Raw genomic sequence first — 72,089 nt, 5'->3', positions numbered from 1 at the left:
TAGATTAAATATTTAATACAGAATCAGAGTTGTTTTGATTACACTGTGCCTCATATAGCCTTAGCTGAGTTTTAAGGGACTGTAATTGTTGTCTGGAGGCTATTTCTTTGCTGTTGTTATAGCAATGATAGACCCACAAATGGTTACCTTATGAGCTTCCCATAGTTTAGATATATTTTGCACAGATCCTGTATTGAGTTGGAAGAACTCTTTCAGTGCTCTGTCAATAGAGTCAAAGGAATCTTTATCATGGAGTAAAGCTTCATTGAGCCTCCAAAGTCTCTTTTAGGGGATTCTGTTAAATCTAATGTAAGCTGAGTAGGTGCATGATCAGACGAAGTTATCAGAAGGATATACACTATATAAGCGATTCTAAGACACTATTGGGACAGCAGGAAATAATCTAACTGTGAATGCATTTTATGTACCATAGAATAATATGTAGAGGGGCGGAGTTAACCGCTGATGCAGCCAGACGCGCAGTGAAGAGCTCCGTACGGGGAAACTTCTATTAAATAGGCTGGAGCACTCTGAAAGACGGCAGAAAGGTCAGCGACCCGTCCATAAGCTACCGGACAACATGGGGAAGTTAAGAAAGCGCCCGTCACCGCAAAAAATGACGGCCTTTTACCCAAAATCCGGACTGCAACCTGATGCGTGTCACTCCCTCCAAGATGGCGCCGGCTCTGGCAGTAACAGCCCCAAACGCGCAGCTCCAGAGGCAAGTGCAGTATCACAAGCACACACAGACACGCTATCCCCACAAGCCATAACCCTGCCTATACTGAAGGGTCTACTTACCTCGCTAAGGTCAGATCTCCAGGCAGACTTCAAGGGCGCTATTGCAGAGCTCCATAAGGAGGTGGTGCAGATAGGGGACCGGACTGACCATCTGGAAGGGAAAATGGCGGAGTTAGTGAGCTCCCACAATGAACTGATAGATTCCAATGCAGTGCTTGAGCGGGAACTCTCCCAGCTGCACAACAAAGTCGCTGATTTGGAGGACAGAAACAGGAGGAACAACATCAGACTGAGGGGAGTCTCTGAACAGGTACTGATGGCTGACCTGCATTTATATCTCAACAGCATGTTCCAAGACCTGTTTCCAGACATTAGTCCCGAGCTCCTACTAATAGACAGAGCTCACCGCCTCCCTAAAAACAAAAATGCTCCCCCTAATGCACCCAGAGAGGTGATTTTGCGACTACACTTTTTCCACATTAAAGAACTCACTCTAAAGGCCTTTAGGGACAAGCAGGGAATACCTGAGAAGTACAACATGCTTCAATGCTATCCAGATCTCTCAGCCCACACGATGAAAAAACGTAAAGAATTTCTTCCAATCACCACAGTGCTGAGGGAAGCACAGCTGCCCTACAGATGGCTGTTCCCGGTGAAGATCAGGGTCGTTTACAATGACACTCCTTATATTTTGGACACGCCACAACATGGGGCCCGACTATTGCAGCAATGGAATCTTCTGCCGACTCAAGACAAGATGTCACGACCAACCACTAAACAACCCAAGATCCCGCAGGACTGGCAAGTACCAAGTAGGGCACACCGCAGACCATCACCCTGCCAGGAAGCCCCTAGCCAGGATCAAGTGGATGCCACTGATAATACCTGAAGACATATGCCAACTCAGACACTATCAAGGCCCCGAGTGCGGCAACATGCTCCACGCCTGACAACGATCAGTTAAACATGACTCTATTGTTATTTTTTCTTTTTTGGTTTCCCCGTATACAGGAACTCCCCCTGTTAACTGGATCTTCCCCCCCGACTATGGCTTCAAAGTGCACGACATTGCACGTTTCCACCCTGGCGACACGAACATCATCGTGTGGCACTGACCACCGCCTAGAAGCCACCCTCTTTGATGCTATTTAAAGTATTGCTGTACTTAAGTTTGTTTGTATTGATGCTTTTCAATTACTGTTACTGATGCTCTTCTCTTTTCCTATATTTTCTGCTCTTTCCTCCCCCACCTCTCCCAACCCTACCCGAGGTTTGATGACCCCCACTTGGATTGTGCTACAGATCACTACGAGCAGCCCTACTGTGGCAAACCACACACCCTGCTGTTGGCCACAAGAGCCTTTCTTCGCAAACCGCCTAACAGTGAGTACTAACAACCGACACTGCACACATTCGACACCACAATGGCAGTTACTGTTACCACATTAAATGTCAATGGGTTAAATAGCCCGAACAAAAGATCCCACTTACTACTCTGGGCTAAACAAACAAAACCATCCATACTGTGCCTCCAAGAAACCCACATCGCTAGAAACCAACCTAACAGATTAAATTGCAAGGACTACCCGCTACAATTTTATGCAAACAGCCCCGTGAAGAAGAGAGGAGTGGCAATCTGGTTTCATTCCTCTGTCACACCCCGAATACTCAAACAACAAGCAGATCCACAGGGTAGATACATCATCGCAGTGATCGAACTACATGATCACATCTATACAGTAGCATCGGCCTATGCCCCGAATACAAAACAGTCCTACTTTTATCGTACCTTCTTTAGAACCCTGAATAGACTTAAACAAGGCAGAGTCATAATAGGGGGCGACTTCAATATTCCTTTAACTCATGCCATGGACACCAACTCGGCAAACGTCCACCAGCCTAGAAGGGAGATGCTCGCCCATGCCCTAAATTTAAAGAATCTCTTACATAAACATAATCTATTTGATGTATGGAGATCTTCGCATCCAACAGACAGAGACTATACCCACTATTCTCATTCACATGCAAGATATGCTAGATTAGATTACAAATTACGGACAAAGACACCCTTCAAGCTGTTGTTGATATACGTATTGGGCTGATGTCTTGGACCGACCATGCACCTGTAACTATGACCAGTAACTTCAATGAAGCCGTACCATTCACTACACACTGGAGATTAAATGAATCACTGCTGCTCAACACAGATATCACTCAACAATGTTCTCGCACACTACAGGAATACTTTGCCCTCAATGCCACTGGTGAGGTCTCGACGCCTATAGTTTGGTGTGCACATAAACCAGTTCTTAGAGGACATCTCATAAAATTTGGTTCAATCATTAAAAAACAGAGGGAACAGAAAAAGCAAGAACTAACGAAATTGCTACTGGATCTGGAAACACAAAATAAGGCGCAACCCAACAAGCAAACTACTCAACTACTCAGGGCGGTTAGAGACAACAAGCCATAGATCATCTGATAGACAAAGGTGGTGGAAAAATCACAAATCCCAAGAAGATAGCAGATACTTTTGCAGAATATTATGCATCTCTATATAATCTACGTCATGACGTGTCAACTCCACAACCAGTACAACAAGCTATTACTGATTTTCTGGACCGAGCCAACCTTCCACAAATATCACCACCGCAATTAGCTGTATTGAATGCCCCTATCCTGCCCAAGGAAATCCAGGTGGCGATCGAGACCACCCCAACAGGGAAAGCCCCAGGACCGGACGGCCTATCTGCTATCTACTATAAAACCTTCAGTCATATCCTAATCCCTCAACTAACGCAACTCTTTAACCACTTCTGTCAACATGGTAACATACCAGAAGAAATGATACAGGCTACAATAACGACTATCCCCAAACCGGGCAAGACTCCGAATCAATGCCCTAATTTCCGACCAATATCATTGTTGAATGGGGATATCAAACTGTATGCGAAAGTGTTGGCGAATAGACAAAGAAATTCTGCCGAGCATCATTCATAAAGATCAATCTGGCTTCACTGTGGGAAGACATGGGGCGGACAATACTAGAAAACTTGTTTCCTTGATTGAGAAAACTACACGCCAAAAAACTCCGGCACTTTTACTAGCCCTAGATGCCGAAAAGGCGTTTGATAGAGTCCACTGGAGAAATATGGAAAATACCCTGCAGGCCTTTGGTTTTCGTGGTCAGATCCTACAATCAATTCTAGCATTGTACTCCACACCGACAGCACAAGTCACTAACATGGGATTTCTCTCTCAACCCTTCCACATCACTAACGGCACGAGACAAGGTTGCCCACTCTCCCCACTCATTTTTAACCTAATTCTGGAGCCATTGGCGAAAACGATAAGAGACGAGACCGCCATCACGGGTATATCCTCTTCCCAGTCAGAACATAAAGTAGCGCTTTTTGCGGATGATATTATGCTAACCCCTACGAACCCGACTTTATCCCTATCAAAACTTACCCAGGTGTTAACATCTTACAGTCAGGTGTCCTACTACAAGCTCAACGTCAGTAAAACACAAGCCCTCCTACTAAATACCGCAACAGATATTAAGGCTGAATTATAACACCTTTACCCGTTTCAATGGAGAAAAGACACTATTTCTTATCTAGGTATAGAACTAGGTAATACAGTAGCGAAGACTTACAGTAGCAACTTTCCAAAACTATTGAGAGATACCCAAACCCAACTGGAAAAATGGAATTCCTCTTATATCTCTTGGCTAGGACGAATAGCAGCAGTCAAGATGATGTTACTGCCCAAATTCCTATACTTATTCCGGACCCTCCCAATCACAGTACCACGAACTTTTCTTATACAATCGCAAAAAATTATAGACTTGTTCATCTGGGGTGGCAAGAAGCCCAGACTTAAACGCAGTATAATGCAACTCCACCAAAAATCAGGATGGTTTGGGGTACCCAGTATTGACTATTACTACAAAGCTACAATACTAGAGCAACTTACCCTACCAAGCGACAACAAGCACTGGCTGGAGATAGAACAAGACCAGGCTTATCCACTCACGCTACAGCAACTAATGTGGTCCAAGTCCCCCTCGCTCAAAATTGACCAAGCCTCTTTATTCCACACTACACTGACAGCTTTGAAAATCTGGAATTTGTTGAAGAAACACGAATACATCCATATATTCCCCTCAAAAAACTCTACTATCAGGATATTAGAGATGGAAATTCCTGACCTCTCCCTAGCTAACTGGGAAGCACTAGGACTCACAAACATAGCACAGATATTTTCCAATAATGACTTAAAACTCTATGAGACGCTTCAAACTGAGTTTAACCTCCCGAAACAGGATTTCTATAAATACTTACGTATCCGACACTTCCTAGGGCTACATATGAATCGCCTATCCAGACCTCAAACACCCTTTGAACGCATATGCTTTAATAGTGCTGGAAGAAAGAAAGGACTATCTAACATTTATCGGGCCATCATGCCAGATATTGGGCCCACTAAACCGATACATATCCAAAAATGGGAACAAGACCTAGACATAACGCTCCCGCTACCCAAATGGTCCCAAATAGCCAATATTGCCGCTAAATATACCAAGTGCACCAATCATATCGAAAATCAAAAAAAAATACTCTTCAGGTGGTACAGGACACCCTCAACACTACATCAAATGTTCCCCACTGTGTCAGACCAATGTTGGAGATGCAATACTGCGAAAGGCACCATGTTACATATTTGGTGGTCGTGCCACAAAATAGTGCCCTTCTGGCAAACGATTAATGACTTGCTCTCAGACATACTCAATCTACAGATACGCCTATCACCAGGCTTAGCACTCTTAAACCTGGGACTACAAGATCTTGTTCCTGAAACAAGGAAACTGACTTTCCATGTACTCACTGCAGCCCGCCTCTTGATACCAAGGCACTGGAAATCTACGGAAATACCCGATAGAGACACTACAATCCGCCTAATAGACACCAATCTCTTATATGAAACGTACGCTGCTACAACCCCTGTGCAAATCACCAAAAATCTGAAGGCACACGAGTTGTGGACAAAATGGAAACAGCATTGTCTTATAATAATAAAGAATAATATGTACCGTATATTGCATCCCAGTAGGATTATCTATTCACCATACATCATATAATGGGACTTGACTGAATTTGTTAAGCTCCTTAGAGAGCGAGCGGTGTAAGTGTAAGAAAGAAGTTAACTTGTCCCTTATTGGGGGCATATATATTTACAATCAGCAGGGAATTTTCTCCCAAAGTGCCTTCTAGAATTAAATAACGCCTGTGTGGGTCGCTAACAGTTTGCATCATTTGCAACAGGCAGTCCTTATGAATAAGTATTGCTACTCTGGTGGTAACAGAGACATAATAGGCAGTGGGATAAAACATAGGGGCATGTTTATCAACATTAGAGATAATTATCTGGAGAGATTTTTGGAGTTGTTGCCCATGGCAACCATTTAGCAATTAGATTTAAACAGCCACCTATAAATTAGAAAAAAAAAGCAAAGATCTGATTGGTTGCTATGGTCAACATCTCCAGAAATTTCTCCACATATTTACCTCCAATGTTTGTAAACATGCCCCTTAGAGTATATTTTATGGGGTTTAAGTCTAGAATGAAGAGAAGATTCCTAAAGTTGCTTATATGTTGTTTGGTTCTGGAGATGCTGAAGTCCCTGCACTTGTCTAATGTGCCACAAAGAAGAAAGATTTCACCTGAAAATAAAGTACCATATTCCGTTTTTGCAAAGTCTCTTTCATTTATCCCTTTAATGAATGTTCTTTATATAGCTGATGTGGATGTGCTGAAACAGTCTCATTTGGAATTAGGGCTGTGTGCCGTCTCATTTGCCCAAAACAACATCTTCCTGGAATTGAATGTACTGCTCCGTTGTATTTCTAACTTAGAGTTATCTTTTGGCAAAACACGATTCTTCAGTGAAAAAGGAAAGCTTTAAATTACAGAACAAAGAAATTGAACTAGTTTCTGGTATGGAAAACACAACAGAAATATGAGAAATGGAGAAAAGTTGCAAAAAACTAATCATGTGAGTTCTCATTTATGATTATGAGTTGGAGCACTAGTAAACATGCACTGGCAAACTGTTGCACCCACTTTGCAGCATACTCGGGTGAAAGGGAGACCTTTAGTTTACACATGGTATTAGTAGTTTGTAATTCCAAAGCCTATAGCCACTCCCAGGGGTGTAATTACAGTGGCAACAGAAGGTCCCAGAAGGTATAGGGGCCCCATGAAGCCCTAATTCATAGAAAAAAAAAAAATAATTATTGGTAAAACAGGTCAACCACTACATATTTTGGGGGCCTAAAAAAATAATTTGCTGTGGGACTCAGTAATATCTAGTTATGCCACTGGCCACAGCCACATGCCACAATTGTGCAAAAATAGCAGTACGTGAACTGCATACCCAGGAGTGCCCACACTCATGTTGCCTCACCCTGCACCTGATTCATAAAGTGGAAATAAAATTTTTCCACTATTGATGAGACAGGAGCAAATAAAATTGTACCTTCAAAATTTCCATATTATGCTTATGTGCTGTATAGAAATATGTCACTGTGGGTTTAAATATGGTGTGTTGTGCCAATATTGTGTCCTTATGAACAGTTTAGTAAATAAGCTTTTAGGCATTGCTTATAAACAGGTGTTGGAGCCCTAAGTGGAGCAAAATTGCTCCTATTAGGACCCATGCATGGCACACTTACATCCATGGGATTTTGGTGCAGGCTGTGCACCAAAAACGCATTTGGCAAAAATATTTTCATTAGTCAAGAATGAAAGTTGGTGTCAAGAGCACTCCGTTGCTGAGTGCTCTGTTTCATATCCAAGATAGCGGCACCCATAGGCACCACATGATGTCATTATGCTGCGTTGTGATGCAATAGCACATGAAATCATCGCACCATATTTTCTCATGCAAATTCAAAATAAAAGAAAAACAGAAACTTGAATATAGATCTTTCTTGACAAGAGTTCCAGCGTGTGCTAAATTACTTTTCTGACTTGTTCTGCTGGATTTTAACCTACTGCTTCAACCTTGCTGCTATCTGCCTGCCCTGAAATGGCTACAAACTTTCGTATCCCGTTGGACACTGTAAATCAGACTTTCCTGCTAGTGGCTTCCACCTTGGTCCCTATTTCTACCTTCCTGACCAGTTAGGCTTGACAGTTGGAGGCTCAAATAAGATAACATACCATTGAAGTTTTGACCATAAATGCTGTTGTCTAAGGGACCGCGAGAAGCAGAGCTTAATTTGACTCAACATTGGAAACCTTACCTGGCCAGATACAGAAAAGATTGATTGATGCTCTGTGATTGTAAGGCAACCTTCTACCTTAGGAATAGTCTAGCCTGTGTCTTAACCCTCTGGGGCCCCTAGATTCACTGTTGAAAGATGCACAAGCTAGAGGTTCTCCTAGTAGATGTCATTATAACTCCCCTGCTCCACATGAATACAGTGCAGTCAGCCAATGAATCCAGCACCTTTCATTGGAAAGTCCCTGGCCTTTACCATCCGTTCTAAAACACAATAACCGCCAATGGAGAAAACAGGGACAAAACATGCTGAAAGTGTGTAGAACTGTAATTAAAATAAATGAAATCTCAGTTATTTATCAGATGAGAATTGTGTTTCTGCAACAATAGAAGTGTTTCTGTTTAGCAGTTGCCAAGTGTTTATTTCTCTGATATCATCCTACTGTGTCGCTAATGCAATGCAATGTTTTGTCTGCTAGATCTACTTACTCCAAATCTATACTACTTTTTTTTTTCTTGGAATGTCATTTTGTCACATTGATGCTGCCAATAATGAACATAAGCACATCTGAAACAATAGGAATATGGCCACAGCCTCCCTGCAGGAGACAATTTGCATCAGCTAAGAAAGAAATGTGTTCTTGTTATACAAATCAACAGTATCACACCCCTGTCGTCACATTTCCGTATCTACCAAATGTTCCCTGATTGTGTTTTGCATCTCTTTAAATTCCTTCCGCTTAGGCTTTCAACAAAATGATCATATCAATGCATCATTAATACAGTATATCCCCCCCTTGGATTGTTATCATTTCAATTTTATAAATAATTGTATCATTCTAATATTATGGAATACAGGAATATAGGAAGTCAGGGATATTTTAAATTCACACTGACCCATGAACTAATTAAGGTGTAAAGTTCTTCTACATTCAAGCTCCTTACTTGTGTGTCAATGTTTATTAATGTGCCATGCTACAAGACGGATCACCTATGGGCACAAAATAAAGTAGTAGCAGGACACTTAAGTAGAAAAAACATTCCAAAACCCAGCATGTTTTGACCCCTTAAAGAGGGGGTCTTCGTCAGGGAAAATGAAAATAAAGCAGGCCTGAATTTTTTTGAGTGCCCTTGACGAAGACCCCTTCTATGAGGGGTTGAAACACATTGCTTACTAATTGGCTACTACTTTATTTTATGATATGTGAGGATCTTACAGGTGACCCCAGCAGTGAGCACCTCACTAGATATTAATGTTATATAGGTGTGCACCCCCAAATACTTTTGCTTATTATTCATCTATGGGCACAAGGCAGATTCCCTTCTGCTCAAGATCATTGCACTCTACTACTTGCGCCAGTAGTGCTATAAAAGCACGGGGGCAGAGTAATTTGTCACTTTACTAGAGGTAGATACAAGTGCAATATTGTGCCCTCTTCCCATCAGTAAAATAGAACTATAATACAGAAGCTTTAAAATCATTTTTAACAAATAGGTTGTGAAGCAGCATTCCACTTTAATAAACTAGCCCCTATCTCTCATAAATTATACATACACCGAACAAATTCTTTCAAGGCTACAATCCTAATAGGAATAGAAAGAGTATCTCCCATGGAGTTAAAATTTCTCAAGCGTATTGTGACAGCTCGCAGGTACCTGTTCATTAGTGGGAGCTTCTGTACATATTTTGGATGCACAGAAATGTAGCACAACCAGAACTACAATTAAGATGACAGTTTTTCCCAGCGATTGCTAATGATTGGTTTGTTAATTAATCATAAAGTTCCTTGGCTGAAGTTTTGTAGAATTCCCAGCTTCCTACCTAAATAATAATGAGTTGATGTTTATTTCCATTGCAATTACTGATAAGCGTCCCATTCGTGCATTAGTTCATGGCTCATCTAAATAATGTTTATCATCTTTTGATTTTACATCTAGTGCCCTGGCCAATGTATCACACTTGCCTCCTTCCCCTTATTTGTTTACCCATTTTGACACAACAGCACCCCTGTTCCCTACCTGTCCTGCACTTTACTAGTGATGGGCGAATAAATTCAGCAGACAAGAATTTGCGGTGAATTTCCGCATTTCGCTGCAAGCAAATTAATTTGCCAAGCTGCTTCAATGGTATGTAAACTTACTTGAGCCTCCAACTGTCAAGCCTGACAGCTCAGGAAGGTAGAAATTTGTGAAGCGCATTGAAGTCAATGGGCATCAAAATAATTTTTATATATTTTTAGTCCAAATGCATTAAAGTCAATGGGGCTCATTTATAAACAGTGGGCAAATTTGCACCTGGGCAGTAACCCATAGCAACCAATCAGTGATTAGCTTTTTTCAGCCAGCTGCAGGTTGAGCACTGAAATCAATCATCTGATTGGTTGCCATGGGTTACTGCCCAGGAGCAAATTTGCCCACTGTTTATAAATGAGCCCCATTGACTTTAATGCATTTGGACTAAAAATATATAAAAATTATTTTGATGCCCATTGACTTCAATGCGCTTCACAAATTTCTACCTTCCTGAGCTGTCAGGCTTGACAGTTGGAGGCTCAAGTAAGTTTACATACCATTGAAGTTCTGACCATAAATGCTGTTGACTAAGGGACCATGAGAAGCAGAGCGTGCAGCTTAATTTGACTCAACATGGGAAACCTTACCTGGCTGGAAACAATTTTTTACAAAGCAAAAGTGCACAGATTCGCCCATCACTACAGCTCACATCTCCTGCTCTGTTCTTAGTTTCCCAAGGAATTTTAGTAAACTGGTGGCATATTCAGGACAGTGGAAGCAGAGTGATTCATGCAAATTGCACTCCCCTAACCTTACATCCCTATGAGTACCCCTATTTCAGATCTAACAAGACCTGCAGTACTATAAAAACAATGTTTATTAGACCTTTTTAAAAAACAGATTTAGAAGTTATGCAAAACGCATTTCTTGATCAATATGTATGTTTTAGGAATCATAGTAAAAAAAACTTGGTTGCCACACCCATAAATAAAGAATAATAATCATGAGAAAAAAAATAATATTCACAATAACAAACAGTTTTGGAGCACTATTAACATTTCTACCGTTTAATGGTAAGTGATCCTTGCCTATGTACAACCCTCAACCACACTCCTGAGAGTCCAAAAGTACCTACAGGAAACCTACATAAGAATGTGCAGATAATGTCCAGCCTGGAACCACCTAGGACCCCAATCCTACAAGGCAACAATGCTAGCTAATTTTTCATCAAGTTTGCCGCAAAAATGACGCCCACAGACTCCAGATGGTGAACAAAAATTGGTGCACGAAAAAAAAAAAATAGTTTGCACTGCCTCAATTGACAAAAAAAATTGTCTCCCATAGACTTCAAACTTTTTGGCAAATTTTCAATGACGCGAAATGGGTCAGATTCACCCATCACTCAATTGCTATCTAATTTCATTGCACTCAATTGCTATCTAGTTTTAAAAATATTTCAATAGAAAACATAAAGGATAACTAAGACAAAGTACAACAAATAGGTGCAAATTGCCTCCACTCTTTTTGCCAGTGCATTCGACAAAGAAAAAGTATTGTAATAGAGACTTGTGTTATCTGTCTATGGAAAAGCATCAGTGCCATAATCCCTTCTCCCAAAGTATCATTGTCTCTTTATTGGTAATTATTAGATTTTTGATATTTTTATGCTTATGATTGGCATATACAGATGTCTTTCTTTCTCAGTTCCAACTTAATTAATCCTGTCAGACCATTTTAAGGCTAAATGTTTCTAAAGGATGTAGCAAGAGACAGATCATGATGCTTTTTAGTATATTAGTCAGTAAGGCTGGTTGACAGGAGGCAGATGGATCATGAAAAGCTGAGAACGACACTTATAGTAGCTGACAACTAGTCAAACCAATTTGAAGTCAGATATTCCTCGAGAGAAGATCATGAAGGAGATGTGCTAGCAGGGAAGGAGGAAAGCTGAAAATCCAAATATTGGTTTCCCCTTATTTATAATGGTCCAAGTTAGGGACAAGAAGGAGAAAAACGTGGAACAAGGTTAACACAGATGAAATGGAATTTCCCTTGGCACATTTTTTTGTGGGGGGATTTCCAAGAAATATTGGTTACAGAATGAAGCCTTCATGTTGCTCCCAGTGTGCTTTAATCCTTGAAATGTAATAGCTTTTTGTGATTTGCAGGATTGGAGTGGGCCGGTATAACACCAGGAAAAAAACCTTCATGGGCCCCCACCAAACAAAGATCCAGTCCCTGTGGATGCTGTGGATGATCCCCCACTTGAACCCAGTAGCAAGTTAAGCATTTGGAAAGAGGTAATAGGTATGCGGCGCAGGGTGGGCAGGAAAGCAGAAGCCGGGAGGTGGCTTAAGGTTGCAAGGAGAGCCCTTGATGTTGAAGCCCCGGTGGGTCCCGCACACCCCAATCTGATGCTGGTGATTTGTTTCTTTGGCAACACTAGTTATATCCCATTTAATGGGAAGTCATAATAATAGTCCTTTGTTTTTAAACTGCTAGCCTCCGGGAGAGTCAATGGGACGAAAATTTGACAGCGTGACGTCATTTCGCTACTTTCCCGATTTACTAACGAGTGCTGGCGTAAATGCGAAGTGGACCTACTCTAGCTGACCCTTACGCCAGGTGAAGTTGCGCTATGGCGATGGGACGTAACTAAGCTAATTCACTAACTTGTGCATTTTACTGAACGTTACGATCAGACTTGCCTTCGCCACCTCAGACCAGGCAAAGTGCAATAGAGTAGATAGGGCTTGCTTACTTTTTTGTAAGTCCCAAAAAACGCTGGCGTCTTTTACTTTTTTAACCCTTTAACTGCCAAGAACGTAGCTCCTACGTTCTTTGAAAAAAGGCTTTAAGTGCCAAGAACGTAGGAGCTACGTTCTTTACTAAAACAGCTCTCTCTCTGCACACACTGCAAAATCAGCGTGCAGAGAGGAGCAGCTAGCAGCAGAACCCCCTAGGCAACGAGCTTACCTGAAAAAGATCGGCGATCCTCCACTCCAGAGTCGCAGAGAGACGCAGCAACAGCAGCAACCGATTCAGCAGCTTCCATGTCCCAAGCATCAGCACAGCACATGTTCCTGCTCCGCCCACGCACTTCCTGGTGCTGTGACTCGGCGTGTTTCAACTGAAAAGCACTGAAAAGGACTCCTCTTCATCTAGATTTGGTAAGTGCCCCTTTTTTTTACTTATTTACAGGTATTTACAGGTATTTACAGGCATTTACAGGCATTTACATATACACAGTACACATACTAGTAAAAGTAGTTTTTTTTTTTTTTTTGATTTTCAGATTTTTTTGATTTTTCAAACTTTTGCACATATATTACATACTCAAATACATATATGCAAATATTTATACACTTTTTAGAGCTGTACATCCATGCATACACAAACACACACTTATAGGGTTTTTTTTTTTGTTTTTTTAGTTCATTTTCTAAGTTTCCCTTATGTTATTTCCCTAAAAACTTTAGATTTCACAGCATGACTACTGGATCAAGCATTCTGACCTCTAACCACGCTGTCGGATCAGTTATTTTGTTATTTCGTTGATTTTCCTAATTGTATTTGCTTTTTTGTGATTTTTATTGCAGTTTTATGCTTGCATTGTTTTTCCTTATGTAATGTTTTAGCCTCATTTACACTTTGATAATTTGGGATAGAAACATATTTTTAGCAACTCTGTGTTCGTCAGAATGTGTACTTTCCAAAAATATATGGTTTTGGGGGGTCTTCGTACTGTTAGGGGGTCTTACGGCACATTACATGGAGTCAGAGTGCTATCTTCACAGAAGGCGAATTGACAGCCGAGAAAATTCTTAAGCACTATTTTCATTTGGGGTCCGCACGTGCCCACCTGCTTTGGTATATCTATGCATATTGGGCATCAAACTGTTCAGTAGACCCTTGGTGTCAATATTTATGGTGTTTTCTAATTGTATGTAAGAAATTGGGTGAGATAAATGCGACCAACTACAATATTTTTAGGCGATTTTCAGAAATGTCATAAAAACCGCTGCCTTTAGCATAGTATTGCATTATGTAAGTTTGGAGTAGAAAGACAATTATAGCAAATTTTTATTTAGCAGAATGTGTACTTTCCAAAAATATATGGTTTTGGGGGGTCTTCGTACTGTTAGGGGGTCTTACGGCACATTACATGGAGTCAGAGTGCTATCTTCACAGAAGGCGAATTGACAGCCGAGAAAATTCTTAAGCACTATTTTCATTTGGGGTCCGCACGTGCCCACCTGCTTTGGTATATCTATGCATATTGGGCATCAAACTGTTCAGTAGACCCTTGGTGTCAATATTGAGGGTGTTTTCTAATTGTATCTAAGAAATTGGGTGAGGTAAATGCGACCAACTGCAATATTTTTTGGTGATTTTCAGAAATATCATATAAACCACTGCCTTTAGCGTTGCTTTGCAGTATGTACATTTGGAGCAGAAAGATAGTTTTAGCAAATTTTTATTCGGCACAAGGTGCACTTTCCAAAAATATATGGTTTTGGGGGGTCTTTGTACTGTTAGGGGGTCTTACGGCACATTATATGCAGTCAGAGTGCTATGTTCACAGGAGTTGAATTGACAGTCGAGAAAATTCTTAGGCACTGTTTTTATTCGGGGTCCGCACGTGCCCACTTGCTTTGGTTTATCTATGCATATTGGGCATCAAACTGTTCAGTAGACCCTTAGTGTCAATATTTATGGTGTTTTCTAATTGTATGTAAGAAATTGGGTGAGATAAATGCGACCAACTGCAATATTTTTAGGCGATTTTCAGAAATGTCATAAAAACCGCTGCCTTTAGCATAGTATTGCAGTATGTAAGTTTGGAGTAGAAAGACAGTTATAGCAAATTTGTATTCAGCAGAATGTGTACTTTCCAAAAATATATGGTTTTGGGGGGTCTTCGTACTGTTAGGGGGTCTTACGGCACATTATATGGAGTCAGAGTGCTATCTTCACAGAAGGCGAATTGACAGCGAGGAAATTCTTAAGCACGATTTTCATTTGGGGTCCGCACGTGCCCACCTGCTTTGGTATATTTATGCCTATTGGGCATCAAACTGTTCAGTAGACCCTTAGCGTCAATATTTATGGTGTTTTCTAATTGTATATAAGAAATTGGGTGAGATAAATGCGACCAACTGCAATATTTTTAGGAGATTTTCAGAAATATCATAAAAACCACTGCCTTTAGCGTTGCTTTGCAGTATGTACGTTTGGAGTAGAAAGACAGTTTTAGCAAATTTTTATTCGGCAGAAGGTGTACTTTCCAAAAATATATGGTTTTCTGGGGTGAACCTAGTTTTTTGTACCTTTGCCTGTTGCAAAATGCTGTATATGTGCTGGTTATGCAGTATCTGGAATTACAGAACTCGTATGGGGTGTCTTCTTTCTGGGGCCCCTATACGCCACATACTTAGGGGTACCTATGCATATTGGGTATCAAACTGTTCAGCGTACCCCAGACTTTCATGTTTAGGGAGTTTTATATTGCTATATATTGATATGTAGGAGATACAATGCTTTAGAGTTGGAGTATTGAGGAGATTTTTGTATATGTCATAAAAATTGCGAAATGTAGGAAAGCTTTGCGGCTTGGTACTTTGGAGTAGAAAATCGTGCCTACCCATTTTAGATTTGTCAGAATGTGTACTTTCCAAAAACATATGGTTTTCTGGGGTGAACATAAATTTTTGTACTTTTGCCCCTTGAAAAATGCTGTAAATGTGCTGATTTTGCAGTATTTGGAATTACAGAACTGTCTTCGTTCTGGGGCCCCTATACTCCACATACTTAGGTGCACCTATGCATATTGGGCATCAAACTGTTCAGCGGACCCTGGGCTTTCATGTTTAGGGTGTTTTATCTTGGTATGTAATGATATGTGGGAGATACGATGCTTCAGAGTTGCAATATTGAGGTGATTTTCTGTAATGTCATAAAAATTGCCAAATGTAGGAAAGCTTTGCGGCTTGGTACTTTGGAGTAGAAAGACGTGCATACCCATATTAGATTCGTCAGAATGTGTACTTTCCAAAAACATATGGTTTTCTGGGGTGAACATACATTTTTGTACTTTTGCCCCTTGAAAAATGCTGTAAATGTGCTTATTTTGCAGTATCTGGAATATTATTCAAATTGCAGGTGAGTGATTGCTCACCAAAATGAATTACACCTCAAAGGAGATGTTGATGATGAATATAATAGATCTGTCACTTAAATTAAAGTGCACTTAAATATGAAGTGTGAGAGTTGTCTTAACAGAAACCAAATCTGGGGATACTGAGCAAAGCAACCCATCTATTGCCCACTGGTCAGCAAATTCACTCAACCGGCCAGTGAACACTGCCTGGGTGTACTCTGCTCGGATGCGGGAACGCACCAGCACCCGGAACAAAGCCTCTACCGGTAGAGGATTCCCACCCTCCAAACATTGCATTCTAGACTTATGAATGGCTAGTTTGGCTAAAGCTAGGAGCAAGTTGAAGAGAAGGTCTTTCTCTCGATTGTCCCGGGATACTGGGCGTCCAAAAATAAAAACGTGAGGGGAAAAATGTAACCAGAACTGCAGATGAAGTTTCCTCAAAAGAGCCAAAAGAGGTTGCAGTCTAGCACACGAAAAATAAGCATGAAACACAGACTCCCTTTTGCCACAGAATGGGCAAGCAGCTGTGGAGTCTGTAAAATGGACCAGGTACTCTCCTGTGCTCAAAGCACCATGGAGCACTCTCCAACTCAAGTCTCCAGTGGGTCTAGGCACCAGGCTGGAATAAAGGGCTCGCCACTGGGGTTTCTCACCCTCATTAAACACCCGCCTCCAGATGGTATCATAGCGGGAGACAAGAGCAAGAAAGTGTACAGTGTGGAGCATGAGGGAGTACAATAGCTTTCTTGTCATGTCATAAAAGCACGTCGAGGTAAAATTCTCCAACTGGCTCAAGTTGGGAGAAGGAGGTGTGTCAGGGGATTGACGGGTCTTGGGTGCTATTTTTATGGCTGGAGGTGGAGAGTTCCAAGGTGGATGTGGTTCTCCACCACGTAAAACCCCATCAATAAATGAGTGAGAGTCAGGAGAGAGGTTATTCTTGATCTCCTGGAGCAGACGATGTGGAACTCTAGTGGTAAGGTACCCCATGCGTGGCATAACTGCCCGAGCTTCCACCCAATCTGACCTCTCGAAATCCAGGAAATCCCCAACTCTGGTTAGCTGAGCCCTGCAAAGGCGGTGACGGATGCTGGTGGACTCCAACATCCTAGTCTTTAAAGATGGATTGTAAAGTATGGGCTCAGTTAGAATGTCCTCCCCCTGAATGCCTCCTTGCCTTAGCACAGTCACCATGCTCCAGGTCTTTAGAGTCTCTTGGTAATAAGCCGGCAATGGTGAGAGGCTTCTTATGAATCCTTCAGGTTCGATGACAAATAATTGCCGGTCATACCCCATGTTGCGTACCTGATGATAAAAGCTGGATGCTAGGGTACACCACTGTGGAGAAGGATCTGCATACAAGTATCTCTGTATCTGCTGGAGACGGAAAGTATGTACTTGAGAGCGTATGCATACAACTCCCTGTCCTCCCTCTCTCAAGGGTAGGCTTGAAACACCTGCAGAGACCCAGTGCTTTCCCATCCAGAGAAAGTCCAGCAACCTTCTCTGGATTTTAGCAATGAATTCTTGGGTTGGGCTAAGACATGTCAGCCTATACCAGAGTTGAGAGGCTACCAGCTGGTTAATCACCAAAGCCCTCCCCCTCATAGAAAGCATTTTAGCAAGACCCTTCCACTTTCCCAGGCGGGTAAGAACATGCTCCTCAAGTTCAATAAAATTCTGTGGAACAGGACGCTCTTCAGCTGACAGATAGACACCTAAATATTTGATGACTTTAGTCTCCCACGAGATGTCGCGAAAAGCAGAAGGCAAAGAATCTACATGTAGAGGACCTTCCAGAAGGCCTGAGCTCTTGGTCCAGTTGATCCGAGCTGATGAGGCAGCAGCGTAAACCTCTTGGCATTCTTGTGCTCGCTCAAGATCAACTAGGTCCTGGGCCACAAGGATGACATCATCAGCATATGCTGAAAGAACTACCCTCATGTCAGGTTCCCTGAGCACCAGTCCTGTAAGCCTCTTCCTTAGTAGACACAGGAAAGGCTCAATGGCCAGTGCATACAGCTGTCCCGACAAAGGGCATCCTTGTCGAACTCCTCGTTTGAAGGCCAGAGGTGCAGTCAGAGACCAGTTGATTTTAACAAGACACTCTGCAGAGGTGTACAGTGTTTTTAGATAGCTCACAAACTGTGGGCCAAAGCTATAGGCTTGCAGAGTGCCTAAAAGATATTGGTGATCTACTCTGTCAAATGCCTTCTCTTGATCCAGGGAGAGAAAAGCGAGAGATAGACCAGCCTTCCGGGCAAAATGTAGTAAATCCCGAACCAGAAAGACATTGTCAAAAATTGTCCGGCCGGGGACTGTATAGGACTGGTCAGGATGAACCACCTCTGCCAGCACAGACTTGAGCCTGAGTGATATAGCTTTGGCTACAATTTTATAGTCTGTGCTGAGCAATGAGACCGGTCTCCAATTCTTAATAAGGCGGAGATCCCCCTTCTTAGGTAGCAGTGATAACACTGCTCGACGACACGAAAGTGGCATCTCACCGGTCTTGAGGGCCTCATTTAGAACCCTATGGAAATCATGTCCCAGAGTATCCCAGAAGAACTGGAAGAACTCTACAGTCAATCCATCTAGCCCTGGAGATTTATTATGGGGCATTAAGTGGAGTGCTTGAGAGAGTTCATTCAGAGTGATTGGTTTTTCCAACCTCTCTCTTCTCCGCTCGCTGACCTCTGGAAGCCCATTCCATAGCTCCCTGCAGGCATCTGGAGAGATGGGATCAGGAGAAAAAAGGTTCTGATAGAAGGACCGGGCTCTGTCCCGGATAGCCTCCGGATCTTCAAGGGGGGTGCCATCCTCCGCAAGAAGGCATGTTATTTGTTTTCGATTCCCCTTCTTCTTCTCCAGAGCATAGAAGAATCGTGAGCCACGATCCATATCGCAGAGTAACTGCATGCGGCTTCGTACAAAAGCACCACGAGCCAGTCGATGTTCCATGTTACGCAGAGTCTCTTTCTTTTCTACATATTCACACTGTATGGCTTGGTCTTCAGAGCCTGACAGCCTTTGCTCAAGATCAAGCACCTCCCTATTCAGAGCCTCAATCTCTGCATTTTTCTGTCTGCTCAAACATTTTGTATACTCTTGACACAAGAGCTTTAGGTGAACCTTGCCTACATCCCACCATTGACTCAGTGTGGCAAATTCATCCTGATAACCCTTCCAGTCTGTCCACATTTCCTGGACTGCCTTTGCAAACCCTTCATCCTTTAATAAGCTGTTATTAAAGTGCCAATAGGCTGCTTTGGGCAGAGATGGTGCAACTGCCACTATCAAAGAAGCACAATTGTGGTCCGAGAAAGGTGCCAAGCTAATATTACTGGACCGAACTCGTGACATAATATGGCTAGATATATAAAGCCTATCAATCCGGGACTGAGACACACGGCCATCCCTCACCCTAACATAGGTGAAAGCATCGGTTTCTGGGTGTTGTTCTCTCCAGATGTCTACCAAGGAGAAATGGGCAATGAGTTGAGTCAGCAAAGCTGACTCAGATGAATCCCTTTTCTGGGGAACATTCCGGTCCCGAGCCTCAAGGGTGTAATTGAAATCACCCCCTATAATCACGGCTTCATCTGAGTCAATTGTCTCCATATAGGCTGATAAACTTTCAAAAAAATACTTTCTCTCTGGTCCAGTAGTTGGGGCATACAAGTTTATCAGATTGTATGTTCCACTAGACTCCCGGACCCGGAGATGTAACAGACGGCCTGGGATGACAGAATTAACACTCAGTACCTCTGGCTGGAAGGATTCTGAGAACAAGGTCACCACCCCACATGACGTCCATGTGAGGTGATTAAAAAAGATTCTACCCTTCCATTCCAGATGCCAGGTCGCTTCAAGCTCCTGAGTGATATGGGTCTCTTGAAGGAAACTCACAGAGTACCCTCCTTGGCGTAGAAAGGAGAGTACCTGAAACATTCTAAAAGGCTCCCGACAGCCATTTGTATTAAGAGTGCTTATACTTAGAGCCATTATTGTGTGTTAGTAAATGCTTTAGCCCTCACAGAGGCCTGGTGAGACAAACACTTTTTGTGGAACTTAACACTACGGAGATATTCTGCAGTTCCATAGTTTTTGGCCTCTTTTATGACCTTGATGTATTGTCTCACAGAACTGATCACCAAAGTCAAATCATGCCACTTCTCTAGAGCCATATGTAGCTTCTTCTCCAATTTAACACCAAGGGTGCTCTCAAGAAACATCTTGAGATCCTCAGCTGGGATGATTGGGGTAGAAGGATTTGTCACAACTGTGTCAACCTCCTCTTCGATGTCCCCCTCATCCATGAACTCTTCTTGGCTAAGGGATTGATAATTTCCCCTCTCCACTGGAGCTTTGATAATATCTACACATGAAGTCGCAGGAGAAGGATCAGAAGCACCTGCTATCTGGAGACCCAGCAACGGCTCAGATAATACTTGGATTTTGCTTGGAACACCACTGGAGGTGTTTGGCTCAGGGGTAGCAGATGGAATTGGCTCCTTAACAACAGGAGCTTTAGAGGCTCGATGGGCAACCTCTGCCCTTTCCACTGCCTCCTGTGCCTCCTGAATGGCAATAACATTGGGGTCAGTGGAAGAGAAAGGAGGAGAGATCTTAACATGCACAGTAGACCTTACAGAGTCTGTCTGGCTATCCTCCATATTTACAACTCTAGCCTCATTATCCTCCCTCGCAGCATTGTCTGCAGGATCCTGTATGGGGGTTGTCCCAATGTTCTCCATTTCTTGGAGTGAAATACCCTGAGGCACTAAACACTGAGGCTGGTTGTAGTTCCCAAAGCTCAGCACCTCAGGGACACTTACGGCCCACTCTGCAGGGGTTTCATTAGCTGTCCCGTTATACTCCAGGGGAAGATCCCCTGTTGGAGACAGATGCAGCACCCCTGACTCTGTGGGGAGACCCATAATCCCCTCCTCTTCCCCAACTGGGTCTATAGGTGCATGGTCTGGCACCAGTTTATTGCATCCAACAGTTGGACTAGACAATATCACCACATGAGGAACAGATGTTTTGATGCCCTTTTTGCCCTTGGATGGGGGTGCTCCATCATTGACCACTGAAACCCATTCCTCAGGTATCAGCCTGTTGGATTTAAATTTCCTCTTCTTTTTCTTGTCATTTGAAGAGGAAATGCTACTCTCTGCTCCCACCACGACAGGTGTTACAACCACCGGCACCCCACACCCTTAGGAGTGTTAATAACAGGGTTACGTTGGTTTTTGGCAAGAACAACTGCAGCACTAAGGGATGCATTGACATTCCTCCCCCCCTTCTCTTTTGCTGAACTTGAAATGCAGGCTGTAGCCTTAGATAACTTGAGTGAAGAAGGAGGAGGTTTGGAGGTTTCAGAGGTGGGTTGTGTAACAACCCCCTTGAGGTTCTTTACTGAAGGGGATTTCTCCTTTGAGGAGCCTGCAGCAATAGATGTGGCAGGGTATGGTGTTGCATTAGAGGTACTGGGGGCAGGAACAGGGACTGTGGTCTTAATATGCCCTTTGGGGCAACTCTGGCGAGTGTGCCCCAGGTTCTTGCAAAGGAAGCACCTCACTTCTTCAGTGCAGTAAAAAATTTTATAGAGCACCCCCTCAAATGGAACACCAAAGGACCCCTCAATAGTATCTTGACCCCGAGGCAAAAGTAATTGCACCTGCCTTTTAAAAGAGAGGATATGTCTCAATCTGCTCTCCTTGCAACCCAAGGGAAGTTTAGAAATAGTTGACTTTATTTCACCGAGGGCTTGCAGGTGGGGTAGCAATAAGTGGTCTTGCAGGAAGGGGGGCACATTAGATAAGACTATCTTTATGCCTAATCCTTCTAGGGGTTCTACAGGGATATAACCACCCCCTACTGTGATGCCTCTCTGCACTAGAGTATGCACTGCAGTTAGTGTACGGGCAAATATTATGGCTTTCCCATACATTTTACTTGCTGCCACTATTACAGATGGGCCCACCACTTCAGCTGCAGCTTTTATGTAAGCCTCTATGCCATGAGCTCCTGTCATTAGACATCTAACCCCATGCTTCCTTGTAAGCTGCTCTACCCCAGCAGTGACTTGGCTTGGGTTGTTGCCAATAGCCACTGCCTGTGCAAAACTTTTAGCAGGGGTCACATTGGCTGCAGCAGCAGAAACAGAAGCAGTGGAGCTTTTTGACAGAGGCTGTGACTGGTGCTTTTTAGCATAGCTACAGCCAGGTTTTTCAGCTCCTTTTCCTTTAGGAGCTTGAGGTATTTTTTTATAATTTTTGTTTTTATTCCCTCCCATTATTTTACAAAACAATCCACAAAAAAGTAAGCTTAATTCTATGAATCAGCAAAAGTAAATGCAACAATGAGAAGCTTTAGCAGGGAGAGGGTTAACGAGAGCAGGTGCCTGGGAGTTGCACTGCTACTAGAAAATGTTTTATTTTCTTAAATCCTTCTCCCTTTAGCTTTCTCTCCTTACAAAACAAGGATAAAAGTAAAAGCACACACACAATCTGTGCAAATAGTGATAAATTTCAGCTGAAACTAAATACAAAAAAACAAGTGAAACTGACACCCAGGTGTGGGGGAGGGGTAGGAGATCTGTCAGTGAGTTTGTAGCCCACAGGAAGTGAAGGGAACTGGGCTAGCAATCACTCACCTTCTGGGTCAAAATAAAAATCGATTTTAAATAAAGTAAATCAACTCAAAACTTCCCAAAATTCACACACCAAGTAGCTAACACCTTCACACACCAAATGAGAACAAAAAATCCTGCCTTAAACAGGGATTTCTCTGCTTAATTTGAAATCAAACAGAGAGCTTTCTTTTTTGTGGCTTCTGCAGTATCTGGAATTCCAGAACTGATAACTCGTATGGGGTGTCTTCGTTCTGGGGCCCCTATACTCCACATACTTAGGTGCACCTATGCATATTGGGCATCAAACTGTTCAGCGGACCCTGGGCTTTCATGTTTAGGGAGTTTTATCTTGGTATATAATGATATGTGTGAGATACGATGCTTCAGGGTTGCAATATTGAGGTGATTTCTGTAATGTCATAAAAATTGCCAAATGTAGGAAAGCTTTACGGCTTGGTACTTTGGAGTAGAAAAATGTGCATACCCATATTAGATTCGTCGGAATGTGTACTTTCCAAAAACATATGGTTTTCTGGGGTGAACATACATTTTTGTACTTTTGCCCCTTGAAAAATGCTGCAAATGTGGTGATTTTGCAGTATTTGGAATTCCAGAACTGATAACTCGTATGGGGTGTCTTCGTTCTGGGGCCCCTATACTCCACATACTTAGGTGCACCTATGCATATTGGGCATCAAACTGTTCAGCGGACCCTGGGCTTTCATATTTAGGGTGTTTTATCTTGGTATGTAATGATATGTGGGAGATACGATGCTTCAGAGTTGCAATATTGAGGTGATTTTCTGTAATGTCATAAAAATTGCCAAATGTAGGAAAGCTTTGCGGCTTGGTACTTTGGAGTAGAAAGACGTGCATACCCATATTAGATTCGTCAGAATGTGTACTTTCCAAAAACATATGGTTTTCTGGGGTGAACATACATTTTTGTACTTTTGCCCCTTGAAAAATGATGTAAATGTGCTTATTTTGCAGTATCTGGAATTCCAGAACTGATAACTCGTATGGGGTGTCTTCGTTCTGGGGCCCTATACTCCACATACTTAGGTGCACCTATGCATATTGGGCATCAAACTGTTCAGCGGACCCTGGGCTTTCATATTTAGGGTGTTTTATCTTGGTATGTAATGATATGTGGGAGATACGATGCTTCAGAGTTGCAATATTGAGGTGATTTTCTGTAATGTCGTAAAAATTGCCAAATGTAGGAAAGCTTTGCGGCTTGGTACTTTGGAGTAGAAAGACGTGCATACCCATATTAGATTCGTCAGAATGTGTACTTTCCAAAAACATATGGTTTTCTGGGGTGAACATACATTTTTGTACTTTTGCCCCTTGAAAAATGATGTAAATGTGCGGATTTTGCAGTATCTGGAATTCCAGAACTGATAACTCATATGGGGTGTCTTTGTTCTGGGGCCCCTATACTCCACATATTTAGGTGCACCTATGCATATTGGGCATCAAACTGTTCAGCGGACCCTGGGCTTTCATATTTGGGGTGTTGTATCTTGGTATATAATGATATGTGGGAGATACAATGCTGTAGACTGGACACTTTGAGGTAATTTTTCAAAAATGTAACACATTTTTATAAAAACTGCTAACTTTAGGAAAGAATTGCAACTTGGTAGTTTGGAGTACAAATATATATTTACCCATTTTGAACTCGTTGGAATCTGTTCTTTCCAATGAGGGGTAGTTTTTTAGGGTAAACCTACTGTTAGTGGAATGTTTGGCCTTGAAATCAGATGTATGCTGTTTTGTGGAGCGGTGCTTTGGAAATTTGGTAGTTTACTGCTTCAGAGTTTTCAACTATCGAAGTGAGAAATCTCCATAAAATTATATATATTTGGTATTGGTTTGTTCGGGAGACACAGAACTTTCCAAATCTGCCATGTTCTCATGCATAAAATAAATTATGCTTCTGATATATGCGTTTGTATCATGTGAAACTGTTTTTTTTTGTTTTTTTTATACACTTAGAAGCCCATATCTTTTTACAGGACTGGAATGACAACTAAATTCTAGCATATTTGAAAGCTTAGGTTGTCCTGAAAAAAACAATATCTTGTTTTCATGGGTAAACTAAAAGACCCCCCCAGGAAAGTCCCCTAAAGTGAAAGAGCAAAAAATGTTCAAAAACGGTCTGGCAATAGAAGTTCCAACTTGGCCAAATTGGCTGGCAGCGAAAGGGTTAAGGCTGAAAAAGATTGAAAAATTTTTTGGAGGTAACCCCCTTCCCCCCTTCATTTCCTAACATATGGCACCTAAACTATACACTGGGCACATGTACAGGGCAAAATAACAACTCTACTTTATTTTGTGAAGCTTTCCCAGGCTTGTGTAGTGTAATGTATTTGCTGCTACATATACGTCCATTGTACTTTAATCAAATTAGGCATCGCTAGCGTAACTTCGATTTGCTTGACAAATTAACGGTAGCGCAACTTTGCTATCTTTCACCTCCTTGAGCGCAACTTCGGATTTTAGTGAATTAGCGGCACCCTGGTGAAACTTTGCCTGGCGAAGTGCGGTGAAGGCGTCACTTGCACATTTTCGGTGCTTAGTGAATTTGCCCCAATGAGGCTCATTTATAAACACTGGGCAAATGTGCACCTGGGCAGCCAATCAGATGATTGCTTTCATTGTTCAACCTGCAGCTGGTTGAAAAAAGCTAATCACTGATTGGTTGATATGGGTTACCACCCAGGTGCAAATTTACCCAGTGTTTATAAATACGCTCTTTTGTATCTCCTTAAAGCCAGTTATAAATCCAGTCATATACCAGTATTGAATTGGTATGCGAATTGCCCATGCAAGTAGATAGCTAAATAAGATTGCTCCTTTGTTTGGAAGAAAGTAAATAATTAATTTGCACTGTCCATCTGTCAATCATTGGCATCTGCAGATCAAAATTTTAGTTTGAAAAAACTGACTGCTCTCCTCAAGTTCTCTACATGATCAAATATTCAGTCAATTTAGTTGAAGTCAGCCAGACTACACAGCCATTTCCATACATGACCAGCTTGAAATGTCATTAACATCTAATCATGATTTCTTGCTAAGGGTACGGTTTGAAGGAAGGTCTGGTTTAAAAGAGGGTGTAGTCACACAACTGGTTCTCCAACATCTAGTAGGCAGCACATAGGGGCAACATTTTTTTTAACAGGGAGCACAAAGTGGTGATACCATCCTATCAGGCAGGGCCTTGGGAAGACACAATGGTATGTTTGGAAACTTGATTTTTGGAGACTGAAGTAAGAGAGATAATGAGAGAGAAAATGAGGAGATGAAAAGAGGAGGGTCTTAAAGGAAAATATATTCAGAATGAATACTTAACCAAAAGATAACATATATCATATTTAGTGCCATATTAAAGAATGTTACCAAATCTTTATAAACATAACAGTAAATGTTGCCCTTTTATATTTTCCCTTCAGCTGCCATTTTGCGATGATCTGTGTACCCTCTCAGAGACCACCTGACAGGAAATAATGCAGCTCTAACAGGAAGTGTGAGAGTCAATCAATTTTACCTTTTTTCACATTGATTTAAAATCTATTTCACTGCGTTGTCAAAAGAATACGAATATTGTTTGATTAAATAATTATCTCGTATAGTATTGCAGTAAAGGACTAAAAAAAAGAATTAAAACGAAATACACTATGAATACAACTATGTTATAAAAGCATTTTATGCAAATTATGTGTTCATTATGCAGGACACTGGACAATTTATTAAGCTTTGATGCACTTTCCTTTTGTTCACGCTAATTGTAAGCAAAGTACTGCAGTTATGAGTGTTTATTGTTCAATTTTGAATCAGACTATAACAAAAGCACTAAAACATTTAGCACATTTGTTTTCATGACTAGTCAAACACTTGTTGAAAACTCGGCACAAAATAACACTTTGTCCCTTTTATAAATGCTAAGGGCTCGGCTAATGCAACAATGAGAGCTTTGCTAATAGCACTATTTTAGATACTATTCATTTCCCAAAGCCAGAAAAGCAGATGTATTAGCAGAAACAATTATATGGCTCTCTGATAATAATATAAACATTTGGGGACAGTAAAAGTGTAGATTTGTATACACTTACATGGGTCCAAAAAGAAAGATACACCTGTAAAAGTGCAGTATCATATACAATAAGTTTCTTGCAAGTTGTGTATATGTTGTGCTGTCAGTTTCTTGTTTGTGGCTTCTGTTAAATCTTATTTAACATTTTTCATGAAATGTGGTGGCAATTTCTCCTTGGTTTTGCTAGAGAAAAGACTGGGGCAGTGGTAGAGAAATAGCTGTGAGAGCAACAAGGTAGTTGGTAAAATAAATTACCAATTACGGAGAATGTGAAAGAGTAAACTAACCTTACTGCGCAGAAAGTCCCATGGAGGAAACCTATGGCCTGTGGGGGGAGGTTTTCTCATCGGCCCAGGTGCATTATTGGTATTCCCTGGATTCCACAAGCTATAAAAGAAGAGGAATCATCTGTCTCTCTCTCTCTGTGTCTTTAAACTTCATTTAGGTGGATGTTGTGGATAACCTAAGGCAGGAGGCCTCAGTGAGGAAAGCCAGGGCCATAAAGTATGGAGAATACCTTAATGGAGGTCAGGTAAAGAGACCATGTGAATAATTAAATATCAATAGTCCACTCTATGGACAGGTGGGTGCTGCAGGAGAACCCGTGACAAGAGGCCTAACAGAGGAAAAACCAGAAACCTAAGATATGAAGAACATCTTAGTAGAGGCTGGGCAAAGAGTGCATATAAATACTGTATCTCTTAAAACAATAACAGCTTTTATTGTAGGGCATTGTTTCCTAGAGCAGACTTAATTCTCACACATTCTAGGAGTGCAAGATGGTGGGGCTCATTTTTAAACGCTGGGCAAATTTTCACCTGGTCAGTAACCCATAGCAACTAATCAATGATTAGCTTTTTCAGTCAGCTGCAGGTTCAACACTGATAACAATCACTTGATTGGTTGCCATGGGTTACTGCCCAGGAGGAAAAGTGCCCATTGTTTATAAATGAACCCCAGTGTCAACTAGAATGAACAGTCTGATTTTCCACCAAGGAGGTCCACTTTCAGGGGAGAGACTCGAGGCAGAGAACTTTCCTTAGAAGACACCACTAAATTTCCAGTACAATGGGGCTGACACTTGTGGTTTATCCTATGAATGTCACGTACAACCATTGTTTATCTCATGAAAGCGAATAAACTATCTGTACAATATGCTTGTGATATATATTACAACTATCCAGTGTACTAAGGACACTACCTTCTATGCCTATGTTTGCTCTTTAATAAGTATTTTTTTCAGAAACCACTCATGCCAAAGATTTCTTCTTAAAGTGTACGTGAGAGTTATTGTATCCTTCAGCATAGAGATCTTTTACAACTATTATATTGTGAGGGACTACCTGAGCAATAGTTGCATGTAACAGTGCTCTACCTGGAAAGAACTCAGAGTTAAAGTTCCCCATGTCCAACAATTCATTTAGATATTTGATGCAGGCTACAAAAGACAACATCAAGAGGCAACTTGAAAAAAAGCAGTATGGTAGTGTCAGACCAGACACTGTAAAACCATGTTTAGTTTACAGGATAAAACCAACCACTTTAATGATTTCAATTAAGTTGTATTCTTTAATTCATTTTCCTGATCCATCTGGTTGCTTACCAGGGGCCACTACTTAAGTAGAGTCCATGGATGAGGTAGGGTTCGCCCATTAGTAGAACCACATTATGCAGATTTTTTCATCATTTCTTGAAAAATAAAGAATGTTATCTCTGCAAGTCATACATTAGGTTAGAGAGAGTGTTGGACTGGGGTGTCCAGGACTGACTAGGGGCTAAACCCCAGTCAAAAACTCCAGTCAGCTGCTCGAGATGATGGCACCCCTCCCCCCAATCACATAGCACTAACTGCTTCCTTTCCTTCTTGCGGTCATGATTGGGAGTGCAGTTCCAACTAGAGGGAGCGGGCTTGGGTCGGCAGGGGCCATAGAGTCAACTGTTTTTTTTTTACTGGTGTCCTGATAGCCCCGGTTAGAGATGCTTCTACCAGAAGACTAACATAACATGCATCATAATATTCTAATGCTGGCATATGAGCACCACTTCTACTTTTAAGAAACCTACCCATCACCTTTTGTTTCACTTCTGCATGAGCTTTTCATGTGTCAAACTCATGTTCCTTCCAGATGATGCCCTTTATGTGCACTCCAAGTAATTTGAGCTTTATCAATTAGAAACAAAACTTACATTTGTTCCACAGACTTTGTTTTTTCATCATCAGTATGATTCTTCTGTCATCTGTTTGGGATCCTTCTGTTGCAGAGAGAGATTGTTACTGTGTAAAAGGAATATATAAAATATTAGCATGACAGCATGTGAACGTGATGGTAAATTAAGCAAACTGAAATAGGTACCATCGTAAACACATAAGGATTTATTTATAAAGAGTTGATACCGCTACAATTGTTTGTTTCCAAAACCCTGAAATACATTCGGCAACTTGATTTTCTGATATTGCACTGTAATTTACATTTGCTGTTCTGACAAAGACTTAGCAGCAACGAAAGGAAGGCAATTAGCACTTTTTAAAAAATAAAGTGATTTCATGTAGTCACACTTACTTAAAATGTGCCACCTTGAATGAAATTCCAAACAATGAGGCATAAAAACATGTTGCTGGAAAGCTAGGGGGCTGTTACGTATTTTCCTAATATAAGGACAATAGTTCTGTTCCACATCACTTAACTGAAGTTGGCTGTGTTGCTGAATATTTTGTGAAGTAAACTCCTTCCATATTTTATTAATAGATAAAATATATTTCCTTGAGTGTACTTTGTGATTTTGCAGAAAGCAAAATATATATTTATTACTCTTTTTTGTTGATTGGTGATACTTAAACTTCCAGAAAACACTCAATTATGTAGAAAAGTTGCAAAAAAACTGTGCATTAAACTGCAAAATTGTGCATTATGCAGCTGGTGAAAAATCTGAAAAAAAAAAATTTGGGTGCACATAAAAATTGTCGACGCCCATTGACTTAAATGCATTTGGACAAAATAGGCTTGCATATAAAAGTTGTGGCAGGTGTCGTAATTGACGCGTGTCAAAATAATTTTGACGCTCTTTTGACTTCAATGCATTTTGGGAGTTTTTCGTGAGACAAATTTGCCTATCACTGTTCACAGTAGCTCTGCAGGTGGATATGGGTCCTTAAAAATTATATTAATTAGAGTGTAGAGGTGTGCAATTACACTGGTAAAAGTGATGGGACAACAAAACTATAAGAAGCAAATAACAAAGTGTTTGTCAGTCATTTGTTAGGGTTGCGGGGGAACATGATTACTATTTCCAAGTAAATCATAGGACATTATAGACAGATAGTGGGGGGCAGGGCCGGAACTAGGGGTAGGCAGAAGAGGCACGTGCCTAGGGCGCAAATGTGGAGGGGCGCCAGGAACCGTACCTCTTCTGCGCCTTGCCCCTAGTTCGGCCACTTCTTTCCCCACCTGTAGCAGCAATCGCCATCTTGCTAGGCGCGCACAGATGCGCACTCTTCCTAAACGCGCACAGACGTGCACTCTTCATAGACACGCACTCTTCTGCGCATGTGCGTGCGCACGATTGGCTCGTGTGCTTGATCGCCCGTGTGTGCGCGCGCTTGTGCATGCCCACACTTCTGAAGGGGGCGATGTAGTCGGTCGGGTTGCCTTGGGCGCCCGGCCGACTTGGCCCTGCTCTGGTGGGGGGACCTTTTTCCCCATAGAAAAGACCCACGAACCATAGGCCATCCATTTAGACTTGAGGAACTGAACTTTCAGTTGAAACAGCAAAGGTGGATCTTCAAGGTAGGGACAGTGAGGTTGTAGAATGACCAGCTGAATGATGCTGTGATTATTTATGAACAAAACTGCCCCATTGGCAACATTTCACCATAATTTTGCAGAAAATTGTGATGACAGATACTGGGGAGTGGTTGAATTTATCAATGGGTTGAAGTTTACCAATTCATAAATAAAATTCTAAAAAATTACATAGGAATGAATACAATGTGGGTGAGAGTTTTTGTGGTGTGGTCTAATTTCACACTTTGATAAATCTGTCCCTAAGGATTGAATTAATTTGTAGGCAAATATTTATTTTTCATTGTATGTTTCCTGCTCTCTCACTAGAGCTCCTGAGTGAAGGGTAAGTGCAAAATGGTCTTACTTCTCAGTCACACTACTTGTTGAGTTACTTGATTTCAAATGCACTACAAACATAAAACGCTAATAGGCAGTGTAGGCTTCAATAAGGGACGTCAATGTCTCCTCCATAAATCTTTCTATTTATGTGGACAAATTGGGATAATTATTGTTTCAACACCTACTTTTCTATTTCAGCCATTTGTTGCTGTAGAATTATTGGTGTGTAGTATATATATATATATATATATATATATATATATAGAAAGGGGTCCTAGAGGAAGAGCACTGTTGGATTTTTTGTAATAAAACGTTCTACTTTGTATTATGTCCCAGAGCAAGTGATACTCTTTATTTATTTTATTTGACAAGCACCAGAGAAGTTAACTAGGGATGTAGCGAACTGCCGATTTGGTGTTCGCGAACGCCGTTCGCGAACACCGGCAAAAAATGCGAACGTTCGCGAACAGTTCGCGAACTTCGAACACCCGCTAAAATCGTTCAATTCGAATGATCGAAGGATTTTAAACGAATGGAAATCGTTCGATTTTTAGCGGTCGAAGGAATTCGAATGGTCGAATGGTCGAACGATTTGTATTCGAATCGAACGCGAACTCAAAATGCGAACGTCGCGCGACGTTCGCGAACATTCGGCGGACGCGAACGGTCGAAGTTCGCGCGAACAAGTTTGCCGGCGAACAGTTCGCTACATCCCTAAAGTTAACTACATTTTTGCAGTGTTGTGCTCCTTTCTGCTCTTTGAACGTTTCAAACACCAAGGTGCCCATTTACTTAGTTCGAGTGAAGGAATAGAGGAAAAAAAGTTCGAATTTCGAATGGTCGAAAATGGCTACTTCGACCATCGAATGGGCTACTTCGACCTTTCGACTACGACCTTCGACTTCGAATCGAAGGATTCGAACTAAAAATGATTTGACTATTCGACCATTCGATAGTCGAAGTACTGTCTCTTTAAAAAATTCTTCGACCCCCTAGTTCGCCACCTAAAACCTACCGAGGCCAATGTAAGCCTATGGGGAAGGTCCCCATAGGCTTTACAAGGTTTTTCTGATCGAAGGAATATCCTTCGATCGATGGATTAAAATCCTTCGAATCGTTCGATTTGAAGGAATTAATCGTTCGATCGAACGATTATTCCTTCGATCGTTCGATCGAACGATTATTCCTTCGATCGTTCGATCGAACGATTATTCCTTCGATCGTTCGATCGAACGAATTGCGCTAAATCCTTCGACTTCGATATTCGAAGTCGAAGGATTTCAATTCGGCAATCGAATATCGAAGGTTAATTAACTAGGTAAATGTGCCCCCAACTGTGCTCTTTGAAACGTCAGATTTTTTTCAATAAATCTTGATTTTTTTTCCAAGTATTCCCATTGAGTGCGGTACTATGTTACTTTATATGACATGACCATTCATGTTTCTAACTATACAGATTCACCTCTTTGTCATTCAAACTAGTTGACTCTTCAACTATTGAAATTTTACTTAATTCTACTTGTAATGTATCTGCTGATTCTTTTCTCCACTAGTTTATCATCTTCACCACATGGGTGGCACCTACTATATCTATGGAGAATGTCATCCACCATCAAATTGTTGGATATGGGTGAGAATCTAGATAACATTACTAGTTGGAAAAGAAAATCTTGTGGAACCAGTGACAAGTGGATTATAGTAACTTTTAATTTTTATGCATTGAATTATTATTAAAAGAGCATTTGCAGTCAAGTCAAACTCATCTAGGCTGATTTTTTTTTTTGCAGTGAATAGTTGAAGCACTTTGTTTTGCATTGCTACTAAGTAATTCTACATGAAAACAACTACAGTTCTCAAATACATAAAATTACTTTATTGCATCGAGACTGTATCGAGATACAGTTGCATTGACTTTAAAGAAACCGTGTAGTGTAGCTCATGAAAATTAAAGCTTGACATGCATAATTCATATTACAAATATTTTACTTGTTAGAAGGTTACCAAGCAGATCAGCACTCTTTACTGGGTATGCATCTTATCTTGGTAATCAGCATTTCAATGTACTATGGAGGCACCAATACCACTATTTTGAAATTCTGCTGAATCCCAAATGTTTCATGAAGGATTAAAGAACCAGTAACACCAAAAAGTGAAAATGTTGACCTGCACTGGTAACACTGATGTGTTTGCTTCAGAAAGACTACTATAGTTTATATAAACAAGCTGTGGGGTAGTAGTGGGGACAGCCATTCAAAGCTGTAAAAGGAGAAAAGGCACAGGTTACAAAACAGATAACAGCTCTGTAGTATATAATGGGATTCTACATAGTTTATCTGTTATACTATGGGGGTTACTTAGTAAATCTCAAATTTATTTCATATTTTTATGTAATCAAGCTCGATCAAACTTTTATCCACAATTTGACATTATTTGTCAATTAAATAACTCAAAAAAGTCAGGTCTAGAAAAAACTCGATAAAATCAAGCGAAAACCCAAATTGCACGTAAAACCCAAATGGCTGCCCCGTGGCTAAACAGCATCTTGTTTAAATAAACTTTAGTAGAGTTTCTAAATCAAACACACCAGTTTTACCAGTGCAGGGCAACACTACATTATTTATTCATTAAATAAAAACACTTTAATTTTTTGATGTTTTTTGATGTTACTGTTCCTTTAAGAAGATGTTACTGTTCCTTTTAAAATAAGCAAGAAGTGGTGTTTATGTAACAAAAAAATCCCCTGATTTTAAGGATTCGTTTCATCCAGGCACTTGGATTTGGCCAAATCTAAATCTTGCTGAAAGATGTAGAATTCTGGCCCAACAACGAACCCAATCCTGGGTTAGTTGAGCAATGTACACCAATTTCTTTGCAACATTGGGCCGGATTCAATTGAATGAGAAAAGGGTTTATCATGTCAAAATTCATTGATGAGATTCAATTTGAGATGGAATTCAATTTAGAAAAACATCTCACGGTTTATCACGTGAAAACTCTATTGTAAGTCCATGGAAAAAAACTGAAACTGAATTTGGAGAAAAGTTTTTTCTTCTCAAAATTTAATCATCTCAACAAATTTTTAACTTGATTATGGGCCAGATTCAATTCAGCGAGAAAAAGCTTTATCATGTGAAAAGTCATAGGTGAGATTTAATTTGAGATGCAATTCAATTCAGGAAAACTTATCTCATGGTTTATCATGTGAAAACTCTATTGAAGTCTATGGAAAAAAAAACCTGGAACTGAATTTGGAGTTTCCCTCAAGCCCCCATTCCAAGTCCCCATTCGGCAGCACCATGAGATATTTTGCCTTTAACCTGCTGGATAGGACAATATACATAAAGAGTTAAACATCCAATAATTCCCATATAAATAAACACTCCCCCTCCTAGAAGTCAGTATTTTTTGTCCTACTAGATGCTGGGTCAGGATTGTGTTCATTCCATGTTTATTTATTTTTCTCTCTCTATTCTTTGCTAATGCCAGACCCTGAGTGGGTTTGAGGACAATAGGACAGTATCCCGAGGAGTAGATTTGTCCTGGATGTAATTGTCTCTTGAGGCCTTTTTTTGTTTACTTGAGGGTTGCGCCAATAACCCTCCTCATGTGGTGCAATGTTTTAAAATGGCAGATCCCAGAAATCATGCTAGCTAGGTGGAGCACAGTTGGAGGAAGCTGGACCTCCCAGCTGAAGTTATTTTCCCACAAGACTTGCCCTTGATGGGCAGGTGGTGATTAGTGGGGTGTAAAGAGGAAACAATGATGCAGTTTACTCCCGCTGTGTGCAGTCTTCTGTTGAGGCTGAAAGGTATTTGAGGAATGCCTGTGTCTCGTTCTCTGTGTGTATACAGGACACGTATCCAGCAGCTTTTGTTTTTTGTTTTTTAGATGTCCACCCCTCCACCATCTGAACCTACTAAGAAATCTAGAAAAAAAAACAATGCAAGAAATTTTTGTACAGGCAGTACCTTTTCAGCATCAACTAATTCTGAAGATAGAGGCAACTCTGATTCTAACAGCGAGGAAGAGGATTCCTGATGTATCAGTTTCCTGTAGAAGAGGTTAGTAAACTTATTAAAAAAAAGTTGTGACCACTATGGAATGCTTGGATGGGACATAGGTCAATCCTCAAGTCAGTCTAGCAAGAAGTCTAAAACATTTCCTGTTCATGAGATTTTAAAGGAATTAATGCAGAGGAAATGGAAAAATCTGGAAAAAGCACTCACTATTAGCAAAAGGTTCAAACAGTGATTTCCTTTTCAGGACGAGGAATCGAAAATTTGGGTGTCTCCTCCAAATGTAGACATTGCCATTGCATTCAACTAATGTCATCTTGAAATTTTAACAGGAATGGTTCATTAAAGGACTGGCAGTCAATACCTTGAAGGTTCAGATTTCTGCCTTGTCGGTTTGGTTGGGAAAATCTCTTTGGACTATGCCTTTAGTCAGAAGATTCATTAAAGCAGTTTCAAAAATCCGACAAGAAGCCCTAAACCTGTTCCAACATGGGATTTAGATCTGGTCTTGAACAAATTATGTGAAAGTCCCTTTGAGTACGTGGACGAATTCTCCCTTTTAAGGTGTTCTCTTTGGTAGCAATTACCTTTGCCAAAAGATTGGAGAACTTCAAACCTTATCTTTATCTTTTTTTTTCCCGGATAAAGTAATCTTAAGGTTGCCTTCTTCTTTTCGTTCAAAAATCACATCTGAAACATAAATCAAGAAATTGTTCTACCTTGTTTTTCTTCTGAAGAAAAGGTGAGAATGAAAGCTTCAGTTTCTGGACGTGCGGAGATCATTCAGAATTTCCAATGATAGAACAAAATATTATAGGTGGTCAGAAAATGTGTTTATTTCCTTTGCAGGGAAAAATAAGGGATTCAAGGCCTCAAAAACGTATTTTGCTAGATGGCTTAAAGAGACTATTCAGATGACATACATCAAGGAAAACCTAATTCCTCCACTCCAAATCAGAGCCCACTCAACTAGGAGTATATGCACATCATGGGCAAAAAGAGCTGAAGTATCAGTGGACCAGATATGTAAAGCAGCCACATGGACTAGTTTTAATACCTTCATTAAATAATATAGGGTTGACATCTTACCCTTTCAGGAAGCTACCTTTGGGGGAAGAATCATCCAGGCAGTATTCTGACTGGTTACCCATCCTTATAGTCTTGGTAATTCTCATGGTGCTGCCGAATGGGGACGTGAGGGAAAGAGTCAATTTTACATTTCCCTTAGTCCTTTTGGCAGCAAATTCCCACCCATTAAAATTTGCAGTATATGTGTTGGTCTTTTGTATTACACTGACTTCCAGGAGGGGGAGTGTTTATATGGGAATTACGGGATGCTTAATGCTTTTTGTATATTGTCCTACCCAGCAGGTTAAAGGCAAAATATCTCATGATGCTGCGGAAGGGACTGAAGGAAATGTAAATTTACTCTTTTTCTACACAAATTATATTGTGTCCATGACTTTCATGTGAGAAATCATGAGATAACTTTTTGTGACTGAATTGAATCTGGCCCAAACTGTGAGATAATCTGGCCCATTAATGAGAAATATCTCAATTTCTCTATTAGAAGAAACGATTGTCTTTCTCCACAATATGTTCAAGGCTTATAAATTATTTTGATGTATCTTATGTAGTGATGGGCGAATCTGTGCTTCACTGAAAAATTCACAAATTTACCACAAAATTTGTTTTTATACATGCTATTTTGTCCAAATGCATTAACGTCAATGGGCGTCCGAATAATTTTGACGCGTGACAATTTTTACGCGCACACCAATTTTTTTTTTGATGCACCGGATTTTTCTATGGCAAATTTTCGGCACAGTTTTGTGAAGTTTTTCACCCATCACTAATCTTATTCTATGACCTCAAAAAGTCCTTGCAAATTTTGAAAATTCCGCATAACCACTGCACTAAAAATACCCACCACACTAAAAAAAGAAACTTCATCACGATACTAAATACAATATTCATAAAATTCATAGAAACATATTAATGTGCATTTTAATCACATTTATGTGATAAATTTATTACAGCTATACAATGAAGTGAAGCCTTCTACTAGAACTCAGAAGCTTTCATGTGTTCCAAGATTTAATGGAGAACATCAACCTACTAATTGTAAAGTGCAATGCTAATTTATATATGATGTACAATCTACTTTGTGAATGTCTGACTAAGCAGTTGCCAACTAATCAGGACTGCAGGCCTTTGTAGACCATTAATCAATGTATATGTCAGGTTCTCCATTGAAAGGCAGATCAGGAGACCTTCAATCCAATGAAAACATAGCAAGGACAACACAGGGGAGTGACAAAAGTGCACAAGCAGGTCATCTGGGGAAACTTGAAAAATATGATCCTCTCATCACTTGAATAGATGTAGAAAGGTGAATGGAAAGCGAGTGTTTAAAAAACATACATATATATATATATATATTTATCATTCATTTTTCAGGTGAAAGTATATATAGATTTCTAGAGGAGTTTTAATCATGTAGAATATGTTAATGCCTTTTGTTTTCAAAGGTGAATACCCCCTAAAAAAATACAATTTATTATTTTTGTTTGAAACCTTTACTCCTTGCTTGCCCCGTGTCCCCATGATAAATTACTCAATGTCCTATGTATCACCATTGAGACAATGAGTCTCTTTTATAGTAGATTAAGGCTACAGCCTATGACACTAAAAAGGATCTTTCACCTACTGCATGGAAAGTAAAGAACCAAGGTGAGGACCTCAGGGTTTAGAAATACATGTGAAACAGAACAAAGCAGTTATTTATTTGGAAATATATTTTTTCTAAAATAGGACTTATCCAAGTAGGGTTCCATTTGGTAATGCAAAAAATATATATACATATATATATATATATATATATATATATATATATATATATATATATATATATATATATATATATATATATATATATATATATATACAGGTATGGGATCCATTATCCGGAAACCCATTATCCAGCAAGCTCCAAATTACGGAAAGGCTGTCTCCCATAGACTCCATTTTATCCAAAAATAATAACTTTTTCTCTGTAATAATAAAAAATACCTTATTCTCGATCCCAACTAAGATAGAATTAATCCTTATTGGAGGCAAAACCATCCTTTTGGGTTTATATATTGTTTTAGTGATTTTCTAGTGGACTTAAGGTATAAAGATCCAAATTACAGAAAGATCCCTTATCTGGAAAACCCCAGGTTCCAAGCATTCTGGATAACAGGTCCCATACCAATAGAATTCTTAATGAATCAGATGAAAATTGAGTGTAGGAATGGCCAGATATGGGATGACTTTGACGTAGTTGGCCAGCTTAAATATATTGCAATATATGGACAAACAATCCCTGTTTTGTTTGGCATTTTTCAGTAGCAGTATGCACAAAATGTCTCTGTCTTAAATATATTGATAATGGGTTGAGTGCAGAGGACTCTTGTATTTGTGTGTGTATATATATTGGCACTCACTATCACAACGACGAGTGCTAACCAAATAAAATGTAGTCCAATAGTAGAAAGCACTCACAGCACAAAAGTTTTCATAAAAAACGTTTATTCAATCTCCATATCGACGCGTTTCAGTTCACATGGGACCATCATCAGGATCCTGCGTCGATATGGAGATTGAATAAACGTTGTTCACGTTTTTATGAAAACTTTTTTGCTTTCTACTGTTGGACTATATATATATAAGTGACACATAAACAAAGAATGGATGAGGAGACAAAGGATAGCGGAAAGGTATGCAAAACATGTGATCTAAACCAAACCCTACATCTAATTTTAGATAAGCTATTGACTGATCACAACAGAATGTGAGTGAAAATACCTTCACTTACCCCCTTTGCATGCAAAAAAAAATACTATTAAAAAGCGGATTTAAGATTTTCAGCTTTAAAATTGATTTTTCCCATAATTAATAGAACTAATGCACATACAGTATGAAATCCTCTTGCTCCATGTCAAATTTTTAAATGCATTTAAATGGATTTTGTACAGTGCCAAAAACATACAGCCTGCAGATTAAAGATATTTGCAATTATCTGCGTAGCAAATATTTTTGAGACTGTCTCTGTAATTGAATATTGAAATTGAAGTGCAGTGATATTTTGGAACCTCTTAAATGAGGGTTGAATGGACTCTATCACTTACATTCCACTACTGCAATTATGCACATTGCCTATTTATTAAAGGTCAAATTTAAGTGGTTTTAGAGGTTTTTGAAACCACAACTAAACTTACTTTCTCTAAAATTACAAATGTCTTGAAATGTATTAAAAATCTGAATTTAAAAAACTAAGAATGGAAAATTATCCTGAACAATCAGTAACAAAACACAAATACCCCTAAAACCTCAAAAATTTAAGTTTATAGGACAGTTCCTAGTGAATTTTTTTTTGAAAACCTCTAAAAGTCTGAATTGATTTAAAATAGACCTATGGGATCAGTGCAGCTCCTATTGACTTCTATTGGACTTCGACAACTTTTTACCTGGCAACATTTTGTATTAGAGGTTTTTGTGGTTTTTACACTTCATAAATCTCAATTTTTTAGAGCTTTTTTGAATAAAAAAGTAAAACCACAAATTTTTTGTGATAGAAAAAAAAATCAAAATTTGATTGTTAGAATATGAGCCCCTTAGAAAAAGTTGAATAGAGAAATAACACTAAACCAGATAACTTACAGGGATCCTGTCATCGGAAAATGTTTTTTTTTTTTTCAAAACTCATCAGTTAATAGTGCTACTCCAGCAGAATTCTGCACTGAAATCCATTTCTCAAAAGTGCAAACAGATTTTTTATATTCAATTTTGAAATCTGACATGGGGCTAGACATTTTGTCAATTTCTCAGCTGCTCCTGGCCATGTGACTTGTGCCTGCACTTTAGGAGAGAAATGCTTTCTGGCAGGCTGCTGTTTTAACTTCTCAATGTAACTAAATGTCTCTCAGTGGGACATGGGTTTTTACTATTGAGTGTTGTTCTTAGATCTACCAGGGAGCTGTTATCTTGTGTTAGGGAGCTGTTATCTGGTTACCTTCCTATTGTTCTTTTGTTTGGCTGCTGGGGGGGGAGGGGGATGATATCACTCCAATTTGCAGTACAGCAGTAAAGAGTGATTGAAGTTTATCAGAGCACAAGTCACATGACTTGGGGCAGCTGGGAAATTGACAATATGTCTAGCCCCATGTCAGATTTCAAAATTGAATATAAAAAAATCTGTTTGCTCTTTTGAGAAATGGATTTCAGTTCAGAATTCTGCGGGAGCAGCACTATTAACTGGTTCATTTTGAATTTTTTTTTTCCCATGACAGCATCCCTTTAAGGAAGTGGCCATGCACTGAATCAAGTTAGTATTCTCTATCTGAACTCAAAGTAGTTTTCATTGATTTTTGCATAAATAAAAAAGTGGCATTCTGAGAGTCTAGTTGATTCTTGTGGAATGTATTGCTCATTTGGCAAATTGCTACTTGGTATTAATGTACTGTATTATCCTTTTTGTCCTCAGAATATAGTTAGGAGACGGAAGTCTATGTTCATTTATCGATTCTATTATCCGCCCAGATTTATTAAGTTGAGCTTTTTATGAAGGACACTTTGCTGTGATAAACACAGAGGACACCATGCTAGCTTAACATTCAACATTTTATTAACACCCTAAACTTTACAAAACTTGAAGTTCTTCAGCACCAACTTTTTTTTTTCATTTTTGATGGTAGGTCATTTATTATATACTAAAACTCAAATGAATCTAATTTTTTTATTAAAGCAAAATTGACCTAACTCCCACCCACAAATTGAATTAATTTATCAATTATTTTATTTGAATCAGAATACGAATCGTACGACTGATGATCTTAAAACTCGACTATTGAATTGTTGCCATTAAAACTCAACTTTATCACTAGTGATGGGCGAATTTGTGAAATCGCGCCGGCGTCTCGTTTTTGACGCCGGCGAATTTTTGCCGCAAATTTATTCGCTGGCGGCGAATCGCGCAAATTCGACGCGAATTCGCCCATCACTATTTATCACATTATTGGATGAAAATCCCGACTTTATCAGATTATCCAGTCCAGATCACGATATTAAGAAACTACTTCAGAGATATCTGCCATTGACTTCAACAGGTTTTAAGAACTTGACCAGAAAATTTTGAGGTTCAATAAATGATAAATGTGTGTTCGGGATTTGCCAGAACATTATTTGCTTTAAAAGACAGGAAAACTGTTCTCTAAAAATGTTGTCCCAACAGAATAGGCAGAGGAAATCACAAAGGTAGGATGTCAAATAGGATGCCAAAATACATCCCTTGGTTAAAATAAAATCAGATTATATTTTCCTATCAATATGTGTTCTGGCACAGAGTTGCCCAGAACAAAAATATTTGTCAAGTCATAGGGCACCCAATGCTGTATTTGACTGAAGTGGTCAGTAAGTGTTTTGCCCGGTATTTCCTAATAATTTTTTCCTAAAGGGGTGGTTTATCTTTAAGTTAACTTTTAGTATGTAATAGAATGGCCAATTCAAAATACATTTTTAACTGCCCTTCATGTTTTCTATTTGATAGTTTTTGCATTATTTGCCTTTTTCTTCTGACTCTTTCTGAGCCCATCTAAAAAAGCAAATACTCTGTAAGGCTACAAATGTATTGTTATTGTTACTTTTTATTACTCATATTTCTATTCAGACTCTCTCCTATTCATATTCCAGTCTCTTATTCAAATCATTGCATCGTTGCTGGGGTAATTTGGACCCTAGCAACCAGATGGCTGAAATTGCAAACTGGAGAACTGCTGAATAAAAAGCTAAATAACTCAAAAACCACAAATAATAAAACATTTAAACCAACTGCAAATTGTCTCAGAATATCACTTTCTACATCATACTGGATACTAATTTAAAGGTGAACAACCGTTTTAAATAGAATATACTGTACCTCTTGTGACATGCCACTTGCATTTTTTGGGGTAATTGGCATTTGGTAGGCAGTAGAGGAAGACGAAAAAATCAGTAGACACAAATTTGCTGTGAATTTCTGCGTTTCGATTCAGTCGAAAATTCTGCCACATCAAAAAGCAATTGTTGCATGCACAAAAATTGTTGCTAGTCAAACTTATTCGGACACCCATTGACTTCAATGCATTTAGACCAAATAGTCACTCGTATAAAAGTTGTCGCTCGTGTCAAAATTGACGCACCGAAATTATAAAGCACTGGGCATGCTCAACAAATGGCAACAAAACCCAAATTGAGCAACTTCAATGTAGAACATGCATGGTACAGTTCAACAACTCCAAAACAAAAACCTTTGGTCGCTCACCATCAAGGGAAACTCTCACCCTCAGGCATGTCAGAGCTTTTGGGCTTCTCACTCAGCCCTGCTGGCTTCCCCTCCTGGGACTCGGGCTCACTAGCCCCTGCCAGTCCCTTCTCCCCTCCGGGGATTTAGGCTCATCAGCCTCTGCCACACTCTTGCTGGAAGCAATAGACCTTCTGCCAGGCATGGTCACTCCCAGCAGCACCCTGTTACCCTCTATGGAGAAATGATTTGTCTATGCTGCTCAAGAAGGTCCCATTAATCTTCCAGAAGCATGATAATTTAAAATTCTCTGCACATTGTAGGTGATGTAATTAGCAATATGCCCGGGGCTGCTCTTTAAATGTCCATACTCTGTATTATATGTTATAGACTGAACCCCTGAATAAGACATACAGTATATAAGGCCATTGAGATGCCTCTACATTTTTTTTATTTTTGTTTGTTTGGATCTAACATGGGGAGATTAAAAAAGAATGCTAGTTGACAATAATTTAATCTACAACAAATTAGAGATCTGAAATTCACTTAATTAACATTGCTGCTTACTACTATTTTCATCAGATTATTCATTTATAAAATGCGTTTTGGAACCCAGAATATTCTAGTTTCTAGCGCAGGCTGCAGCTCAAAAACATAAGTTTAATAACAGCGGCAAAGAAAGTTATAATGCAAGAATGAAGCTTCATTAAAACAGAATCACTGAGAAATCAAATTCTCATTTTCACATTTCAGCAATGTGAAAATCACTTAATAACACCTATGTCCCTTTTCACAAAGTGCTATTGCCCGCCCCCATTATTGAAGGTGCTGCAAGTAATATCAAATTAACAACATGAATGATGATTGCAGATGTTTTATTCTAAACACGTCTGAAAGACATCTGCCTTGGTGAACATCTACCTCTTAAACCACACTGCTACTGCTTGACTGAAACCCGGTGAAACAAAGGAAAACATAAAACTGACCAAATAACTGAAAAGATCATTTCACTCCCTCCCTTCTCAAGACAGACCTTGTTTTTTCTTTTATTTCATAATATAAACTCATTTAAATTAATAAGCAGTCTTTTAGAATTTAGATTTCAGCTAGTGACTTAAATGGATTATATATTATGTTGTAAATTAATTCTACCAAAAATACAAAATTTCCTCTTTATATAGCAAATATTATATATGTATGGAATCCTTTATCCGGAAACCTGTTATCCAGAAAATTCCAAATTACGGAAGGCTGCCTCCCAAAGAATCCATTTTATCCAAATAATCAGAATTTTTAAAAATAATTTCCTTTTTCTCTGTAATTATAAAACAGAACCTTATACTTGATCCCAACTAAGATATAAGTAAACTTAATTGAAAGCAAACTCAGACTATTGGGTTTATATAATGTTTACATGATTTTCTAGTAGACAAGGTATGAAGATCCAAATTACAAGACATGTATGTTTACTAAACATGGGACAAGTGACACTTTTTCTGATTACTTTCCTTGCAAAAGTCTTTTTTAAACCAGTACTTTTAGGGGCAGATTTACATAGGGTCGAATATCGAGGGTTAATTAACCCTCGATATTCGGCTGCCGAAGCTAAATCCTTTAACTTCGAATAGCGAAGTCGAAGGATTTACCCCAATTAGTTTGATCGAACGATTTTTAGTTCGGAACGTTCGATTCGAAGTCGAAGTCATAGTCGAAGGTCAAAGTAGCCCATTCGATGGTCGAAGTAGCCAAAAAAATCATACGAAATTTGAAGTTTTTTTTATTCTATTCCTTCACTCGAACTAAGTAAATGTGCCCCTTAAACTATCCCATAACAATATGTAATCATGAATTCTACATTCTGCCACTAGGTGGGAAATGCAGTGTAAATGACCAGCAAAGAAAAATCCCTAGAAATCGATCAACCCAAACTTAATTCTTAATTAAACTTTTCCACTTTATGACCTACACTTGGCCCAAATCACCACTGATGGTTCATACATGGGCAAGAACAGCCACTAAAGGGGAGGGATCAAACTATTAAATAACCAAAGAGTATAGTCTTTGCTTGAAGTTTAACCTGCCACGTTCCTGAACATACATCTGGAATTCATTTTCTTGGCCTGAGTCCACTCAGCCCTTCAATTCAACCAGCTCATTAATACATAACTGCAATAAATTGAAGCAAATTGCTTTCATAGACATCTTAAATGGGCAATATGCACCTATGTCCAATTTAAGCCAAATAAAAGAACTCTAAGATACACCCTGCCTTTGTTTTTAATATGAAAAATAGATAGGGGCCAATTTATCAAGAATTGCACATTATGATTAAAAGGCTCCTGTAAAATTTGCAAAGATCTTTGTAATAAATATTCTGAATCAGTAAGTCCTGTATTAACTTGCACTGTTTATGAGTTTGGTACTGCCTCCTTTGAGCTCTAACACCACATAGAACAGAATGGTGTTAACTGCTTTAATCAATCACATACGTTCAGATGCATTGAAACATTTATAACCCTAATTTGGTTACTGTCTCTTTAAATAGCAACTTACCCTTGGCAATCCAGGGGCCCTGAGTCCCTTTTGCGTATGAAAAGTACTGGGAACTGGGAATTACAGCACAGTACCTCCACCTAGGGAACACTGAGGAACACACCTCAGGGGGATTCCACTAGGAATAATAAAACACACAGTTTGCAAATGAAACAAATATAAACTTTATATAAACTGTAGTAAACACTTGGGCAAACTAATACACCATGCACTCCTACACTCGGGACACGTGGGACACTACCTTAATCACTATTAGGTACTTAACTGTTGCTCCAACACAGTCTTTTTTAATATCACAGTCCCAATCCTCTGGAAGGGGTTAATAACCACACAGTTCAAATGAAATTTCCCTTCCCCAGGTAGCGCTACCATCTCCAAAAAGTACCTCTCCCTTTGGAATTTAGCAGCATCTTTCATGTAGTAGGTAAATACCCAAGACTTGTCTTCATTTTGGGTCCCCACGCTTGTATCCATTCCAGTATCCTCCTTTGGGTGGCTCACTCACTGGGGTGCTCTCAGGGGAAATCACACTGGAAATTACATGCAGCTCTGCAGCAGGATAAATCTCACTGGAGGCACCTTTCTCCTTCTGAGACCAAAATTCACTAAAGGACGAAGCGCCTAACGCTAGTGAGAATTCACCAGCGTAGCGCAATTTCGTTAATTCGCCTATTCTAACGGACGCTGGCGTAAATTCACTAGTGTTACCTCGCACCCTTACGCCTGGTGAATTTGCGCAACGGATGTAACTATGCAAATTCACTGATGTGCACATTTTTCTGAACGCTACCTTTTACGTCAGACTTCCTTCTCCACCTAAGACCGGGCGAAGTGCAATAGAATAGATAGGGATTGCTTCCAAAAAAGTAAAAAAATGTTCTAAGTCCCAAAAAACGCTGGCGTCTTTTCTTTTTTTATGGGTAATAGGCTGAAAAAGATTGAAATTTTTTTTGGGGCTACCCTCCTTCCCCCCCTACATTTCCTAACTCATGGCACCTTATCTATACAGTGGGCACATGTGTAGGGCAAAATAAAAATTGTATGTACTTTTTTGAAGGTTTCCCAGGCTTGTGTAGTGATGCTTCATATACCTCCATTGTAATTTCAATTTGGCACCGTATGCAAATGAAGCATCGCTATCTTAACTTCGCTTTGCTTGGCGAATTAACGCTAGCACAACTTTGCAGCCTTATGCTTTCCCTGAGCGCAACTTTGGATTTTAGTGAATTTGCGTAGCGCTGGCGAAAATACGCCTGGCGAAGTGCGGCGAAGCGGACGCTGGTGAATTTGTGCAGGTTAGTGAAAATGGGCCTGAGTCTCTAGCAGCTTGGCAGGGATCAGGCTGGGCTCAATCTGTACCTCCACAGATTCCACAGATTTAACAGCTTCTCTGTACTTGACAGTCTTACAGCTACTCGTGCTGGCTCTGTTCAGCTCTCTGGGAGACCCCGTTAATTTGGCTCCAAAGTAAGGCACACCCTCTCTCCCAGCCAATCGGATAGTTCTCCAGCCTGTAACTGGGCTGGATGATGTAACAGGCAGAAAAACAGGGGAAGGATTCCTCATGTCCCTTATCTATTGATTTCCTAGCCAAAAGTATTTATTAACTATGATATAAGGGCTCATTTACAAGCACAAGAGAAGTATGCAAAGTGCAATTTAGAGTGCAAGTCTCCATGTTTTTTTTATAACAAATACCATGGTTTCCCCATAGTTTTAGGGTAATTAGCACTTTGAGGTGAACATGCACCTAACACAATTGTGATGGCAATTTTTGAAGACAGGGTCTATTCACTTTCGCTGCTTGGTGTCAAAATAATGTGCCCACGCAGTACACTAAAACTATTGTCTACATTATTGACTAGTAAGTGAACTGCAGCTGCACTAGTAATTCCCCTTTTTTTTACATGAATCCTAAAGGATTTAAATTTTAATAAATCTGCCCCATAATTTTAATTTACTTTTATGATATACTTTTTCAATTTTTTATTATAGTTTTTATCTATATATATTTATTTTAAAGAGTTTTACCTTGCCCTGGAATGAGCTATAGTGATGGGCGAATTTGCGAAACGGCGAAACGGCGAAACGGCGAAAAATTCGCGAAACGGCGCCGGCGTCTCGTTTTTGACGCCGGCGCCCGTTTTTCCGACGCCGGCGCCCCGTTTTTGACGCCGGCGTCCGTTTTTCGGAAAATTTTTTTTGACGCCGGCTAATTTTTTCCGCGAATTTTCGCGGGAGTTTCGCGAATTTATTCGCTGGCGGCGAATCGCGCAAATTCGCCGTGAATTCGCGCCTGGCGAATAAATTCGCCCATCACTAATGAGCTATATTATTATACAAAGAGATGAATTTTGTATAAAGAGGAACATTACATAATGTTTTCTTTGTCTGAAAATACATTTAAATGTGTCAAAATGTGTTAATGCTGGGAAAATGAAAGTGAGTACATTCATTGATCTCCAAATTCTTAAGAAAGGATTGTGTACTGTATGTTGTGCTATTTTCTTACACAAATACGTGTTTGTTTTCACAAGGCTGTCAGAACATTTCATGCTGTCTTTGAAATTCTGAGTCCACAACTAAATGGAATAGCAAACTGAGGAGAAGAATTTTACTAAGAGAAGAGAGATTGTTTGTTATTTTGAAATAAGTGTCTATCTTTAAATAGATACTAACAGCAGAAATTAAACTTTCTTCACATTTATCATTGTCTTATTGTCTGTGCATGCTATTTATAATTTTTCCATATAACAAATTGCCCAATGCTTTTACATTACCTATTTGATACCCTATGTTCCTTTATGAGGGGGCTGCCATATTTAGTAGTTAGTAATGGGCTGAAAAATTTGCGAATTTCCTGCGAAATTCGCAAAACAGTCGTTTTTGATGCTGGCGTCCGTATTTGACGCCGGCGTCCATTTTTTTGGATGCCAGCGTCTGTTTTTGACGAAATTGTGCCAGCGTCCAAAAAAACGGAATTCGCGCCTGGCTAATAAATTCGCCCATCACTAGCAGTAGTCCATTAGCATTAGAAACTCTGACTGACAGGCTGAGAAGTAAGAGTCAGTTTGGCAAAAGCAAACCTATCAGTGAAAAATATGACCTATAGGTAAACTTTTTGAAGAGTAGGTTTTTTTTATAGTGTCAGTATAATTTTAAAATACTATGGGAGATAAAATTGCAAATATAAGTTTTCCAAATTTATTAGATGTATTCGAAAAAAAGAATGTGGCAACTATAAGTTGACATCCTTCCATTTAAAAGACCATTAAAATATGGCATAGGGTGCAGAGTAAAAGTTCATACCCTGTTGACGCGTTTTGTGACCTCTAGGGGTCACTTCCTCAGAGCATAGTTAGTTCCTACAACAAGGGCAAACTTTATAGATAACACTTTCACAGACATTTACATTTAGGTGGTTATTTACTAAGCTCCGAATACCCGAAATTCCCCTAAATGTGATTTTTTTTTTTTATAAAATCGGACTTTTAAAAAAAATTTTATTAAACCCCGAGGGCTAAAAACCCCGAATATAAAAACACGGCATCTCGAGGTTGCATAAAAGTCAATGGGAACAGTCCCATTGATTATTGGTTGTTTCGGGGGGTTTTGGGCAATTTCACAATGTTTTCGGAGCTTTCGGGTGAAAACTCCAAAAAATTTGGAGATTTCGGAGAAAATTCATGCAAAATCTTGAAAATCAGAGATTTTCCCGCAAAGCAAATTTTCGGGAAAATTTAATAATAAATAAGCATTTATCGATCGGAGTTTGTAGCAGCCGATATTGAGATAAATTCGGACCTTGATAAATAACCCCTAAAAGTTATGATTTTCATATTAAAATGTTCCAAAACATAATGGAGAAATGTGCCATATGCCATATTGTAATTGTCTTTTAAATGGAAGGAAAGAAAGATTGGATTTGTTCACCATAACCGCGGTTGATCCATGGCTGTGAGTAGAATGTAAAAACGTTTGAATTGCTCTATTTTTTTGTATGAAAACGGTAGAATTTCAAGATTTTTTTCATGAATTTTCTGATTTCATAATTTTCCACAAATTTTGCGAGAGAGATTCGCCCATCACTAGATCCTACCCCACAAATTAAACCAAGGTCTGTTGAGTTGGTGACCAATAATGTGATCACTGACTCAAAAATATACAAAGAGAGTCAGTTTAAATTGTGAATTATGACTTTAAATTGTGAAAAAGACATAGATTTTTACAATAATAACAAACACAATTAAAGCTTCGAAATCTGCACATATATTTTTCAAGGTTTCATAAGAACAGTAGTGCATTTCCTATTTCACTCACATAAAATGTTACATTGTTACTTCAAATAAATTATTTTTCTTTGGGGTGAAAGTGAACAAGAGAAGACTTCTATAAGTGAGTCAATTAAACTGCAGAAGTTCAAGAGTCACAAATGTGCAAATGGAGAGCCGATTCATTGTTGTCAAAGGTGAACAGATGAATAATTAAACTTTAATGGGTCTTGGCATATTTTATTTATTAAAATAACTCATGCAAGACATCAGGTATTATACGTGAGATGTTCCAATAAGTCAAGAAACTGCATTACCATTCTTGACTATAAACTTTTTTTTCTCAAAGTCTAAAGAAAATGTACTAAGATTTATTCTATTATCTCAAATAAATATTTTTTTTTTCAAATTTACATTTGTTCAAACACAGTAAAGAAATGTTTTTACCATATGCTAAAAGAAACATGACTTTTTGTTAAAATGACATTAAGACAAACTTATAAAAATATATTTTATATTGATGTATGTGTTTATTAACAAGGGTTAAATTGTTCTGGGACCAACATCCGAGATGGATAATTAAAGCAACTTTATACTGTATGGTGAAATTTTTTTTCCCAAATCTCCAGGATCAGAGAGGATACCCCACTCTCTAAGCAGTGCAATATGCAAAATGATTGGCATAGTATTCCCCATAGTGCAATGGTCTTACCCACCTGCCTGCTCATAGCAATTGTAAATAAGCTCTTATCTTTCTAACACACAACAACCAATGTGACATTGAATAACAAATATTGGCAAATCAAACATATTTTTAATCATTGCAAGATTAAATCATGGTTAGGATTTTCCATTTGTTGTCGTAATTACAATCTAAGGTATTCATGTAGGGTTCATATCCTTTTTAAACTGGACAAGTAAATGCTGCACTTGACTCAATGCATCCTATGGGATCTATTTAATCAACAATTAAATTAGCATTTTTACAGCAATTGTTTTGTGCTAAAACTCATGTGTTTGAATTAGCGTTTCCAAGACTCAAATCTTCAATAACTTGAGTTTTTTCAATTCTAATTACTAAACTTTTCACCGTGTTTCATGAACATTTGTAGACCAATTGAAAATGATTCTTAGAATACAAATCATATTCGTTTGAATTTACTAATGATTTTATTCAATCGAGTTTATTGGAATTACCAAAACACTCTTAGGGGTAGATTTATCAAAGGTCGAATTTCAAAGTGAAATATACTTCGAAATTCGACCATTGAATATCTAAGTCAAAGTTTTTTTTACCGAATCTGACCATTTTGCGGTCGAAGTATAATCGTTCGATCGATGATTTCAGCGATCGATCAAACGATTTTTTTACTTCGACTACAAAAAACTTAGAGAATGCATAAGAAGGTCCCCATAGGCTAACATATCACTTCCGCAGGTTTAATTTGGCGAACTATTGAAGTCGAAGTTTTTTTTAAAGAGACAGTACTTTGATGATCGAATATTCGAATATTCTAACTATTTTACTTCGAATCGAATCCGAAGTAAATTCAAAGTCGTAGTATCCTATTCGATGGTCAAAGTATCCAAAAAATTACTTTGAATTTCGAATTTTTTTACTTCGAAAATTCCCGCGAATTCACTTTTTGAATTTTGATAAATAGAACTCCCTATATACCAATATGGATATAAAATGCTAACATAGTAATGCTCTATAATTTTGCAGGTTATATACTAGGGGCATATATAATTTACAGTTTTTCAGCACTTGATTAACTTGGTTACCCAAGCATGCTGTGACTGACAACTTAAAAAGAATACTTTTTTTTTTCTAAGAGCACAATTTTTTATATGAAATCCAGATCCATTGCGTATTCAGTAAGTTGTGAAGATAATCATTTAATGGTGTATAAGTCATGGCCATTTATAGCCGCCTTTACTAATTAAGCCAATTTTTGTATATAGGCACCATACTGAACTAACTATTTTTTTCAAAGTAGTAGATATAAATATAAACACATTGCTCTAGAGTAGACAATGCTCTGCATAGATTTAGAATTCATGTTTCAATATGTAATTATTTAAATAGGCTCTCAACACTAAACATATTGATGCAATTTAATCTCTGACAAAGTATTATTCCTTCAAAAATGCACAATATTTTTCAGTACTTACGGGCAAATTCACTTAGGTCCATTAAGGCAGAGAAAATAATGTTACTTCAGCGGCAACACAATTGCTAACATAATTATAAATATAAAAAAGAACATATAAAAAGTTGTAACTGAACTGTTTTCATTTATTTTTACCGAAACATTATTTCAGAATAGTAATATGCTTTATAGGGAGAAAAACAGAACATTCTATCTGTGGATTGAATAACCAGTTTTGACAGATTTTCTAAAATTTAAGACATGGTTTTTAACTGTCTACATTCATTTTTTTCTTCGCTTTCTTTTAAAATTAAAAATATTTAGTTGATGAGATTTAGGTTTTTTTAAAAAAATGTGATGATAAAAAATGGGAATGTAAAAAAAAAGTAAAGACGGCGATTTTTTTTTGGTTTATGGAATTGATGGCAAAATGTGAAAAAGACAGTGAGGAAATCTACCCCTTAATCATGTCTACACAAACACACACTAAGGGGCAGATTTATCAAGGGTCGAATTTCGAAGTAGAAAAAGCTTCGAAATTCAACCATCAAATTGGAATTTTTTTACATCAAATTTGGCCATTTGCGGTCGAAGTAAAATTGTTTGATTGAACGATTCGAAGGATTTCAGCGATCGATCGAACGTTTTTACTTCGACTTCCAAAAACGTAGAAAAATGCTCTAGAAAGTCCCCATAGGCTAACATAGCACTTCGGCAGGTTTAATTTGGCAAAGTATTGAAGTCGAAGCTTCTTTAAAGAGACAGTACTTCGATTATCAAATGGTGGAATATTCGAACCATTTTACTTCAAATCAAATTTGAAGTCGTAGTATCCTATTCGATGGTTGAAGTATCCAAAAAATGAATTCCAATTTCGATTTTTTTTTTTACTTTGAAAATTCCCTCGAATTCACTTCGACCCTTGATAAATCTGCCCCACAAAGTTAGTGGTTAAATCTCTGTCTAGAGATTTTATATTTTGAATAAATACTTGTAAACAACTGTAACAGTGCAGAGGGTTGAAAGCCCTATAACACTAATGACTTCAAAACCAGCTCCCGCCCTTGGGGTTTTCTTGTCTTTAAAATGCCAGTGGCGCTGCACATGCTCAGTCTGCTCTTCATCACAAATCATTAAAACATTAGCAGAAAGTGAAGAGAATTTTCTTTTAAGGAGGAGTAATTACCATGAAATTTTAGTACTGCAGGTTGAATCTGTTTTTATACTTTTTTTAGTAGCAGAAACTTACAATGCTTTTTCAGATCCATTATGTTGAGTGTCTTCACCTAAACTGGTTTTAAAAATGTATGTGTCCCTGCACTATACTATAAATGGGACAGAAGTGTCTTATCTGAAAACCAATGTAATGTGTATACTAGCATCTGGCTTTCAAATGGAAAATGTGTAGGGAATCCCCAATCAGCTCTCTTTTCAAAAATAAACTCAAATGGAGTTATGTAAAAAATCTACACAGGTGCAGTAACCAATAGCACCAATTACCAGGTAGCATTTACTGGTCACCTATTTAATAACAAAAAATCTCATTGGCTGCTATAGGTTACTGCCCTTAGGAAACTGTAACACCTTTAATTATATATTGGGTAAAGGCTACTCTTGGACCATTGATCTAACATGACATTCTAAAAAATAAATATGTTCCTAAATGTCATTTTTTATGTTCTGTAATTGTACTTGTTCTGGTTGTGCTATTAATGTATTGATTGAAAATACAGAGCTCTGAATGTACGTGAAATCCAACATCGATTACAAAAGAAAAACAAACATAAAGATACCCTGTATTAGTTGGCTAAAATTGCAATAAATACATGCATGTTTTCCACTCCCAAGAAGTTTAGCAGCACAATTCATGCTGGTGGCTTAGGCATGAAGGTTATCTACCTCTCAATCTCTGATCCCCATTTTACATTCAAACAACTGTATATCTTTACGTTGTTGTTCATATATTTAGAGGAGAACTAAAGCCTAACTAAAGAAGTAGGCAGAAATGTTGTACATTATATTTTAGCCTTCTGTACCAGCCCAAGGCAACCACAACACTTTAGCAGTAAAGATCTGTGTCTCCAAAGATGCCCCAGTAGCTCCCCATCTTCTTTTCTGCTGATTCACTGCACATGCTCTGTGCTGCTGTCACTTACTGAGCTTAGGGACCCACTCACAATATACAGTACACATAGGGGCAGATTTATCAAGGGTCGAAGTAAATTATAGGGAATTTTCAAAGTAAAAAAATTCAAAGCAATTTTTTGGATACTTCGACCATCGAATAGGATACTAGGACTTCGAATTTACTTCGACTTAGATTAGAAGTAAAATCGTTTGAATATTCGACCATTCGATAATTGAAGTACTGTCTCTTTAAAAAAACTTCGACTTCAATGGTTCGCCAAATGAAACCTGCCGAAGTGCTATGTTAGCCTATGGGGACCTTCTAATGCATTTTTCTACATTTTTTGTAGTCTAAGTAAAATCGTTCGATCGATCGATGAAATCGTTCGATTTACTTCGACCGCAAAACGGTCAAATTCGGTAAAAAAACTTCGACTTCCATATTCAAAGTCGAAGTATAGCCATTCGATGGTTGAATTTCGAAGTATATTTCACTTCGAAATTCGACCTTTGATAAATCTGCCCCATAGAATAGAAATTTTATATATAATTAGTAATAAATACAGATAATTACTACATGGCAGCACAGAAACCAGTGCAATTAGCATCAGAATTGAATAATCAGCAAACCTGTAGCATCAGCTTATATTACAGCCAGGGAAGCTCATTTTCTGCTGGATAATTAGTGACGAGCCCTAAGCTTAGCTTCTCAACAGCCAATCAGAGCCCACTGAGCATGTGAGTGTCACAGACACTTTCCAAGATGGTGACCCCCTGTGACAAGTTTGAAGTCCTGGATCATTGCTGCTATTGACAAGCTCAAACTTTAGCCTCGTGCAATAAGTTCACTATATAAAATATGACATTTTCCCTTAAACATGTGCTAAACTTTGCTATTTCCAACTCCTCTACAATGCCAAAAAAGTTTTGAGGCAGAATGGGATTCCTGTTTACTTTTTTGCTTTTTACTTTGCTTCTCAATATAAGAGAATAGAAGCAATGTAGTAGTGTCATTCTGTGGCTACTAAAGCAAATAATGCTCTGTCAGTCACTGGCTCGCGTCCAAGCCAGCTAAGGGCCCAAGGCAACATGACCGGCCACTTCGCTCCCCATTGGCTGCACATTCTCGAGTTTGCATGCTCGCATGTCGGTACTGCACATGCATGCACAGAGCTGCTCTGGAAAGTGCCAGTGGAAGAGAAAGGGTCCGGACCAGAGGTAGGCGAAAGAAGAGGTACATGCGTAGCACCCCCACTTGCACCTCATGCCTCTTCTGTCTACCCCTAGTTCCAGCCCTGGTCTTTCATAAAAAGGGCATATATGTGTGCTGGGGTTCATTTGGAGGGGTTAAACTTGATGGACTTTGGTCTTTTTTCAACCAAATGTAACTATGTAACAATGCACAATGATGTAAGGAGTTCTGCCCCATGCTGCATTATACAGTACATATTTTTTTTTGATGCATTGTTACATTATTGTTTATTATTGTACCTTGTGGATTCCTGTTTACATAATAATTTGCTAATATTATTGCTGTTCTTACTGGGGGCCATTAAATTTACTCACTCTCTGTTCCCTTCCCAGGATTAAAGCACAAGGATCCATCAGCCGGCACTCCGACACTCTAACATAGTAACATAGTAACATAGTAACATAGTAACATAGTAACATAGTAAGTTAGGTTGAAAAAAGACACAAGTCCATTAAGTTCAACCTTAAGTCTATATATAACCTGCCTAACTGCCAGATGATCCAAAGGAAGGCAAAAAAACCCATCTGAAGCCTCTCCAATTTGCCTCAGAGGGAGAAAAATTCCTTCCTGACTCCAAAATGCAATGGATCAACTTGTACTATGAGCTATCTTCCATAACTTCCTTCATTACATCCTTTGATACAAACTCTAAGAGTCTTAAAAAGACTATCTTAAAACATTGGCAAATTTTGTCCACAGACCCCAAATTTGGGCACTTGTTTGGTGTACCAACGTTGTTTTCCTTTAGGAGAGGATGAAATATAGGGAACTTATTAAAAACAAAAAACCCACTAAAAAAGGGGGTTCAGTCCTATCTTAGGTTCCCACAGTAATGGCATCAAATGAGGATTCAGTAAGTGAAGGTTTCCTTCTTAACAGTCCCAATTCTAGTAATACAACTAATGATGCATGGTTCACACATGAAGAAATTCAAAAGAGACTAGAACATGTTAAGATTAACAAAGGTCCAGGGCCAGATGGTATTCATCCCAGGGTAATTAGTGAGCTTAGCTCTGTGATTGCCAAACCTCTTTACTTAATTTTTCAGGATTCATTGAGATCTGGCATAGTGCCGAGGGACTGGCGAATTGCTAATGTGGTGCCTCTATTCAAAAAAGGATCCCGTTCTCAGCCTCAAAACTATAGGCCAGTTAGTCTGACGTCAGTAGTAGGAAAGCTTTTCGAAGGGTTAATAAAGGAAAAGATACTGGACTTCATAGCAAATCATAATACTATGAGTTTGTGCCAGCATGGTTTTATGCGTAATAGATCTTGCCAGACTAACTTAATTTCTTTTTATGAGAATGTAAGTAGAGACCTCGATTCTGAGATGGCAGTGGATGTGATTTACTTAGATTTTGCTTAAGCATTTGATACAGTGCCACACAAAAGGTTACTGGTTAAATTAAGGAATGTTGGCCTGGAACATAGTATTTGTACCTGGATAGAGAACTGGCTAAAAGATAGACTACAAAGAGTGGTGGTAAATGGAACATTTTCTAATTGGACCAGTGTTGTTAGTGGAGTACCGCAGGGCTCTGTACTAGGTCCCTTGATTTTCAACTTGTTTATTAATGACCTGGAGGTGGCCATTGAAAGTACTGTTTCTATTTTTGCAGATGAGACTAAATTGTGCAGAACTATAGGTTCCATGCAGGATGCTGCCACTTTGCAGAGTGATTTGTCTAAACTGGAAAACTGGGCAGAAAACTGGAAAATGAGGTTCAATGTTGATAAATGCAGGTTATGCACTTTGGCAAAAATAATATAAATGCAAGTTATACACTAAATGGCAGTGTGTTGGGAGTTTCCTTAAATGAGAAGGATCTAGGGGTCTTTGTAGATAGCACGTTGTCTAATTCTGGGCAGTGTCATTCTGTGGCTACTAAACAAATAAAGTTCTGTCTTGCATAAAAAAAGGCATTAACTCAAGGGATGAAAACATAATTATGCCTCTTTATAGGTCCCTGGTGAGGCCTCATCTGGAGTATGGGGGCAGTTTTGGACTCCAGTCCTTAAGAGGGATATAAATGAGCTGGAGAGAGTGCAGAGACTAAGTGCAACTAAACTGGTTAGAGGGAGGGAAGAGTTAAATTATGAGGGGAGACTGTCAAGGTTGGGGTTGTTTTCTCTGGAAATAAGGCGCTTGCGTGGGGACATGATTACACTTTACAAGTACATTAGAGGACATTATAGACAAATGGCAGGGGACCTTTTTACCCATAAAGTGGATCACCGTACCAGAGGCCTCCCCTTCAGACTAGAAGAAAAGAACTTTCATTTGAAGCAACGTAGGGGGTTCTTCACAGTCAGGACAGTGAGGTTGTGGAATGCACTGCCGGGTGATGTTGTGATGCTGATTCAGTTAATGACTATAAGAGGGACTTGGATGATTTTTTGGACAGACATAATACAAAGGCTATTGTGATACTAAGCTCTATAGTTAGTATAGATATGGGTATATAGAATTTAATTAAAAGTAGAGAGGGGTGTATGTATGGATGCTGGGTTTTCATTTGGAGGGATTGAACTTGATGGATTATGTCTTTTTCAACCCAATTTAACTATGTAACTATGTAACTATGTAACCTACCCCTGCAGGAATTGCGGGCATTGCAACGCCATTATACCTGGCGCATGTATAACTCACCCACAACAAGGCACTAAACACGCAATATGCATTTTTTTAACATGCGATACAAAGGATGTTAATATACATAGGACAAACCAGTAGGACCATGAAACTGAGGTTAAATGAACACAAGTCAACGATCCGTACTTATAGACACCTCCCTACAACTGTTGAAACTTTAAGTCCAAAGGTCGAGAACAAATCTCAAAAAAGCAAAAGTGAAACCTTGCTGGCTAAACATTTTTTCACCCATTCACATCAACTTTCTCAATTACGCTGGCAGATACTTGAGAACGTTTTTCCCAAACCAGGCATGGATAAAAAGAAACTATTATTACAAAGAGAGTGTTATAGGATATGGCGTTTTGGAATCTCGCCACCCAAAAGGGTTGAACGAAGAATTTAACATGAGCCATTTTTTTATAATTTTCTCATCTTACATTAATCCAAACCTTTTTTCTCTTTTAGATAAGCAGTTTGCGGTCATATGCCTCAGGGAAAGATTACCTTCCCCACAAAAATTTCTTCTAGGGTAAGATAGAACCTTTATATAGAGGTAAAATTCAATGTTTAATACTGTTCATATTATTTCTGTGAGCATTTAGCAGTTTTGAAACAATATATTTTCAATATTTGGGACAACTTGTTAAGTATTACATTGATATATTTTGTACTAAATGGTTGTTATGTTTTATCTTTACTGCACTGGACACTTTATACTTGTTGATAATCATTAATTCTGGCTGGACACAAATTTAATTTTACCATAATAACACAAGTGGCAAAAGAATGGAAATACATTTTTCTTTCATTTTTACACAATGGACACTGCGATTTTTTCTTCACATTTCCAAGTTCTGGACATTTTTCTATGGACTTTTTTCTAAATATGGACTATTTATTTTTCTTTATTGGCCTAAATTTATGCATATGTATTTTTACTATCCTTTTGATATTGTAACACCACTTTCACTAATTAAGCTTAATTGCTATGCTTTTAAATTCTATGTGCACTAATATCTGGTAAGCTTAGAAAGGGGTCACGCCCTAAAACATTGCATCCGCAATAAATGAGCAAGTTTTTTCCTGTTAGCAGTACCCATGTTGTGCCGGTGTGTTCTGTTTCTACGTTGTATTTGAGGCTGCCAATTCCTCTATCGCCGAGCACCTGGGATTCACTTTTGTCTGGACAGCCAGGGTGTGCGAGAGTAATTCTTTCCTACTCTATCTTCCATATCCCTGTATTCCCTCACTTGCTAAACACCATCCAACCCCTTCTTATACCTATCTAATGTATCAGCCTGTACCCCTGATTCACTTCCCAGCTCTCCCTGTAACACCCCTTTCCCTCCTCTAATCTCATTGGTTCCCTCCTGTCTGCTGGGAGGAGCTACTGGTGAATAAAGCATCCGACCCTTCCTTATACCTATCTAATGTATCAGCCTGTACCACTGATTCAGGGAGACAATGGGTGACCTTGTGTCAGCTGGAAAGACCTACTGGTAAATAAATCATTAGAGAGATTATTATATGATCCCCTTATATATTTATACATAGTTATCATATCTCCCCTTAAGCGCCTCTTCTCCAGCGTGAACATCCCCAATTTGGCCAGTCTTTCCTCATAGCTGAGATTTCCCCTTTACCAGCTTAGTTGCCCTTCTCTGTACCCTCTCTAATACAATAATGTCCTGTTTGAGCGCCGGAGACCAAAACTGTATGATTTAAGACTTGGAGACAGTGAAGATCTCTTCATTAGCACAGAATGTGTTGTGTGGCCACCAGGAACCAGCAAATAAAATCAAAATATCAAATAACGAATTCTAAACACACCTGGAACTTATCGTAGTCAACTGCTGTAAACCTTTTTTTTTTTTCTTCATTTTGGTATTTGACTTTAATGGATACATGGCTGCAGAAAAGGTTGCATCTTTAAAGTATATTTTGGTCATGATGGGAGTACTTTGCTAGGGCAAACAGTAGGTTAGAAAAAATGTCATTACAACCGTTGCCTGGTAACGCTCTTTGAAAAAAGTCTTCATGATCAAGCGGCACGGAAAATGACTCCATTGTGTGACTTATATTGTCAGATCCGCATCCTAAAGTAATGGGTCATTTTTCATTAATAAGAGAATAGGTGCATCATAATAGCATTATCACTCGTTATTTTAATCTGCACTCTGCCTTCTCTTGTATTAAAGGAAAAGGAGCCCCTGCGCTGAATAAGAACCAGTCTCCTTGACAACATAAGTGCTGTATAATAAAGAGGAAAGAAAGGAAAAGTTTCTGGACAATGCTATTTTTCCCCCATTTTTCTATTTTTCTATCTAGGGGCCGATGCATCAAGGGTCGAATATCGAGGGTTAATTAACCCTTGATATTCGACTGGGAATTAAAATCCTTTGACTTCGAATATCGTAGTCGAAGGATTTTGCGCAAAAACTGCAATCGAACGATCGAAGGAATAATCCTTCGAATCAAACGATCTGAAGGATTTTAATCCAACGATCGAAGGATTATCCTTCGACCAAAAAAACTTAGCCAAGCCTATGGGGACCTTCCCCATAGGCTAACATTGGGTTCGGTAGCTTTTAGGTGGCGAACTAGGGTTTTTTCTTAAAGAGACAGTACTTCGACTATCGAATGGTCAAATAGTCGAACGATTTTTAGTTCGAATAGTTCGATTCGAAGTCGTAGTCGTAGGTCGAAGTAGCCCATTCGATGGTCGAAGTAGCCCAAAAAACACTTCGAAATTCTACGTTTTTAAACTTCGAACCCTTCACTCGAAGTTAATGAATTGGCCCCGTAATGTTAAACAAATGTTTATTTCTCTATTTTTTTTTTTGTTTGTGTCTTGTTTTTTTTTCCCCATTTTAAATTTTAAAAACACTTTTCTGGGGGATTTGAATAGCTTCTTGGCTCACTGAAATATATAATATATTATTTATTTAACATTAAAAAGAAAAAAAATGAAACCTCGGAATAACATATTATATTGTACATGCTGTTACTTGTCTGAACAATAACACATCTACAAATATGTTAAATGTGGTTTGGCTTCTGTTTAATAAGTTGTTTTATTTAGTTATTTATTGCTGTTTTTTTCTTCAAGAAATGGCATAAGAAAAGATTTTAACAGGGTGTTACATAAAATATGGGAGGAGTGATCATGTATAGTGATGGGCGAATTTATTCGCTAGACGAAAATCAAATTCACAGGGAATTTCTTCGTTTCACCACCGGCAAATAAATTTGTGAAATTGCAGTGAAAATTCAACAATTCCAATGTCAAATTGTCAATGGCGTCAAAATTTGTGTTTTGCAAATTACTCGCCGATTTGCAAATTTCACGGGAAATTCGCTCATTTTTCAACGAAGTGAAATGGGAGAAATTCACCCATCACTCATCATTTTTTATATTAATATATTTAACTTCCTTCCCAGTTGCCACCATTATGTAATATATGGAGTTCCCATCAAACAGCTATGGCTTTAACAGAGCATTCTGTAGAGCATTGGTCCCCAACCAGTAGCTCGCGAGCAACATGGATGTTGCTCCCAGTGGCCTCAAAGCAGGTGCTTATTTTTGAATTCCTGGCTTAGTGGCAAGTTTTGGTTTCATAAAAACCAAGTGTACTGCCAAACAAAGCCTCATGTAGGCTACCAGTCCACATAGGGGCTACCAAACAGCCAATCACATCCCTTATTTGACATTCTCATGGACTTTTTCATGCTTGTGTTGCTCTCCAACTCTTTTTATATTTAAATGTGGCTCATGAGTAAAAAAGGTTGGGGATCCCTGCTGTAGAGGGTACAAATCCTATTTGATCCCCATTGTAAGCAGCAGTCCTGCCCTGCTTTATGGCAGCTGAGATTCTAGCTATCTGTATAACAGAACATTCTGTCCCAGTGGCTGCACAGATCCTATCTGATCCCCATTGTAAGCAGCAGTCCTGTCCTGCTTTATGGCAGCTGAGATTCTAGCTATCTGTATAACAGAGCATTCTGTCCCAGTGGCTGCACAGATCCTATCTGATCCCCATTGTAAGCAGCAGTCCTGTCCTGCTTTATGGCAGCTGAGATTCTAGCTATCTGTATAACAGAGCATTCTGTCCCAGTGGCTGCACAGATCCTATCTGATCCCCATTGTAAGCAGCAGCCCTGCCCTGCTTTATGGCAGCTGAAATTCTAGCTATCTGTATAACAGAGCATTCTGTCCCAGTGGCTGCACAGATCCTATCTGATCCCCATTGTAAGCAGCAGTCCTGCCCTGCTTTATGGCAGCTGAGATTCTAGCTATCTGTATAACAGAGCATTCTGTCCCAGTGGCTGCACAGATCCTATCTGATCCCCATTGTAAGCAGCAGTCCTGCCCTGCTTTATGGCAGCTGAGATTCTAACTATCTGTATAACAGAACATTCTGTCCCAGTGGCTGCACAGATCTTATCTGATCCCCATTGTAAGCAGCAGTCCTGTCCTGCTTTATGGCAGCTGAGATTCTAGCTATCTGTATAACAGATCATTCTGTCCCAGTGGCTGCACAGATCCTATCTGATTCCCATTGTAAGCAGCAGTCCTGTCCTGCTTTATGGCTGAGTTGCTAGCTTTCTGTATAACAGAGCATTGTGAGCATGTGGCTCATAGAGTTTATTTAGTGTGTAACAGATCCTAAAATAGCCACTAAGACAGTCCTCCAATCCGTCATTGCATTACCACTTGATTATAATAAACATTGAACATTAATAGCAGAATAGAAAGAATAAGCTTGTTACTGGCTCTCAGCCTCTCACAAGAGAGGACTATTTCAGAAGAATCTTATGTAGACAACCTTTAGTTTCTCTTTAGCTGAAGGTGGCTTTGTACTTTTTTTATACAGTGTAACGATAAGGATAAGAAGATATCTTGTCACGTCTGAAGAACATGAATGGCTTGATTGGAAAGAATGTCTTTTTTATAGCAACTATGGATACCAACAAATGTCATCTTAATACACTGATAATGCCTCAAACAGAAAAAGGTATCTGAGCTGTGCCCTTTCATGGCGATATTTGCATAACAGGTATCAAAACAACACTTTATTTCGTTGAATCATTTCAATGTCTTGTTCTGTGTTCCTCAGCCTGCTGTTCTGCTGCCTTCTTAGAACAGAAAAGCTAACAATTTCATCTTATATTCCCTACGAGGTTTTCTGCAATATAAAAATAAATATTGAAGGCTAGATTTAGCATCTCATAGAGATTTATCCTTAGCTTGATCTCTACTATGAAACACTTTTCTCCTGCAGATCAAGGTTTTCGGATGTTTATCAAATGTTCTCACTAAGCATTTCAATAGCTCAGAGGTCTTGAGCGGCAACCAATGGGCACATCAAGAGAGGTTTGAATTTAAATATTTCTGTTATACCGAACTCATGTTTTTTGGAGAATTATGAAGAAGTGTATATGAAAACTTTGTGCTGCAAAAAAAAATTATTGGGCAAATGCATGCTTGTTGTGGCAAGAAATTCTAAATTTGAGAAAATATAACTCTGGCTAAAAATGAGAATCAGTGTCAGAGGCCTATCGGCTCCCAGAGGAGAAGCCCGGACCAAGGAGGAAGCCTCAGGTTAAAGTTCAAGTTTGCGGTAACCAGAAAGGGATCAGGAGGTCATAGTCAATTCCAGGCAATAGTTCAATAGGCAGGCAGAGGAGGAGCAAAGTCAAGGTTCAGGCAGAGTCAAAAAGTCAAGGAATCAGGATACAAGGAAATTAGGAACACCCAGGAATGCAACAAACAAATCCTATAATTGGGCATTTTATCCCGTGACCTTGGCGTCCTCTTGTTGCAAATTTACGTGGGTCATGGGCGTCCCCATCTTGGATGCGATGGAGATGAGAGCACCACCGGCACTCCTGACAATCAGTCATTGTGGTAAGGTAAGAGAGCAAGTGAGAAAAAATCTAAAATGCTCCAGAAAAAAAACCAAACTCTACCAGAAAAAATAAATAAATCTCTAGCAACTTTTTTTGGCAGTATATTGTTCCTCAGAATGTGGAGAAATCCCAAGGACATTTTAATAAATCAACCCCTGAATCTTACAATAGATTACATGTTATATATAACATACTAAAACATGACTAAGGGGAGATTGCAATATTTGTCCCATTACCCTTATACCCCACACAAACCTGCACACACTGAAATGGAAAGGCCTCAATTTATGAACTTTAACACAGCCGGTAGAAATTTACCATTGATATCAGCAACTTTTATATGCGATTAACGAAACATACATACGTAACAATTAGCCTGAAGCCTGACCACACGACCATTGCTGCAACTAGTATGCCCTACCAAAACCTTAAAAGGGGGCAGGTGGGTAGTACACCGTCTTCACTCCTGCTGTCCACAAGGTAAAGACCATTAGTGATGGGTGAATAAATTCAGCAGATGCAAATTTGTGGCAAATTTTAGAAAAATCTGCAGCGTCAAAAGAAATGAGGAGTGTGCCAGAATAGTCGCGCGCATAAAAATTGTCAGACGCACATTGACTTTAATGCATTTGGACAAATTAGACACACGTATAAAAATTGTCTTTGGCGCAGAAATTGACGCACGTCAAAAATATTTTGACGCCCATTGACGTCAATGCATTGCGCAAATTTCTAGGTGAAGCGAAACGGGACAAATTCACCCATCATTAAAGACCAACTCTTCCTGTTTCATCTGCCTATATACGGTACTGTATCTTTATTTCTTTGTCTCCAATTTACAAGCTGCATCTTCCATTACCCCCCACCTATTACACTTCTTGGTCCTTATGCAATTGTCTCATGGCACCTGCCCCCTTCACCTGTCTAAGGTTCACTCTTGGGGGCAAATTCACTATGCGCCGAAGGGCCTAACGCTAGCGTCAATTCGCTAGCATTGAGCATTTTCGTTACTTCGCAAATTCACTAACGGACGCTGGTGTAACTTCGCTAGTGTAACTTCCCTTACGCCTGGCGAATTTGCGCAACGGACGTAACTACACAAATTCACTAATGCGCGCATTGTTCTGAATGCTACCTTTTACGCTAGACTTCCTTCGCCACCTCAGACCAGGTGAAGCGCAATAGAGTAGATAGGGATTTCTTCAAAAAAAGTTAAGATTTTTTTCTAAGTCCCAAAAAATGCTGGTGTTTTTTCTACATTATGGGTGATAGGCTGAAAAAGATCGAAAAAATTTTTGGGGCTCCCCTCCTTCCCCCCTACATTTCCTAACTCATGGCAACTTAACTATACAGTGGGCACATGTGTAGGGCAAAATAAAAATTTTATTTGATGTTTTGAAAGTTTCCCAGGCTTGTGTAGTGATGCTACGAATACTTCCATTGAAATTTCAATTTGGCGCCATATGCAAATTAACCATTCGCTTCGCTTAGCGAATCAAAGCTAGTACAACTTCGCAATCTTACGCTACCCCTGAGCGCAACTTCGGATTTTAGTGAATTTGCAGAGCGCTGGCGAAACTACGCCTGGTGAAGTGCGGCGAAGTTACGCCTGGCGCAACTACGAATCTTAGTGAAGGTCCCACTTGGGCTTACTGGAGGCAAGGTGGAGTCTTTCTAAATTAGTATCACCAATGGATTAAATTATAGTTTTTGCTAAAAATTTACTTTTAGACCTTGGTAGCAGTAAAATTCCTTCTATTCCTTCTATATAACCATTAACATAACACTTTCGTAAATTATTATTGAATAAAAATCAAATACATTTTTCATATCAGTTCTGGGCACCCTTGTTGAGCAGCATCCCATCACCAACAGCTTTTATAACTCCAGGCTGTAGCCATTAATATTATAAGCTGATCTTTATGATGTACAAATATGGCATAACTAAATTATGGAATTTTGCAGGACAAAACTTATAATAATGGCTATTTAATGGTTTATTTTTATTTATTTTTGAACCTTCTTTACAAGTCACAATTTACACAGACATGTAGACAAATTAGCTACACATTTTCACCCTGAATATTCATAAATTACAAATTAGCAATATGTTTAAAACACTGAATCCTTAAGTCACTAAGTCCCTCCAGCAGCTGTTACTTATGCTAAGAAACTTTGTGTTGTGACACTTATAATCTTGTTTTTCACAAAACAGTACTGAGAATTGTGATCTTAAAACCTTTGGCAGACACTCACAATAGCTGGAAAAAAATCTTTGCTAACAATAGGAAGATGCATGTATTAGCAATACTTTAAGAGGGCTATTTATTAAAGTTCAAGTTTTGTTTTTTTAGGAAAAAAAAAACCCTAACATTTTTAGAGATTTAGGGGGTTATTTAGTAAACTCAAATTTATATGGTCAAATTTTTTGGGGCAAAAACTCTTCTTGGAAAAAAACTTTTTGAGATTTATTATACCTCGATGCTGCTGAAAGCCCGAATTTGAAAAATCCGCCATCTCAGACCTGGTATTGTATAAGTCAATGGGAGATGCCCTATCCCAGTTTAAAGATATTGTGGTTTGCGGTGGGTTTAGCACGATAATCCGATAAATTTGGGGTTTCAGAAAAATTGTTACAATTCTGTTTTTGCTCGATTTTATTGTTTTTTTTTTTCCACAATCCTATTCATTTGAGTTATTTCATTAATAAATAAGGAACAATAGGACATGAGAGTTTGGTCAAGTTTTTTTATTTTAATTATGAGTTTAAATTCACATTTTAGTAAATAACCCCCTTACTATGCCCCAAAGCAGCTAAAAATCAGAATCCGAACAGATTCCAGCTAAAACCTGATGAATTCATGTAAAGTCAATGGTAGAGGTCTCTTTTTACCATTTATAGAAGTTTTTGCCATCACAGTTTTTGGGGGTGTTTGAAGCTGGTTTGCTTTGTATAAAGTCCAAAAACAAACAATGAGTGTCATTACAAGAGAATACAAAGCCCCCATTGAAACAAGATATTCTCCCTTATTAACTAAAAAGGTTAATCACTTATTTGATGGAAGTATAGTATATCGAATGGTCGAATAGTCGAACGATTTTTATTTGGAATCGTTCGAATGGAAGTCGAAGTCGTACTCTAAGGTCGTAGTAGCCTATTCGATGGTTGAAGTACCCAAAAAAATACTTCAGAATTCAACGTTTTTTTACTTCAAATCCTTCACTCGAACTTAGTAAATGTGCCCCTGAGTGTTAGCAAAAAAATGCCCAGACTGAATGCACTTCATGTTTTATCCAACTTCATCAAATCTAAACCTCCCCATTACAGTCTGTAAAGGCTCCAGATGGCACTGAGATCATTTGTAAGTATTTGCAAATAATAAACATTATCCAGATAATGAAATGGGAGGAAACGGGATTCTGAAAAATCTGTTGCAAAATGAATATTAAATTGCCATCATTACAAGTTTCTCGAAACTGATTGTTCCGTTCTCAGCACAATGCTGCTGAATCCTTCCTTCAGCTAGGCATGAATCTCTAAGTAGCCCAACAAATAATGAAAATAATGTGCATTGTATATTCTTGGTATTTATATACCTGAAAATCTGAATCCATTGTGAATTATAATAGACAAGAAATTGCAATACTGAATGCAATTTTTTTTTTTTTGCTTTACAAAACCAAAGTCTTCATAAATAGGACAACAACTGTGAAACAGCTACATATAAGCTCCACGTGCTCCACTTGGTTACTGTTTAATATTCAGCTGTTTCAAACTTGTTGAACTTGTGTCCTCACCATGAGTTGAAGTAGCTTTCTTTAAATACGTTTTTGCACTTTAACTGAGTTTAACCTGAGCAAAGTATAGAAAAAATAGTACTCATTTATTAGAAACTATTAGAAACAAGTATGACAGCATAAAGAGGTACAAAATCAAACCCCCGGATTCTTAGATACAGTACACACAATTATTATCCTGTGGAGGTGAATCATTTTGTCGGTTATTCCAGGCTTTACTTAAATCAGATAATGGTAAATGTCAACTAGTGATGGGCGAATTTATTCGCCCAGGTGCAAATTCACGGCAAATTTGCGTGATTCGCCACCAGCGAATGAATTTGCGAAACGCCCGCGAAAATTCGCCCAAAAAAATTCGCCGGTGTCAAAAAAAAATTTCGTCTGCATCGAAAAAAACGGACGCCAGCGCCAAAAACGGGCACCGGCATCAAAAACGAGACGCCGGTGCCGTTTCGAAAAATTTTCTGCGTTTCGCGAATTTCACAAAATTCGCCCATCACTAATATCAACATTTTAAGTAGCCCACACATGGACCCAGCCCATTCTTTCTGCTAACTCCATGTACTGTAAGAATCATGAGTAGTGTGTCCAAACATGCAATCTCTGGGTGCTATATAGAAAAAAAAAATTAAGGACCTTCTTTATCAAAGAATTTTTCAGAATTTTAATGAAAAAAGTCTGACCAAACTAGAATCCACGTTTGGACCTTATTTATTATTTAAAAATCCCGATTTAATCTGATCAGAGTCAAACACAAAAAAATAGTTTTTTTTCCAGAATTGCATGATTTTTTCTAGCTTTTTCCCGAAAAGCATGAATTTTTTTAAATTTTTCCATGAAAGAGTTGGATTTTCAGGATAATTCCAGAGCAGACCACAGAAACTTCCAAATAGGAGAGGGACCTCTCCTATTGACTTATATACAACCTCAGTAGGTCTGAGATGCCGGATTTTTGGATTAAGAATTTTTTTTCATCCTTGGGGTATGATAAATCTTGAAAATGTTGTATTCTATAGTAAAAAAAAAACTTGTATTTTTCACATTTTTGGCATTCAGACTTTAATAAATAACCCCCTAAGTGTTTTCCCTAAATCCATGCATTGAAAAATCAATTAGAATATGCAGTTATTCACAATAGAATAGACCAGGAGTCCCCAACCTTTTTTTTTTTTACCAGTGAGACACTTTCAAATGTAAAAAGAGTTGGGGAGCAACACAAGCATACAAAAGTCCATTAGGATGCCAAAGAAGGCCTGTTATGGGATATTCCCTAAGTGCAATGACAGTAAAGATGGTTTTTATGCAACCAAAACATGCTTCCAAGCTTGGAATTCAAAAACAAGCATATGTTTTAAGGCCAGTGAGAGCAACATCCAACATGTTGCTCACAAGCCATTGGTTGGGGACCATGTGTAATAAAAATACCTGGCAGGTGGTGCGGGGACGCCCGCTGCCTCCTGCATGATCCTGCGTCGAGCAACCCGGTTGTGCGGCACTCGGGTATCTTCGCCCTTATTGGGAGCGTCATGTGACATCATCGCACAGTGGTGCAAAATTAAAATATTTAAAGGGCTCTTTGAAGGGCTCTAATGTTCCTTGCCCAAAGTAAAGGTTCTCTCTGTTCCTGGGTGCAATCTAATCCTGTTTCTTCTAGTGATTTCTAGTGCTTGACCCTTGCCTGTCCTTGATTCTGCTGCCCGAACTGACCCCAGCCCGTTTTAACTACTCTCCTGATTTTGTTTTGGTGATGCGCTTCTTCTTTGTGTATGACCTTGGCCTGTGACCACAACTAGTGATGGGCAAATTAATTCGCCAGGTGCAATTGTGTGACGAATTTCTGCATTTTGGCGCCAGCGAATACATTTTTGAAACTGCGGCAAAAAAACGGTTGCAGCAAAGAAAAAAATTGCGTGCGCGTCAGAATAGTGGCATGTATGTAAATTGTCACAGGCATTAAAATTGACGCTCATCAAAATAATTTTGACACCTATTGACTTCAATTAGTTTTGCAAATTTTTTGCTGTTCTGTTGTTTTTCAAATGTGACTAATTCGCCCATCACTAACTATTGTTCATTGACTTCAACTGCTCCCCCGTTCCATCTACACACGTTTGGTCTCTTTGCTCACCCAGAACTCTCTCCCTTGTTCTATCGCAATAAGACCTGGTGGCACCTGAGTTAGTGGTGGGCTAAACTCGAAGCCAAAGGTGGCTGCTTTAGACAGAAGAGCGTGCTGAGACCAGGACCTTGGAGTTATTTCTGGATTTGGGATACTGTATGTTATACCAATGATGCAAAGTTTAACAAAATGGTGGATTGTGACAATTTTTTCGACTTTAGACTTAGTCTTCCCTTTGTAAATAAGCTCAAATGAACTGATGTATCATATTCAGTGGTCAAATAAGTAAAACAAGAAAAACCTGTGTTTGCATGCAAGTGTATTTTAATCCACATGTCGCTTTTGTTTTTAAGTATGGTAGCATGTATAATTATTTTTAAAAAACTCAACATACCCTTCCCATTCTACCTGCATCCATCATGTTCTCAGTAAATAATGAGAGATTGGCACCCTCCAATCTCTTCATTTAAAAAACTAAAAAATTACAATCAGAACATGGATTGCCACTTTCCTTTCTAAGCATTAAATATGCCTTTTGTATGTCTTTATAGTAAGGGGAATTTAAGACTTCATTGAAAAGACAAACGTCTCCCTTTCTAGAGATTAAAAGTAAGAGTTGGGAAAAAATAAGAGTATGGGAACTATAGTATATATATACATAATTTGTGTTACATGACAGGATTAAAGTTCAAGTTTAAGCCAACTACTGAAAATTAATGTAGAAGGAAAAACAGATATAAAAAATGCCACTAAATGCCACTGCTTGCTTTCAACTTGTACTGTACATCAGGTTCTGTAGTACATAGAGTTCATGACATCAGCCCCAATTATATACGGAACTGTGCTGAGTATTTTGGTAAAATGATATCCAATTTACTGAAAAAAAAGATTAACTTTATAAAACATTACTCTCTAAAGAAATGTATGTTATCTTTCACAGTTTCCATGTATATACCACATTTATACATTGCCACACTGCAAACAGAGATGGTGGTTTTGATACTGGAGCACAACTAAAATACACTTTACTAGTTACAGACAAGGATGTAAATACTAAGTTTAAATCAAGTAACTCACCATAACTGCTTTGTAGGGCTAATACTGTATATCAGGGGCAGTTCTCCCATGAGGCAAAATTATAATCCTGATGGAGGTGGTACCTTACCATAGTTGGAAAAAAACATTCTTTTATAATTGAAATTGGACCTGGGAAGGCAGATTCATCAAAAGTAAGTCATTTTTATTTTTCAAAAAATGTGGAAAAAACTAAAAAAAATCCCAAATCTTGATTTTTAGCTAATTCGTGAAAAGACTTGAAAGCAAACTTGATTAGCTTAAACACAGTGATTTCTATTTTTCATTTTCAATTAGTCTAGGAGGTTTATCCCAAATTGCTTATAACATATCACTGGTTTAAACAAAGCCATTAGCCGTATGGATGATATATGGCAGTTGTAACACATGTTTTGGATTGTAATTGGTTTTATTGAGGGGAGGGACAATGAGAGCTAGTATTTAAGGAACAAAGGAAAAGAAACTAGTTAGATTCTGCCTATGACTAAGTGCTGGGTAAGCATGAAACGCGTTAGGCGCTAGAGGGGTATTTCCTATGTATTTTAATAACTGATGTAAATAAAGTATATTTTTTTACTTACTAGCATGCTTTGGAGAATTTGTTGAGTATATCACTGGTTTAAACACACAATTAAAATGTTCAGCCTGCTGGAATTCAACTGAGGTTTAAGTGGTATGAAAAGTGGGGCGTCTTAATCACTTCTGTACCAACAGATAGGTTTATTGATAAGATCACAAAAATCCTAACCGTAACCTGCATACAATTATCCCCAATTGTCCAAATCTGTGATCATCTTATATTGGGTTCTTCTCCGCCTTATTTTATTTTGTAAATTGCTCTTGAAATCATTGATCTGTATTACATCAAACTGGAAGAGACATTAAGGGGCTGATTTACTAAAACTCGAAATTATCACATTTTTTCCTGAAAGCAACATTGACTTAACTTCCTTCCATGAATTTAACTCATTTATCAATAATTATTCTAAAAAAAAATTGGAGAGACAAAAAGTCACAAAAAAATCGGATCATTGAAAAATCATCGATTATCAAGATTATCTGCCATTGACTTCTACATGACCTTGACAGGTTTGAAAAAGAGTATTTTCTAATTCAGATTTATATCAGCTTTGAGTATAATAAGTCTAAGAGGCACATTTACTTAGCTTGAGTAAAAGAATAGAAGAAAAAATACTTCGAATTTCGAACGTTTTTTTGGGCTACTTTGACCATCAACTATGACTTCGACTTCAAATCGAACGATTCAAACTAAAAATCTTTGACTATTCGACCATTCGATAGTCGAAGTACTGTCTCTTTAAAAAAACTTCGACCCCTTACTATGCCAAGTAAAACCTACTGAACCTCAATGCTAGCCTATGGGGAAGGTCCCCATAGGCTTTCTAAGTTTTTTTTGATCGAAGGAATTTCGTTCGATCAATGGATTAAAATCCTTCGAATCGTTCGATTCCAAGGGATTTCATTGTTTGATCGAACGATTATTCCTTCGATCTTTTGATCGAACAAATAGCGCTAAATCCTTCGATATTCGAAAACTAAGGATTTAACTTCGAAAGTCGAATATTGAGGGTTAATTGACCCTAGATATTCGACCCTAAGTAAATGTGCCCCTAAGTATAATACGTTTTTATTTTTCCACAAAATATTTGACTTTTCGCCCTAAAAACCTCGACCAGGAAAAATTGAGGTTTAATCATTTTTTTGCAGCATAATTTTTTCCACAGAGGACAAAACAAATAACAAGCAGCTAGGCTACACTTATTTATGCTCT

The sequence above is a fragment of the Xenopus laevis genome, chromosome 4L (genome assembly GCF_017654675.1).
Source record: "Xenopus laevis strain J_2021 chromosome 4L, Xenopus_laevis_v10.1, whole genome shotgun sequence".
In the NCBI taxonomy this organism is placed as follows: Eukaryota; Metazoa; Chordata; class Amphibia; order Anura; family Pipidae; genus Xenopus; species Xenopus laevis.
The sequence above is the reverse complement of the archived record's forward strand: the minus strand, read 5'-3'. Positions refer to the sequence as shown.